This window comes from Triticum aestivum, chromosome 4A (genome assembly GCF_018294505.1).
Source record: "Triticum aestivum cultivar Chinese Spring chromosome 4A, IWGSC CS RefSeq v2.1, whole genome shotgun sequence".
In the NCBI taxonomy this organism is placed as follows: domain Eukaryota; kingdom Viridiplantae; phylum Streptophyta; class Magnoliopsida; order Poales; family Poaceae; genus Triticum; species Triticum aestivum.
The window spans coordinates 538,729,868-538,801,956 of NC_057803.1; the positions used below are offsets into that span (position 1 = coordinate 538,729,868).

Here is a 72,089-nt window from a genome sequence, read left to right on the forward strand (position 1 = left end):
TGCAGAGGTTTGTAGGACAATAGCAAATTTCCCTCAAGTGGATGACCTAAGGTTTATCAATTCGTAGGAGGCGTAGGATGAAGATGGTCTCTCTCAAGCAACCCTGCAACCAAATAACAAAGAGTCTCTTGTGTCCCCAACACACCAAATACAATGGTAAATTGTATAGGTGCACTAGTTCGGCGAAGAGATGGTGATACAAGTGGTATATGGGTGGTAGATAAAGGTTTTTGTAATCTGAAAATATAAAAACAGCAAGGTAACTAATGATAAAAGTGAGCACAAACGGTATTGCAATGCATTGAAACAAGGCCTAGGGTTCATACCTTCACTAGTGCAAGTTCTCTCAACAATAATAACATAATTGGATCATATAACTATCCCTCAACATGCAACAAAGAGTCACTCCAAAGTCACTAATAGCGGAGAACAAACGAAGAGATTATGGTAGGGTACGTAACCACCTCAAAGTTATTCTGTCCAATCAATCCGTTGGGCTATTCCTATAAGTGTCACAAACAGCCCTAGAGTTCGTACTAGAATAACACCTTAAGACACAAATCAACCAAAACCCTAATGTCACCTAGATACTCCAATGTCACCTCCAATATCCGTGGGTATGATTATATAGTATGCATCACACAATCTCATATTCATCTATTCAACCAACACATAGAACCTCAAAGAGTGCCCCAAAGTTTCTACCGGAGAGTCAAGATGAAAATGTGTGCCAACCCCTATGCATAGGTTCATGGGGGGAACCGGCAAGTTGATCACCAAAATATACATCAAGTGAATCAATAGAATAACCCATTGTCACCACGGTTATCCCACGCAAGACATACATCAAGTGTTCTCAAATCCTTAAAGACTCAATCTGATAAGATAACTTCAAAGGGAAAACTCAATCCATTACAAGAGAGTAGAGGGGGGAGAAACATCATAAGATCCAACTATAATAGCAAAGCTCGCGATACATCAAGATCATACCATCTCAAGAACACGAGAGAGAGAGAGAGAGATCAAACACATAGCTACTGGTACATACCCTCAGCCCCGAGGGAGAACTACTCCCTCCTCGTCATGGAGAGCACCGGGATGATGAAGATGGCCACCATAGAGGGATTCCCCCTCTGGAAGGGTGCCAGAACGGGTCTAGATTGGTTTTTGGTGGCTACGGAGGCTTCTGGCGGCGGAACTCCCTATCTATTGTGCTCCCCAAAGTTTTTAGGGTATATGGGTATATATGGGAGGAAGAAGTACGTCGGTGGACCTCCGGGCTGTCCACGAGGCAGGGGGCGCGCCCAGGGGGGTGGGCGCGCCCCCCACCCTCGTGGGCAGCCCGGGAATCTCCTGGTCCAACTCCGATACTCCGTGGGCTTCTTCTGGTCCAAAAATAAGTTCCGTGAAGTTTCAGGTCAATTGGACTCCGGTTGATTTTCCTTTTCTGCAATACTCTAAAACAAGGGAAAAACAGAAACTGGCACTGGGCTCTAGGTTAATAGGTTAGTCCCAAAAATCATATAAAATAGCATATAAATGCATATAAAACATCCAAGATTGATAATATAATATCATGGAACAATCAAAAATTATAGATATGTTGGAGACGTGTCACTTGGGAAGTACCCTTTGTGGTCAGCAGGAACCTGAACAACGGGTCATATTACCTCATTGATGTACGAGAGCACAAGGATTCTCACAACTCATAGGAGGAGACCCGCCATCCTTGGAATATCACACATCTTCAGTCGTATTGTACTTGAGCTGCTAGCTCTTACCTTTGTACATACTCTTGCCACTATATATACTTTTTATGATCAATATAATAAAGTCGGCATCCCCGAATTACGGGGCCTCTTTCGTTTTACTTCTGAGTATCTGAGCCTTTATTGATTGATCATAAGGTCGCTTGGGGGCTTCCAACCGCTTGGTTTAGCGTTCATACCCTCTTGGCCGGCTTGAATGCCACTTCTTATAGGGTTTTTTCCTGCCTGTTTGCAACTGGCTACTCCACTGATGACCCGCCAAACTCTTAACAATCAATCTTTTTAAAGATCCTGCACTTGTTAAGGTTCAAACGGTGGCCTATGTCATGTGAGAGCTGGCTTACAGTGAGCTAGGTAAAACTACGGTTGTTGCTGCCTTTAAAGCAATCATGTGGCCTAAGTGCCAAACGGCTGTTGCGGCCTTGAAAGAAATCATGTGGCCTAAGTGCCAAACGACTGTTGTTGCCTTTAAAGCAATCATGTGGCCTAAGTGCCAAATGGTTGTTGCGGCCTTGAAAGCAATCATGTAGCCTGAGTGCCAAATGGTTGTTGTTGCCTTTAAAGCAATCATGTGGTCTAAGTACCAAACGGCTGTTGTGGCCTTGAAAGCAAACATAAGGCCTGATTGCAAAACGGCTATTGCGGCCTTGACAACAAATATACGGCTTATAATCCACCTCTTTTTCAGCCATGTTTTGAAAGCTGGCTTAGTGAATTTTCGAGACTTGCATATTTTCTGTTTGGATTTCATGTTGAGATCCTTGAGTCACCTGGTTTTGGGTTATGACAGTCATGATTGAATATTTCAGGTCATAACCCGCCCTGGCTTTGATTTTAAGTCGCTAGTGGGTCGCCCCTCATATTTGAATATTTTCGGGTTATAACCCGTCCTGGTTTTGGACGTTGAGTTGCCAGTTAATTTTGACTTGACAAAATTAAGGTAATAATTTTGAAGTCATGAAAGGCTACTATTATTTGGGATTGTCACCCGCCCTGGTATTTGACGTTAAGTCGCCAGGGTATGTGTTTAACTTCTTTTGGCAGGATATGCGGAGTTTTACACAAGTGAGAATGCTGTTATGGCTCGTCCGAACAATTAAATCAAGCCTATCATAAGTAATTCAGCCTGGCATTTCAATGGATAACATGCACGATGGCATGGCAAGGCGGCTCATTGTTGCAAAAGTCTACTCTATTACAAGGCTATCATAAGCCCACAAATTTGGAGCCAAGTGTTTTTTGGGAAAGGAGTTCTTATGCGCTGGCGTAAGAGCCGCCTGGGTTGTCCTCCGTTTTCTCCTTGACGAGTTGATGACTTCGGGCCATCCCGCTCCGGCTCTTCTTCATCGATCATCTACAGATCAGTCATGGTCTAATCGATGCCGGTTAAAGCTTCGAAAGTGACTTCATCATTGAAAATAACAGAAGGATCAACTTCAGGAGCAAAGATGTGCTTACAATGAGGAGGGATGAGACTGACAAAATTATGGGCCAGCGGCTTAATTTTCTGATTGTTGCTATCGTAAGCCACTGTCTAATTATTCAGGTTCAACTCTTCCACAAGTTTGCAGGCCACAGGTCGCATTTCTCGAATGCAACGATTGAAGTCCTTCTCTTCAAACGATGATTGGTCGTCTTTGAATTCCAGACACCCAGTGGCTATCTCCTCCGGGTCAAGCTCTGATTGCCAGGCTTTGGCCCAGTTGAGTGCAAGGATTGCTCCGGCTCTGGTGGCTAACAGTCTTTGTTCATCAATTTGGCCTGGGGCAATTGATAAGTGATCCAGCACAACCTTGATCTGACTTGGCAGTTTTCTGTTGCCCCCAAAGCCACAAGACTATGGAACGTGCCGCTGTAGAGCTGTTCAGTTAAAGAATAAATGGCCTTCAGCTTCAGAAGCATATCTTGGCCAAGGTTGACACTCATGGCGCCTATTAAAAACAAGAGTTGCTGGCAGGTTAGACTTCTCATTCACACAAGAGATGTCAGGGGGTTCAAGAAGTAGATTGACATGTTATACTTACCAAAGATGGTGGCTGTCATTTGAGTAATATGTTGCTTTAAACCGGATAACTCTTGAGTCACCGGTTTAAGAGCAACCTTAGCATCTTCGTCCCTTTTCACTAGCGCAGCCTTCTCAGTCTCCTAGCCGGCTCTCTCCGCGTCAAAGTTTGCTTTCAACTTTTCAGTTGCTTCTAGTGAGGCCTTCAATTCCAACTTGGCTTTGGATGTTTCTGCTTGCTGGATCTTGATGTTCTTCCTTAAGTCGCCCACTTGAGATTCCTTCATGTTTAGCTCAACCTGGAATACAGTGAGGAAGCAATGGTTATAAATCAGGGTTTAACTACTGGTGAAGTTATTCTTTTGAAGTCCCAAGCACATTACAAGTACTATACTTGGCACTTGGGGGCTAATGTAGGTCATTTCAAAGTTCTCAATGACCCGGCTCAACTTGACAGTTTAAGCCAGCCCTTGGGGGCTACATGTTTGGATTTTTTACAATATTCTACAGTCCCGGCTCAACTTGTCAGTTTAAGCCGGCCCTTGGGGGCTACATGTTTGAATTTCTACAAGTGATTATAAGCACCGGCTCAACTTGAGAGCTTAAGCCGGCCCTTGGGGGCTACGTATTTGGATTTTACAAGAAATTATAAGCCGGCCCTAAGAGGTTATGGATGGCAAGTAATCATGGAGTCTCAAGCATAGTCAATATCTTTACTTATACTTAAGACTCGGCGGCTACATAAGTATATATGGAAGGAGAGTAATATCATACCTTGTAACGCTCTTTCATGAGTGAGGGAGTCCTGGATTAGGGGGTCTCCGGACAGCCGGACTATATCCTTTGGCCGAACTGTTGGACTATGAAGATACGAGATTGAAGACTTTGTCCCGTGTCTGGATGGGACTCTACTTGGCATGGAAGGCAAGCTAGGCAATACGGATATGTATATCTCCTCCTTTGTAACCGACCTTGTGTAACCCTAGCCCCCTCCGGTGTCTATATAAACCGGAGGGTTTAGTCCGTAGGACAAGATACAATCATACCATAGGCTACCTTCTAGGGTTTAGCCTCTCTAATCTGGTGGTAGATCAACTCTTGTAATACTCATATCATCAAGAACAATCAAGCAGGACATAGGGTATTACCTCCATCAAGAGGGCCCGAACCTGGGTAAACATCGTGTCCCCTGCCTCCTGTTACCATCCGCTTTAGACGCACAGTTCGAGACCCCCTACCCGAGATCCGCCAGTTTTGACACCGACATTGGTGCTTTCATTGAGAGTCCCACTGTGTCGTCATCGTAAGGCTTGATGGCTCCTTCGATCATCGCTAGCGATGCGGTCCAGGGTGAGGCTTTCCTCCCCGGACAGATCTTCGTATTTGGCAGCTTCGCACTGCGGGCCAATTTGCTTGGGCATCTGGAGCAGATCGAGAGCCACGCCCCTGGCCATCAGGTCAGGTTCGGAAACTTAAACTACATTGCCGACATCCGCGGAGACTTGATCTTTGACGGATTCGAGCCCATGTCAGATACGCCGCACAATCATGACGAGCATGACGTAACTCTGCCGTTGGATAGTGTTCGGGAGATCGCATCCGCAACTACTCCGGCCGTTAATTCGGAGCAAATCGCGCCGTCCGAGAGCGGAAGGATAGACCCCGCCATGGAGGCCGCCCTCTCAGTGGAAATAGAGCCAGATACTGACTTCACCCCTTACGAGAGCCGTATCGCCGAACCACAGGGTTCATCTCCGACCACGGACTCCGAGCCGCTCATATCCATGCCCGTCAAATCCGTCTGGGAACCGATCATGGAGTTCACCTCCACGGATATCTTTCAGCACTCGCCCTTCGGCGATGTGCTAAATTCATTAAGGTCTCTCTCCCTGTCAGGAGAACCTTGGCCGAACTATGTCCGGCTAGAATGGGATGCGGACGACAAAGAAATTCGCTGCCCACCCACCACCCACTTAGTAGCCATTGTCAACGACTTAACCGACATGCTCGACTTCGACTCTGAAGACTTCGACGGTATGGATGACGAAGTCGGAGACGAACAGGAACCACCGCCCTCAGGGCGCTGGACTGCCACCTCATCATATGATATATACATGGTGGACACCCCCATAGAAGGCAATGGCGACGAGACAGTGGAGGATGACCCCTCCAAGAAGCAACCCAAGCGCCAACGTCAGCGGCGCCGCTCTAAGTCCCGCCACAGCAAGAGTAGTGATACTGTCACATGAGATAATAACACTCCAGATAGCGCCGAAGACAACAATCCCCTCCTGCACGATGTAGAGCGGGAGGACGAACAAGCTAGCCCTCCAGAGCAGGCAGCAGATGGAGAACCGGAGGAGGACAATTACATGCCTCTCTCCGAAGACGAAGTGAGCCTCGGCGACGACGAATTTATCATGCCTGAGGACCCCGTCGAGCAAGAGCGCTTCAAGCACCGGCTTATGGCCACGGCAAATAGCCTGAAGAAAAAGCAGCAACAGCTTCAAGCTGATCAAGACTTGCTAGCAGATAGGTGGACCGAAGTCCTTGCGGCCGAGGAGCACAAACTCGAGCGCCCATCCAAGCGTTACCCAAAATGCAGGTTGCTACCTCACCTCGAGGAGGAAGCATTGAAACCTCCTTCACCAGTGTACGATGCGGCTGACCGGCCACTACGCGGCCGAGCCAGAGAGGCGTTTCAGCCTGAAGTTCAGCCCGCACCCCGTCGCCACTCAATCAAAAATACTAAGGCCCGAGGTAACACAGAGGACCTGCGAGACATATTGGATAGTAAGGCAAAAATTGCAAGGTCAATATATGGGACACGGGCACATGCGCCAACATGGGACGATGATCGTCACGTCGGATACACCAAGAGTAAATCCGGTCGGGCCGAATACAGCAGACAAGACTCATACGAACTACGTCGGGATATAGCCCGGCACAGAGGCGCCGCACACTCCCTATGCTTCACGGATGAAGTTATGAATCATGAATTCCCGGAGGGTTTCAAACCCGTAAATATCGAATCATACGATGGCACAACAGATCCCGCTATATGGATTGAGGATTTCCTCCTTCACATCCACATGGCTCGCGGTGATGATCTACATGACATCAAGTACCTCCCACTAAAACTCAAAGAACCAGCTCGGCATTGGCTGAACAGCTTGCCAGCAGATTTCGTCGGCAGTTGGGAGGATCTAGAAGACGCATTTCTTGACAACTTCCAGGGCACTTATGTGCGGCCACCGGATGTTGATGACTTGAGCCACATAACCCAGCAGACAGGGGAATCGGTCAGACAATTCTGGAAACTGTTCCTGACTAAGAAAAACCAAATTGTAGAGTATCTGGATGCAGAGGCCCTAGCGGCATTCAAGCATAACATCCGTGATGAGTGGCTCGCCCGCCACCTCGGCCAGGAGAAGCCGAAATCTATGGCAGCCCTCACAACACTCATGACCCGCTTTTGCGCGGGCGAGGACAGCTGGCTGGCTCGTAGCAACAACACATCGAGGAATCCGGTTACCTTGGATACCAAAGATGTTAATAGTAGGCAGCATCGTAACAGACCAAAGCGCCGCAATAACGGTGATAACACCGAAGATACGACAGTCAATGCCGGATTCAGGGGCTCTAGATCCGGTCAGCAGAAAAGGCCATTTAAAAGAAATACTCCGGCTCCATCCAGTATGGTCGCATACTGGATCGCTCGTGTCAAATCCACGGCACCCCCGACAAGCCAGCCAATCACACCAACAGAGAATGCTGGGTGTTCAAGCAGGCCGACAAGTTAAATACTGAAAACAAGGACAAGGGGCTGCATAGCGATGATGAGGAGGAGCCCCAGCCGTTGAACACAGGAGGACAGAAGGGGTTTCCCCCACAAGTGAAAACGGTGAACATGATATACGCAACCCACATTCGCAAGAGGGAGCAGAAGCGTGCACTAAGGGACGTCTATGCGATGGAGCCCGTCGCCCCAAAGTTCAACCCATGGTCTGCTTGCCCGATCACCTTCGATCGAAGGGACCACCCCACTAACATTTGTCATGGCAGATCCTCCGCACTGGTCCTAGACCCCATCATTGACGGATTTCACCTCACTCGAGTCCTTATGGACGGCGGCAGCAGCCTGAACCTGCTTTATCAGGATACAGTGCCAAAAATGGGTATCGATCCCTCGAGGATCAAACCCAGCAAAACCACCTTTAAAGGCATCATCCCAGGTGTAGAGGCCCATTGCACAGGCTCAATCACACTAGAAGTGGTCTTCGGGTCACCGGACAACTTCCGAAGCGAAGAGTTAATCTTCGACGTCGTCTCATTTCGCAGTGGCTATCATGCACTGCTCGGACGGACAACATTTGCAAAATTCAATACAGTGTCGCATTACGCATACCTCAAGCTCAAGATGCCAAGACCTCGCGGGGTCATAACAGTAAATGGAAACACAGAACACTCGCTCCGTACGGAAGAGCACACTGCAGCCCTTACAGCAGAAGCACAAAGCAGCCTGTTCAGGCAGACCACTCATTCGGCGACACAGCCCCCAGACACCTTCAAGCGAGTCTGGAACAAGCTACAACAGGATCGCCTGGCATGATCAGAGCTCGCCTAGCAATTCGGCCCCCGTCCCAGTCCCAGTGAAGCGACAAAATCCATGCCGCGCGTACATAACTATGCATTGAAAATACCATGGACACAGGCGGGGGCACGATCAGGACACGCCCCGCATTGTGGCTTAACCGCACTAGGGGCTGTATACCTTTGTCATTCCTTTTCTCTTTCAGGGCCTAACTCTCTGGAAGCCCTTTCCGGCAATACGATTGCCGGACACATTCCGAAAGCAACAACCAAGGCGGCAAGAAGCTAAGATGAACATGGGAACCGCCAGGTGGTCTCTAGTAATAATTGATATACCCGCTTTTCATTATTTATGCGTAGCTTGCCCTGGGATAGGACATTTCGAATTGTCCTACTTTATGCTTATTGCACTACTTGTACCAAGTACGCTTCGATGTATTATTTAAATAACAATGCATATCATTAATCTATCATTGCATTATTTAAGTTTTTCTCTTTCTCTTATATGTCCATTTACGACAATCCGCACCCACATGTTTGGGTACGGTCAGTTCACCAGGGGTTCTCGTTTACCCCATAATACGGCGCAAGAAGTCCGAACACTTTCAACAGTGTGGCACCCCGAACGTATAGCATTATATGCATCAACTCTGAATCATGTCTTTGGTCAAATGTTGGGTTTCCCGGCTCCCATGCTTTGGTACCTTACGTTCCACTATATCGGCTAAGGTAGCGGTGGGAGAACTACTACGATTGTGTCCCGGTTCTTCCGGACGAGCACCTCTGTAGAGAAAGCCAAAAACTGACTATCATGATAAGGCGAGAGACTGGTCGTTGTTCGAGAGGTCTCAAGTCCTCAAAGACTTTTTCCGCTTTGGGCGAGGAGTCGGCCTTGTCCGGCTTAGGTGTGTATAGCGCCCCAAATTCGGCCCTCCGAATACCAGGGGCTTCGCAAAAAATTAAAATCATAGACTTCTATGGCTAAGTGAGAGTGATAAAGCATTATAGTCCGATTGCCTGGTTCGTTGCGCTGAACACCTCCATTGAAGGACCCAAAATTGGGGTAAAGAGTGTTCAGGTTTATCCCGAACACCCTAGTACTAGTTACATGGGGATAGAAGCCGACGACTGGCCAACTCTCAGATTTTATAAAACGGCCGCACAGAAGGTAATATTTTAAATTAAGAAAGCGTCGCATGGCGCAAACGAACTCGTTTCATATTACAGGGTCACATGAGCATGTTCATTCAAAAATTACATCCTTGGCACACTCATCTGCCACTAGGCGGGAACCCTTCAGGACACTCTCATAATAATTCTCGCGGCAACGATGCTCCTTGCCCTCCGGCGGCCCCTCCTTCACCAGCTTCACGGCGTCCAGCTTCGCCCAGTGCACCTTCGCCCGGGCAAAAGCCCTGCGTGCACCCTCAATGCAGACGGACCGCTTGATGACTTCAAGCCGTGGGCGGGCTTCCACAAGCCGCCTCACCAGACCGAAGTAGCTACCAGACAGGGGCTCGCCAGGCCACATCCGGACTATAAGGCCCCTCATGGCCTGTTCGGCCGCCTTGTGAAGCTCGACCAACTGCTTCAGCTGGTCGCTCAAGGGCACGGGGTGTTCGGTCCCAGTATACTGAGACCATAACAACTTCTCCGTCGAGCTCCCCTCCTCAGTCTGGTAAAACTCCACGGCATCCAGTACACTGCAGGGAAGATCTGCAAACGCTCCTAGAGAGCTCCGAACTCGGGTAAGAAAAAGGAAAGTCTCCTTCACATGCTTGCTTTGCATAATGAATGCCTTACCCACTGCTATCTTCTTCACCGTGTCAATCTCCTGGAGGGCCTTGTGTGCTTCGGCCTTGGCGCTCCGGACGCTTTCAAGCGTCTGCGCGAGCTCGGACTCTCGCGTCTTAGAGTCAAGCTCCAAGGACTCATGCTTTTTTGCGAGAGCCTCGAGCTCTTCCTGCACCTCGCCTACTCGGGCTTCTTGCTTCTCCCGCTCAATATGCTCCTTGGCCGCTTTGTCTTCGGCCTCGGACAGCGCTTTCCTCAGGGTCGTCACTTCGGTCGTGGCCCCTGGCAAACCCATGATGATCCTATTATTTTATAACTGAATCTCTTTTTAACTATATAGACAGGGGTATTTCTTACCTTTGCTCTCTTCAAGCTGCCTCTTGGTAAGGCCGAGCTCGTCCTCGGACCACTTCAGGTCCTGCTTCAGCGCAGAGACCTCCGCAGTACGTGCGGCAGCGGCCAGCAGTGAAGCCTGCACATACACATAGACATACTCTAATTAGACTCCTGAGTTATCATTTGATCCTCTATTCGGCTTTTCTTCGCGAATGCCGAATAGAGCATCAGGTGCTACTATCTATGCGATAATATTTTCTTATATTTTGATTTCTTACCTCAAAGCCTGTTAGGAGGCTGGCGCAAGCTTCGGTCAGTCCGTTTTTGGTGGACTGAACCTTCTCGACCACCGCACTCATGATAGTGTGGTGCTCTTCATCGATGGAAGCACTTCGAAGCGCTTCTAGCAAGTTGCCCAGTGCCTCTGGTTGGACAGAGGACACCGGCACGGATGGTTGGCCCCCCTTAACAGGGGACCGCCTGCCAGAGTCCAGAACCATCGAAGGTTCCAGCGCAGTGTACGGCTGAGGGCAGAACTCAAAGCCCGTAGGAGCCTCGCTCCCTTGGTACCCAGGGTCCGGGAAGTCGCCTCGAGGTGCCCCAGGACCACCTCCCCTTAGCTCGGTGCCTTTTGAGACAACACCTCAGCGTTGTCCATAGGGAGAGAACCGTTGTTCATATCTAACGAGTCCAGAGAGCTGCTCGACGAGGATACGTTGAGATGAGCTCAGGACGGACTGCATAATCATGTTCGGCATGAGGAGAGGCAGTGTAATAAAGCATACCATGAAGTACTATGGCGCCCGGACAGTTACGATTTCGCCAGGGGCTTGACCCTGGGTAGCCACTCGTCGTCGCAGTCGGCGGCCGTCGTGGCGCAGTCCGGAGGGAGGATCCTTCCCTTCTTGGACCCTTCGGCCTCCCCGGTTGGGTCGGCCTTCCTTTTCTTGTCTTCCCCGGCTGGGGGGGGGAGAACTTTCCTCTTCCTCCTCCTCATCTTCGTGGGAGGACTGCGCGTCGGAGTCATCGGACGATGAGTCCGATACAACCTTGCACCGGAGACCCTTTCGGGTCCCCGCGGCCTTCTTCTTGGTCTTCTTCACCGGCACCTCGTAAGGTGCCGGAGTTAGCATCTCCATTAGGAGAGCGCCTGCATGATCTTCGTGCAGGGGGCTGGGCAATCAAGCTGCTCCGCTGTCTTTATCCAGTCCTGTTAATGGCATAGAAGCTTAGCTCCTGTATATGACTAAACCGGGGCAAATAAATACCCTGAGAGATATAAAAACTTACCGGATTGGCGCGGTGTTTTGCGCTGAGTCCGCGGTCCTCAGTGAGGGAAGGAGGAATCTCGGCGCCCTTGAACAGCACCCTCCAGACGTCCTCGTGCGTCGTGTCATAGAGCTCTCGCAGCGTCTGGTGCTTGGCCGAGTTGAACTCCCACAAATCGAATGCCCGTCGTTGACACGGGAGGATCCGGCGGAAGAGCATGACCCGAATGAAAGTGCAACTATCCCTAGGTGGTTTTGGTAATTCATAACAACATATAGCTCATTGAGCTAATGCTATTCCAAGATGACTATTTCAGGAAAGCTCAATGATTGGCATGGCATGGATGTGAAAGTGGAACCCTCAACATGCTAAGGACAAAGGATTGGCTCAAGCTCAAAAGCTCAAGACTCTTCATTTTATATTTTAGTGATCCAAGATCACATTGAGTCTTTAAGAAAAGCCAATACTATCAAGGAGGGATGAGGTGTTGCTTAATGAGCCTCTTGCTTCATGTGCTTAATGATATGCTCCAAAATCCTCAGCTACTTTCCCATATCCACATATGACCTAAACCCTAAGCCAAACTCGGTCCTACCGATTCTTTCTATCCGGCGTCACCGAGTTTCACTTGTCATAAGCCACTGCCAAACCCTAGCAAATCGGTTCTACCGATAGGGATCTCGGTCTCACCGAGATGGGATTGCAAACTCTCTGTTTCCCTTTCGTAACTTTTCGGTCTCACCGAAAGAGCTAATCGGTCCCACCGAGATTGCAATGTAAATTCAGTGTTTCCTTTTTGTAACTTTTCGGTCTCACCGAAAGAGCAAATCGGTCCCACTGAGTTTGCCTGACCAACTCTCCGGTTAGCTAATTACCAAAATCGGTCTCACCGAGTTTGTGTAATCGGTCTCACCGACATTACGTTATGCCCAAACCCTAACCATATCGGTCCTACCGAGTTGCATGTCAGTCCCACCGAAAATCTCTAACGGTCACTAGGTTTACCTTTTCGGTCCGACCGAGTTTGTTGATTCGGTCCCACCGAGATTGGAAAATTGTGTGTAACGGTTGGATTTTGTGTGGAGGCTATATATACCCCTCCACCTCCTCTTCACTCGTGGAGAGAGCCATCATAACACATACACAATTCCAACTCATATGTTCTGAGAGAGAACCACCTACTCATGTGTTGAGACCAAGATATTCCATTCCTACCATATGAATATTGATCTCTAGCCTTCTCCAAGTTGCTTTCCACTCAAATCTTCTTTCCACAAAATCCAAATCCTATGAGAGAGAGTTGAGTGTTGGGGAGACTATCATTTGAAGCACAAGAGCAAGGAGTTCATTACCTACACACCATTTGTTACTTCTTGGAGAGTGGTGTCTCCTAGATTGGCTAGGTGTCACTTGGGAGCCTTCGACAAGATTGTGGAGTTGAACCAAGGAGTTTGTAATGGCAAGGAGATCGCCTACTTCGTGAAGATCTACCACTAGTGAGGCAAGTCCTTCGTGGGTGATGGCCATGGTGGGATAGACAAGGTTGCTACTTCGTGGACCCTTTGTGGGTGGTTGCTTCTTCGTGGACCCTTCGTGGGTGGAGCTCTCCGTGGACTCGCGCAACCATTACCCTTCGTGGGTGGAGCCTTCCGTGGACTCGCGCAACCGTTACCCTTCGTGGGTTGAAGTCTCCATCAACGTGGATGTAGGATAGCACCACCTATCCGAACCACGAGAAAAACATCCGTGTCTCCAATTGCGTTTGAATTGTCCAAACCCTTCCCTTTACATTCTTGCAAGTTGCATGCTTTACTTTCCGCTGCCAATATACTCTTTGCATGCTTGCTTGAATTGTGTGATGATTGCTTGACTTGTCCTACAATAGCTAAAATCTGCCAAGAACTAAAATTGGGAAAAGGTTAAGTTTTTATTTGGTCAAGTAGTCTAATCACCCCCCCCCCTCTAGACATACTTTCGATCCTACAAGTGGTATCAGAGCCTTGGTCTCCATTTGCTTTGATCTCCATAGCTTTTGGTGGTCATAGCCTTGGTTTCACAACCTAGGAGAGTATGGCGTCTAGCGAGGGAAATTATCACCGTAGAGGTCCTTACTTTGATGGTACTAATTTTGCTAGTTGGAAGCATAAAATGAAAATGCATATTCTTGGACATAACCCCGCCGTTTGGGCTATTGTGTGTGTTGGTTTGCAAGGTGACTTCTTTGATGGGAAAGAACCAAACCGTGAAGCTACCGCGGATGAGTTGAAGATGTTGCAATACAATGCTCAAGCTTGTGACATTCTCTTCAACGGATTGTGCCCCGAAGAATTCAACAAAATCAGCCGTCTTGAGAATGCAAAGGAAATTTGGGACACTTTGATTGATATGCATGAAGGTACCGACTCCGTCAAGGAATCCAAGTTGGATGTGCTTCAAAGTCAACTTGACAAGTTCAAAATGAAGGATGGTGAAGGTGTCGCTGAAATGTACTCTAGGCTTGCTCTCATCACAAATGAGATTGCCGACTTAGGAAGTGAAGAGATGACCGATAGATTCATCATCAAGAAGATTCTAAGAGCCTTGGATGAAAAATATGATACCGTGTGCACATTGATCCAAATGATGCCCAATTACAAAGATCTCAAGCCAACGGAGGTGATTGGAAGAATTGTTGCTCATGAGATGTCACTCAAGGATAAAGAGGAACTTCACAACAAATCAAGTGGTGCCTACAAAGCCTCATGTGAAGCCCCTACATCATCAAGTGAGAAACAAAACTTCAGTGAAGAATTGAGCTTAATGGTGAAGAACTTCAACAAGTTCTACAAGAGTAGAAGCAAAGATAGAAGCTTCAAGTCAAGGTCCTACAATGACAAAAGATCTTCTAGTCGAGAGCGAAATTGCTACAGTTGTGGAAGACCCGGACACTATTCCAATGAGTGTACGGCTCCCTACAAGAGAAGAGAAGATTCTCCAAAAAGAAGAAGTAAAGAATCACCACCAAGAGAGAGAAGGAGTAGAGATGATCGTTATGAACGAAGATACTCACGGAGAAGCAAGGATTCGGAAAGGAAGGAAAAATCATCAAGGAGCTACACAAAACGAAGACATCAAGCTCATGTTGGTGAATGGGTATCCGGCTCCGACTCCGACAGCCACTCCGAGAGAAGTTATCACTCCGACTCCGAAGATACTCAAGATGAAGGTGTTGCCGGTCTAGCACTTGTGTCAACCAACTCCTACGACATATTTGACTCACCAAATGAAGGAATTGGAAGATGCTTCATGACCAAAGGTCCTAAGGTAACACACCCCGAGTATGTTGATTTCAATAGTGATGAAGATGACTTGTTAGGTGATGATTTGCTTGTTGACAACTCTAGTGATGAATACTATGATGAAACGTCAATTAATCATGCTAATCAAGATAAAACGAATGACAATGATAAGGAGAAGATTGAGGCTCTAACTAAAGAACTAAACACTCTTAAGTTAGCTCATGCAACTATCTTCGAAGATCATCGAGAACTTTTAAGAGCTCATGAGAAATTACGCTTTGAAAAGCTCAATCTTGAGCAAGAGCATGAGTTCTTAAAAGCAATCAATGATGATCTCCGCAAGAAAAGTTCTCCTTACATTGCCAAGCGTTTACTCTTATCCACTTACATGCCTCAAGTCAAGTCTAGTAACAAGAACAAGAAAGATTCTTCCTCTAGCAGTAACAATGATCATGCTAAATCCAATATTGTTGCTTCTTGTAGTTCTCTTGATTCCACTAATGATTCTCTTAGCCAAGTTACACTAAATAGCTTATCGAAGGGAATTATAGAGAAAGGAGTGTACAAAAGCCTTGCCGGGAGTAAGCAATTCGAGGAAATTGTGCGCAAGCAAGGAATGCACCGGAAGAATCAAGGTGTTGTTTTGAACGAAAGTTCAATGCTAATGGAGTTGAGTGGGAAGAAGATCAATACCCCAAGACAAAGTTTGTTCCTCAACAAGAGAAGTATGATACTTCTTTCAAGGGGACACAAGCTCAAGATGATCTTCCACCACAAGACTACAAGCAAAAAGGCAAGGACAAGCTTCAAGAGGAAATTGATGCATTTGAAGAAGCTCCTAAGACCTTAGTCAAGTGGATTCCCAAGACTACTTCAAGTTCCACTTCATCAAGTACGACTACAACTCCAAGGATTCCCATCAAGATGGTGTGGATCCAAAAGAAGAAGAACTAGAGAGTTCTTGAGGGTGACTCCGCCAACATACTTCACTCTTATCATTTTGGCAAGAACAAGTGCAATCAACTTCCACATCTTGCACTAGTTCAAGGAGTCACAAACCCTCTTGTTGGTAAGACAAGGGACAAGGTAACCTAAAGCTTTTATAGACATCATCTTGTGTGTGCATCACTCTATGTCTATGGATATCCTTGTTTGTTCCTTGTGGGACTAACCCATGTAGGTATTGAAAGTGCAATTCACTCAAATGGATAGCTCCAAGTGATCTACATCAACATTGAGCATCCACATCTTCAACATCTACATGAAGTCATCATCGACAAAACCCGAGGTTAGTTCATCCCTCTAAGGGGGGATATCACATCTAGGGGGAGCTTTACTCTAAGACTTGAGCTAAAGCAACTCTAAAGATGTGAACACAACAATGCTTTATGTAAAAGTGGTAACCCCACTTGAGCTTAAATGATGAGTATGACCTATGATCAAGTGTTCTCACTTGACTCCTAAGTCAATATACTCATATATAGATGACCTTGTCATTGCAAACTGCTTGATAGATGCTAGAATTGGTTGTGCATGCCTTGTCACATATTTCATTTGCCATCTTATTGTGTGAGCATGCTGGTTGCATATTTTACTCATTCGAGGACATCCACTTGTTGTTTTAATTGTTTGGTTTTATTTCCTTTTGCCAAGTGGATGGACAAGAATGCCTAAGAACCTCCTCTAGCTATCTATGCTTTTCTCGTCTCAAACTCTATTCATGCTACATCACAAAATTTGATCAAGTCAGATTCGAACCACTCTGTGTGAGGAGCGCTCAGAGTCCCCGATTCATCATAGACTTAAACTTCCAAAACCTCTTTATGATTCTCAGTCTGACTGATACCCTACTTTCGGTCCTTCCGAGATCATTAAGTTGATCTATGTTTTCGATCTCGGTGCAACCGATTTGAACCATTCGGTCACACCGAGTTGCAATAACTGTATACAGTTTTGCATCTCGGTGCCACCGAGTCGTTCCACTCGGTCACACCGACAGGGTCGGGCTATATATAGTCACGGGCAAAAATTTGGAAATTTCTCCGAACCCCTTCACCCGCGCGATAGCCTGCTCTGCCAACATGGTCTCCGGATCGTCTCCTCGCCGCCAGCCGCCTCCAGTCGCTGGTCTCCATCGCCGTCAACGGAATTCAACCCCGCCGTTGCCGCCGTAGCGAGTCTCCGCCGAACTAGGGTATGGACTCGATCACAGTGCTATTCCCCGTCCGATTCCTAGCACATTGTGTTCTTAATGATTCTTGCCATGATTGAAACACTCCTATCCAGTCAATGCGTTCGTAGATTAGTTTTGATTCAAAAATTTTAGGGTTAGGTTTCCGCCGAAACCATCTCGGACCCAACGAGTTGAAAAACTCGGTCCCACCAATTTGGCTCATGCCATTGCACAAGTGAGACTCGGTCTGACCGAGAATTACTTATCGGTGTGACCGATTTTGGAACTTTGTGAAACCCTAGCAGTCTCGGTGCCACCGAACTGTGACTCGGTCTGACCGAGTTCACTAGTTTAGGTTCCAAAACCGCTTCGGTATCACCGAGTTTAAAAATCGGTAGATCCGAGATGATTTCAGTGGGAAACTAAAACTAAGTTTTTGGATCATTCTTTTGCAAAAATCTCTGCATTTTGTGATGCTCATCTATTCTACCTCATCTATAAACTATTCACAGGGTCAGCAGTCAGCTTGTTCATCATGTCAGACCAAAGTGATAGCCAGAACATGTCAGAAGAGCAAGTGCAGATGAGTGAGGGCACTAGTCCCTCAAGTTCTTCAGATGATGGCAGCAGAAGTACTCCAAGCAATTTGCCAAAAGCTGCCACCAGACAGAGGAAGAAGAGAACTTCAGATTTTGAGGATGAAGATTATGTGGCAGAGGAAGAGGAAGCCACATCAAAGAGAGTTGAGCCAGCACAGGGCACAAAGCCAGGCTTAAAGATCAAAAGGCCAGCAGGTAGGCAGCCTATGCCAAAGGCCAGAGTTTCAACTCAGATTCCTGAAAAGCCTGCACCCATAGAGCCAGTTGCTGCTGAAGGTAAGAAAAGAAAGGAAAGGGTGAAGAAGACCGTAGCCAGAGTGCTTGGAAAGGCTTCCATCATGGAAGAAGAGGAAGAAGAAGAGGTAGCTGCACCAGCACCTAAGGCACCCAAGCTGATGGGTGATGCCATAAGATCAGGGGCAGCTACTTCTAAGACCAAGCCAGCTCTAAAGCCAAAGCCAAAGAGGAATACAAGGAGCATACCTGCAGCTGAAAAGAACAAGGCCCTAGTGCCTGACATTGCTGAAGAAGAAGAAGGTCAAGTGCTCAGAAATCTCAAGCCCAAGATCCCAGACCATAGTGATGCTCATCCTGTGGCTGAGGACATGAAGCTCAGGAGAGACTTAGGGCTCAGAAAGTGGAGAGAAGCAGACCCGTATGCTTCAAGGAGAAGAACTGCTGTGGATTACAGGTTTCACACCAAGGAACAGCAAGACTTCTATGAGACAGTGCTGCTTGATAAGAAGCCCATAGTTTGTGACATGAGATGGGTCGACTGGACCTACATGAAGGAAAATGAGGAACACTATCCTGGTGTGATTGACAACTTCAATGCTTGTGGAGTAGCAGACTTTGTTGGGCAGAAGCTCACAAAGTGGAACAAGGAACTCATTATGCAATTCTACTCCACAGCACATTTCTACCCAGATGGAAAGATAACTTGGATGTCTAAAGGTACGAGGTACCAATCTACAGTTGCTGAATGGGCTCAGCTGATCAATGCCCCAGAAGAGCATGAGGATGACTTGGATATCTATGCCAAGAAGAAGATGGACCACAACTCTATGTCCAACATGTACAAGGAAATTCCAAATGAAGCACTTGACACTTTCAAATTTAGCTCAGTGCACTATCTTCTATCAGGGCTGCCAACTATTAATTGGATTTTGAGGCACACTCTCTTGCCCAAGTCAGGTGATCACAAGATGATCAGAGGCCATGCAATCAATTTGCTTCATGTATTTGATGTACCTCAGAAATTCAAGGTCATGAGCCTCATAGTAGAGACTATCAAGAGGACTGCAGCAGACCAGAAGAGGAGTTGTGGATATGCCCCACAGATTCAGGAGCTCATCAACTCAAAGATGGGCACAGGCATATACTCATTGGACAAGGAACACCTGCCCATCCGTCCAGATTTTGAAGATAATCAAGTTGTTATGACTGAGAATGAACCAACTCAAGAGGACAAGAAAAGAAGGAGAAGGCAAGGAAGGAGAAAGCTGCCAAGATGCCAACTCAAGAGGAGGCATCTGAGTATTTCTTGAAAACCATACAAGAGCAGCTTGGTTACTTGATTGCATCCACACTGAGGATTGAGCAAGGACTGGCCACCCTCACTCAGAATCAGCAGAGCTTAGAAAGAATCATGGAACAAAAGTACTATGACTTGGTGTCAAAGTAAAAGAGATTTAGTCTGCAGTGGAACAACTTCAGGATGATATGCAGGAGAGGAAGGGCAAGACTACAACTGATGCATTTGCTAGAGTGCCAAGAGCTCAGAGATCATACGCAGTGCCAGTTGCTGACACCAGAGCCACCACTTCTGCACCAGCTACAGCTTCAGTTCCACCAGCTCCAGCATCTACTTCAGCCTCGACTCCGACCACGTCTACAGAAGGCTTCGTCCTTGGAGTGCTCCGGACTCCACCACCACCAGAAGATCAAGCCTGAGCATCGATCTAGCACTATGCATTTTCTAGGAACTTTTTGGTAACTTGTTGCCAAAGGGGGAGAAAAATGTATAGATCATAGGCTTCGAGAGAGAGAGTGTTGTTTTTTTTCTCTTGCTTTATTTGGTGGTTTTTTGAACTTTGTTTGCTTTTGAGTGCTTGAGATACTATGCCGTTATCTGTGAGACATTGATGATCATGTGTTTGATCATAAGCTACACTTAATGTTTTCTTAATATTATCATCTGATCTATCTTATGTGATCATTCACTATTCTTGGTGATGAGTGCATGTATTTCATTCTTATCATTTTAAGCGCTCCACCAAGATGTATGTGACATGGAAGAGTAACCCATGACTCTAACTCTTTGTGCATTTGCAGTCCAAGGCAAATTTTAAATATGCACAAATTTAGGGGGAGCTCTTACTTGTCACATACTTCTCAAAGCGACGATATATTTCATGCTTATTATCATTTGTCGAAGCTTTGATCTATATGTTGTCATCAATTACCAAAAAGGGGGAGATTGAAAGTGCAACTATCCCTAGGTGGTTTTGGTAATTCATAACAACATATAGCTCATTGAGCTAATGCTATTCCAAGATGACTATTTCAGGAAAGCTCAATGATTGGCATGGCATGGATGTGAAAGTGGAACCCTCAACATGCTAAGGACAAAGGATTGGCTCAAGCTCAAAAGCTCAAGACTCTTCATTTTATATTTTAGTGATCCAAGATCACATTGAGTCTTTAAGAAAAGCCAATACTATCAAGGAGGGATGAGGTGTTGCTTAATGAGCCTCTTGCTTCATGTGCTTAATGATATGCTCCAAAATCCTCAGCTACTTTCCCATATCCACATATGACCTAAACCCTAAGCCAAACTCGGTCCTACCGATTCTTTCTATTCGGCGTCATCGAGTTTCACTTGTCATAAGCCACTGCCAAACCCTAGCAAATCGGTTCTACCGATAGGGATCTCGGTCTCACCGAGATGGGATTGCAAACTCTCTGTTTCCCTTTCGTAACTTTTCGGTCTCACCGAAAGAGCGAATCGGTCCCACCGAGATTGCAATGTAAATTCAGTGTTTCCTTTTTGTAACTTTTCGGTCTCACCGAAAGAGCAAATCGGTCCCACCGAGTTTGCCTGACCAACTCTCTGGTTAGCTAATTACCAAAATCGGTCTCACCGAGTTTGTGTAATCGGTCTCACCGAGATTACGTTATGCCCAAACCCTAACCATATCGGTCCTACCGAGTTGCATGTCAGTCCCACCGAAAATCTCTAACGATCACTAGGTTTACCTTTTTGGTCCGACCGAGTTTGTTGATTCGGTCCCACCGAGATTGGAAAACTGTGTGTAACGGTTGGATTTTGTGTGGAGGCTATATATACCCCTCCACCTCCTCTTCATTCGTGGAGAGAGCCATCAGAACACATACACAATTCCAACTCATATGTTATGAGAGAGATCCACCTACTCATGTGTTGAGACCAAGATATTCCATTCCTACCATATGAATATTGATCTCTAGCCTTCCCCAAGTTGCTTTCGACTCAAATCTTCTTTCCACAAAATCCAAATCATATGAGAGAGAGTTGAGTGTTGGGGAGAATATCATTTGAAGCACAAGAGCAAGGAGTTCATTACCTACACACCATTTGTTACTTCTTGGAGAGTGGTGTCTCCTAGATTGGCTAGGTGTCACTTGGGAGCCTCCAACAAGATTGTGGAGTTGAACCAAGGAGTTTGTAAGGGCAAGGAGATCGCCTACTTCATGAAGATCTACCGCTAGTGAGGCAAGTCCTTCGTGGGCGATGGCCATGATGGGATAGACAAGGTTGCTACTTCGTGGACCCTTTGTGGGTGGTTGCTTCTTCGTGGACCCTTCGTGGGTGGAGCCCTCCATGGACTCGCGCAACCATTACCCTTCATGGGTGGAGCCCTCCGTGGACTCGCGCAACCGTTACCCTTCGTGGGTTGAAGTCTCCATCAACGTGGATGTAGGATAGCACCACCTATCCGAACCACAGGAAAAACATCCGTGTCTCCAATTGCGTTTGAATTCTCCAAACCCTTCCCTTTACATTCTTGCAAGTTGCATGCTTTACTTTCTGCTGCCAATATACTCTTTGCATGCTTGCTTGAATTGTGTGATGATTGCTTGACTTGTCCTACAATAGCTAAAATCTGCCAAGAACTAAAATTGGGAAAAGGTTAAGTTTTTATTTGGTCAAGTAGTCTAATCACCCCCCTCTAGACATACTTTTGATCCTACACAGGACCATGTTAACGAGCTTGATTGTCTTGCTCGTCATGTTCCGGATACAGGTCTGGAGTCCGGTCAACTCAACCAAAGAACCCCAGGACAGGCCCTTCTCTTTCCAGGTGGTGAGCCGCGTGGGGATTCCGGATCAAAATTTGGGGGCCACCACCCAGTTGGAGTCGCGCGGCTCGGTGATGTAGAACCACCCCGATTGCCACCCCTTTATGGTATCCACATAGGTGCCCTCGAGCCAGGTGACATTAGGCATCTTGCCCACCATGGCGCCTCCGCACTCTGCTTGCTGGCCACCCACCACCTTCGGTTTAACATTGAAGGTTTTCAGCCATAGGCTGAAGTGGGGCCTGATGCGGAGGAAGGCCTCACACACGACGATAAACGCCGAGATGTTGAGGATGAAATTGGGGGCCAAATCATGAAAATCCAGCCCATAGTAGAACATGAGCCCGCGAACAAACGGGTGGAGGGGAAATCCCAGTCCGCGGACAAAATGGGTAAGAAAAACTATCCTCTCATGGGGTTCGGGCGTTGGGATGATCTGCCCCGCGTTTGGCAGCCGGTGCGTGATATCCACGGCCAGATATCCGGCTTCCCGTGACTTTTTGATGTTCTCCGCCGTGACGGAGGAGACCATCCACTTGCCTCCTGCTCCGGACATGCTTGGAGTGGTTTGAGAAGAAGAACGCGAGCTTGGGCGCTAGAGCTCGAGTGTGCGGGAATGGGTAAGCGAGGAGGAAGAAAGCGTGGGTGTAAAAAGTAAATCCTTGTCCCTTTATAAGGGTGGAAGAGGCGATGTGTCTCCCCACTTGCCTGGTAAAATCGCTTATTCCCCAGGCGTCGTAATTGATGGTGCGGTTGGGTTACCCACGTCCGTATTGATGAGAATCCCGTGATAAGGGGAACACGATCTCTGCTTTGACAAGACGTGTCAAGAAAACCGCCTCGCATTATGTGCAGAGCTGGTTGAGAAAAACGGTTCAAATAATGACCAGGCCATGGCGTGATGTCGTGCTATCAAAACGTGTCAGCAGATTAGATTTGTGGAAATATTATTCTCTCTATGGTGGTATGTGGAACTTATTTTGCAGGGTCAGACACTATCCTTGTATTCAAACTCTTCCATGGTGTATTCGGAGGAGGAACTCGCCTTGCAATGCCGAAGACAACACTGTGCGCCGGACTCATCGTCATTGAAGCCTGGTTCAGGGGCTACTGAGGGAGTCCTGGATTAGGGGGTCTCCAGACAGCCGGACTATATCCTTTGGCCGGACTGTTGGACTATGAAGATACGAGATTGAAGACTTCGTCCCGTGTCCGGATGGGACTCTACTTGGCGTGGAAGGCAAGCTAGGCAATACGGATATGTATATCTCCTCCTTTGTAATCGACCTTGTGTAACCCTAGCCCCCTCCGGTGTCTATATAAACTGGAGGGTTTAGTCCATAGGACAAGATACAATCATACCATAGGCTAGCTTCTAGGGTTTAGCCTCTCTGATCTGGTGGTAGATCAACTCTTGTAATACTCATATCATCAAGAACAATTAAGCATGACGTAGGGTATTACCTCCATCAAGAGGGCCCGAACCTGGGTAAACATCGTGTCCCCTACCTCCTGTTACCATCCACCTTAGACGCACAGTTCGGGCCCCCCTACCCGAGATCCGTCGGTTTTTACACCGACAATGAGGTTCACTAAGCCGACGTCAAACTCACGGCTGGTGTGAAGGCGGCTCAGGTACCTTGCGTGGATGTCGCTTGCACTAAAACCAGCATAGCTCTTCAAATCTAGCCTGGTCTTGCCCATATCCAAAGAATGAGATTCTTCCTTGGAGCTATGTTTGGCCAAGACTGTAGGATTCCCTGGCTCCATGTAGCATGTGCCAGTAATGAGGATGTCCTCAACAGTATTGTCAAGAGGAATTTCTTCAGCAAGCTTGGCAGGGCTGGGCGGCTTAGGGCTTGGAGGGTTAGCATCAGTGTTCATTGCGTCAACAGTTGTGGCGTCGGCCTGTGGTGGCAGATCATCAGCAAGATCTTTAGGATTTTCAATGGAAGCCTCTGAGACTATTGGTGCTTGTTTCTCCAGCTCATTAACTTTGGGGTCTTTTGAAGGCACGCCCATCTTCAATTTCTTGCCTGCCTTGGCTATACCTCTGAAAGGAAAATATAAAGAGTATGAGCATGTCATCATAAATATTGACCAAACAGATGCAAATTCTTACCCCTGGGCAATTTTGATGGCAGGCATCTGGGTCCCGGTAGAGTCGCCGGATGATGAATGAGATGTTTCCTGGTAATTTGAGTCAGAAGAGTTAAGCGGTTGATGAATGAGACCCACCTTTGGAAATGAAAAAATTTAACTTAGAGGCACCTCGTGATGGCGTTTGCGAGGAACTGGAGTATTTGGTAAGCCGGAAACCAACTCTTCATTACCATCACTCCGGGTCTTACGCGTAGCTTCATGATGTTGTTTCTTCAAAATAAAGTCGGGATCCAAGTAAGCTAAAGGGTGAGAAAATCTTACTTTCCGGGTCACCCGCCGAGTTTTTTGTCTTGGTAAGGGCTCTGAGACGGAAGAAGTTATAATTACCTCTGCGGCGTCTGTATGGCTGGTCTCCACATCGTCCTGAGAGGAGTGAGCATCAATAAGTTGCATAAAAAGAAAGCCAAGAGAATCAAGTTCTACCTCCGACTTGTGGTCAAGGGCAAACAAATCTTCAATATCATGTTTCTTTTCCTTGGTCTTTTTTGGAGCCTTGGATTTTTCTTTAGCCTTTTTTGTCGGCTTATCCTACAGTTTCTTACTCTAGAAGGGAGAGTCGGTCGGAAAACACAAATGACAATAAGAAGTTGTGCAATTTTTGAAAAAATGATAGGTGAAGTAAAAATGGATTGAAATACTTACGTCGGGAGCTGGGTTGAGAGTGCAAAAGGGGTTTAGACCCGTCTTGCTGCAGCTTTCGAGTCTCTCCCCGAGTAATGACTTGGTCATTTCATTAATTTCTTGATCTTCAAGACATGTTGGATTGTATCTCTGAGGGTCCTTTACATCACATGTGTATTTGCACATTAAGCTGGTGCGGCGGCTCAAAGGCAAGACTCTCCAGGCAACCCAGCATCGGACCAGATCGACTCCAGTAAAGCCATTGGCTAATAAGGCCCTTATCCTTGAGAAGGTAGGCGCATATTTGGCTCATTCTACAACAGAGATCCGGTCAGGAAGCGGATGTCTAGGGCTGAGCCGGCAGGTTTGAAAAACCTGGCAGAGGATTTTCACCCGCCGGAGAGGTGTCTTGGCAATATAACCAAGTCTGATTCCAGTGCTTGGGGTGACTGGGTAGTATAGCTGCAGGGAAGACGACGTACCTCTGCCTCTGGATTGAAATCCCGCCGAGTTCAAGGCTAGGCCCATCAGTCATATCGGTTTGGCAGTTCAAATAATAATACTCTCTAAATAGATCAATGTTGGGATCCTCTTGACGGTATACCTCACAGAAGACTTGGAAGTTGCATGTGTTTGACACAAAGTTGGGACCAATGTCTTGGGATGAAGTTGGTAGAAGTTCAGAACATCACAAAAGAATTTGGACCTAGGTGGAGAGAACCCACGGAGAAGATGATCGGCAAAGACTATGACCTCGCCTTCCTTGGGTTGAGTCGGAACTCTAGCTCCTGGGACTCGCCACTGGATGATGTTCTTTGCTGGTAAAACACCCATCTCAACACAATCATTGAGAGATTGTTCGGTGACACTTGAAACAACCCAATCGCAAGAGGTGACAGACTTAGTCATTTTTGACAGTGGAAGCCTGAGAATAAAGTGTGGCGGGTCAATATTGCGATAAAGAACCGCCCAGTAATTAAAGAATTCATGTTAAGCCGACTATTCCTCAGTGGATTACAAGATCATGGTTAAGTTGAACCGGTCGACATTGCTGACAGGCCATGCAAGGTGTTGGATTTTTTAGCAAAATGTACATTATTACTAAGCCGGTTAAGTTCTGGCGGGTTACAAAGGTTATTGTTTAAGATGCCTAAACAATGAACGGCGGGTCAATCATCTAACGATTGTCTGTGGAGTCCAAGGTTGTTGAATTTTTGCTAAAGTGTGGAACAAACAGATTTCACAAGCTTGCAACTATATTTATGGACCTACGACAGTTCAGAAAAGGATGAATAATTACTAAACCTAAATATGGCAGTGGAAAAACATGTGAGCTGGGAATGAATCTCAGGAAAAGGGGATACATCTACGATTGGAAGAAGATGCTAGAACCGCTACCGCACAACTTTAGTACTGCTTTTGGATTGAACTAAGCATAGATGGAAAAGATCCGATGAAACTTGGATGAACACGGCGTCCCCCGAGGAACTAGGGTGGCCTAATGTAGATTGGAAATGAGGAGAAGTGAGTACATGGTGGTGCTGACGAACAGCGGAGGGGCACCGTGATTTCTGGTCAAAGTCAGGCTGATGCAGCGGCTGGGTTGGAGCTGTTGGAGAAGGTTGACGACGGCGGCAGAGCCCGTGCGGTAGTGGTCAGCACGAGGAAGACGAAGAAGAGAGAGGGACGAGGGTAAAAGTGAAAAAGGACCCCCTTGCCTATTTATAAGGGAAAAGGTGAACAGTAAAATGGTAGGCATGGAAATCGAGGAGGCGTGATCATTATCTCAACGATAGAGACGCCTCGATTCTTGGGATGGCCGGTTAAAGCAAAGATCCATTGTGATGTCATAGTATTTTTCTAAGATTAATGACATGACATCATCTTTCATCATGGCGGGTTAAGAAAGTTTGTTAAGTTAAATATTAAAAGATTTGAGAGATTCGCCAGCCAAAGGATGAAGATTGACATGAACAGGTTCAAATCAATCTGGAGGCTAATGTTGGGGATATAACCCCGCGGTGTGACCCACCCAGGAAGGGCCAAGTTACACAGCTGTCGACTTATATCAAGGGGTCCAAGAAGGCCCAAGAAGACAAGATGTAAAGACGGTGGTTCATAAACAGGCTTATTGGAGGCCCAAGACCCGGAGGCGACTCAAGACCCAAAGGTGTCAGCCGCCCGATGATGACTTGCTCTGTAAGGCAAGGGAATTAGAACCAGAGTCGGTTACGTTGTGTGACCCGACCTGGACTCTTGTAAACCGCCGGACCTCGACCTATGTATATAAAGGCGAGACCCGGCGGCGGGTTAACTCAAGAAACAATTGATCGATAGCTAGGTCAAGCGTATTCGCTCCCTTGTAATCGAAACTCAAGCAATACAACTAGAAGCAGGACGTAGGCTTTTACCTCGTTGTGAGGGGCGAACCTGGGTAAATCCTTTGTGTCCTTTGTCCCGTTCAACCCCTTCAAGCTAACCCATGTTGTGATGGCTCCACATCTAAGTCCTTTCACTAGGGCATCAGCCGTGACAAAACACGACACCATGGGTCTGCTAACACTAGCGTTTCCAGGCCATCAACAATGACCGACCATCCGTTAGTCCATCGAGATTTATTCCGAGCACCTGGGCTCTGATACCAATAGTTACGTAATCATGGGTCCGCTAGCACCAGTGTTTTCGACCCACGTGCGCCAACCAGGCCCAACCAAAGAGCAACACCGAGGCATTGGGCCCTCTCCCCTCAAAAGACTAGCCTATTAAGAGGGGACACCCCCACCCTTATAAGTCGTGTTCTGTCTCCTCCCACAACTGATGTGGGACTGAACCCAACATGATCCATACTGCTTCTTCGACCGGTACTTCCACGAGAAGGACGACAAGGGCACCGGGAAGGGCAAGGGTAGCCGTGGATGATCTTCTCCATAGCTAGTTTGTAGGTTAAACATGTCAATTTTTGGTAGTTCATAGTTGCATGAGTTTGTATGGATTTAAGGTTTGTTAATTGAGGTGTTCGGTTTTGAGACGTGACCGGTCAATGTTCGTGGACGGGAGCATACGCGGGCATTTGAGGCACCGATTTTGCCAACTCCGTTTGTAGATGCTCTTAGGCTGAGCATTTTGCTACAACTGTTTGTATGGCCTTCAGGTATGTATCTGTACTAAAAAGAACATGTTTTCCTCATGCTAATAGAATGGGCAGCTCCTCTAATAGAATGGGAAGCGCTCCTGCCTTCAATTAAAAAAAGACTTAAAGACCTCTTTGATTCATGGGATTCTAAAACACGGGAATAGGAAAAGCATAGGATTAGAATGTCATGGTCATCTCAATCCTACAGGATTTTGGGTTGTTTGATGACATCATAGGAAAAATAAAGGATCCTTACAAAGAAGTTTGAGTGGATACTAGAAATCTTGTGGGAAGTAGTACAAAGAAATCCTTAGGCCTTCTTTGGTTCATAGGGTTAGGAAAATCATAAGAATAGAAAATCCATAGGAATTGAGATGACATGTATCTCAAATGCTATGAGTATGAATAGGAAAAGAGATGTCCTTTGATTCACATTACATGATCTTTTCCATTGAATCTAGGCTAATGTTCAGTTTCCTATGAACTATGAGGATAGGAAGAATTCCTCCATATACAAACAAAAGGATCTAAAGGAATTTTTTCTATGGAAATCCTATCCTATGAAATTTCTACAAAATTTCTCAAAACCAAAGGAGGCCTTAGGAAAAATCCGCATAGGATTCAATCCTATGAATCAAACAACCAACATAGGAAAAATCCTAAGGATTCCAATCCTCCAAAATTCCTATGCAAATCCTTTGAATCAAAGGAGCCCTAAGCCTCGGATTTGCAGGTCATCGAGAAGCAGTCCAACGTCTCCTTTTTGCCTGGTGTTTCGTCTTAGTTTGGTTTGGCTTTTGGTTCGAGAACTGTGTAGTTGGTTTGGTTCATCTATGGTCCCCTGCAAAAGATAAATCATAACTATTGTGTTTTCTCTAGGTTTTGGTAGTTTGGGTGACATCAGGTTTTTGCCCCCATGGCATGTGTCGTGATGGCAGGCACGGGCAGTGTGTTTCCTGGTGTTGCCCCGAGCTCGCTTCTTCTCTTTCCCTACCCCCGCGTTACTTATTCTCTAGTACGAAGAACTTTTTATTTTCGTTATTGAAAGTTAGGTGTATTGTGTCTTGGTTGGTCTGGGTGTTCCGATGATTGATGTTTGCATTGATCGAATGATTCTTGTATCATATTTGCTTCCTTCTATAAAAATATGATATGACATTGGCACTCTCAACAAATTGTAATGGAAGGGGAAAGCCCAGTTCGGAAAAAAAATAGGGCCCTCATCATTGCCGATAGAGAAGGATAACCTAGGCTGGATTTCCTACTTAATCCACTGAATGGACTTCCAAAACCGGGATCCATATGCATGCGAACAGGCAAGGCAAGGCTTGCCCCTCGGATACTTAGTCTGAACATGCCAATTTTTGGTAGTACGATGGCATGTCTTGATGTAGTAGCCATGCATGATTGTAGAGTTAATTACAATGCATGTGGTTGTATGGATTTGGGTTTGCTAAATGAGGTACCCGATTGTGGCATTGAAAACTTGGAACAAAATCCTCTAACATTCCAAAGGAAGTCAGAGGAAACAATATTTCATGACATTGCTTCACCACGTACGCATGAACAGTGATTTAAACACATGATTATCCATAGTTATTCATTACAGTAATCATGTACTTCCTCCGTAAACTAATATAAAAGTGTTTAGATTACTAAAATAATGATCTAAACGCTCTTATATTAGTTTACAGAGGGAGTACAACATATAGTGCCTACTATACTCCCTGACTTACCTCAGTTGTTTTACACATTGAACCACTTTAGATTTCCTACCTTTGCTCCTGCAAGTCAGAGGAGCCGGCTCCCGAAAACTTAAGGGGTGATCGGTCACTGTCCACGAACGCATCGGACTTCTTGAACGTTTAGAGTGCTGGATTTGCCAAGTCCGGCTTAAATGCTATGGCAACATACAATAGTGTTATCCTCCCAATTCAAATACGCGTCATTTTTTTTTCTTTACACGAAATACGCGTCAGTTTTATCTCGGACGGAATCGCAAAGCAAATAGTCAACAGCCGGCCGAGTCGTACACACGTCGGTTCGACGGACAGTTCGTGCGCAGCTGCCAAAATTGCCAAATCATCATCCGCACCGTTTCCTTTCCCCCACCTCCGCCGCTCCCGTCCCCTCCCCTCCGCGACCGAAACAATGGCCGTCATCCCTTCCATCTGACGCTCCAATCCATGAGAACCCCCGCGCCACAATCCGATCTTGCCGCCCCAGGATGTCCCTGCCCGACGTCGTGTACAGGTGATTGCCCTCATACCATCTACTCGTCCCAATTTGTCCGGTTAGGCGTCTTGGGTTGTTCGGGCGGGAATTAGGGGCGAGTTCTTGGAGTCTCGGGCGGATTGGGTATGGGTCAGGCTCTCGGGTACTGAGCTGTTCTACGTAGGTGGCTCTGCTAGGTTCTTAGCTTTTCGGATGAGTATATTTTGGTGTCTTAGTTTACGAATCAAGAACCTAGGATAAAGAATCTGTTGCCTACTGCATAATTATTTGGTGTAGAATTTACTCCTACAGTACTTCACTCGGGATATCTCTACTCGGGATAATTGATGCCTTTTGTTGTCTGATGTAAACAGAATTCTTGGTTTGCATGCCGGTTCTGCGAATTGGGCTACCCCCATCCATGACCTCCATGTACAACAATTCTGATTATTATTTTTTGCGAATAAGAATAGAATGTCTTATTTTGTAGCTTGGTGGTAGTCGACTTTATGATATCAGGAATATTCATGGTGCTGGAGGTTTTGGCGCGCAATTAATTAATTGCAACGTATAAGTAGAGATCCATCTATTTGGCGCGTGCTTTCTTGGGGATTCTCCTTGCATGATAACGTTAATACACCGTGTTACACGTGGACATACTGACGTGAACGTATGAAACTTGAAACGTTTGTGTTGCCACGGAGTTTGTCCTTTAAGCACCTGCACCATCCACAATCTTGCAACCATCTAGCATTTAACCTCGCACCACTAGGCATTACAATTAGTAACTGGGGATTTGCCATGTTGTAAAAGTGGATCGTACGAGGCATCACCAAAGATTCCTTTTTCTTGTAAAGAATATTCTTATTTTATTTTTATTTTCTCAATTCAGGCTTTTTCTTTGGTTTGACTTGTTTTTGTTTTCTTCAATAGCAGAATCGTGATGTTTGATACTAAGTACTTATATATTTACAGCAGTGAACAATCTCTTGACTATCGCTGCACAGTAATTGCATTTCTGTGATTGTTCTTTATCAATGATGCAATAAAAATAAATTATAAAGGAATCTTGGGAAGGATTTAGGGTTGATACACATTGGATAAACAGAACCTGTTATTGATAAGTATTGACATATATGGATCTTTTTTGTTGACATAATGTACATAATTCTTATTACTAACAGCTAAGTATCAGCTTGATTGTTTCGCCATTTTTTGTACCCAAGTACTACTCCCTCCGTTCACTTTTATAAGTCGTTTCAGACAACTGAAATTGAGCTGTTTTGCACGTTGTCTGAAATGTCTACAACGCCTTATAAAAGTGAACAGAGGGAGTATATTTTACCTTTCTGGTGACATAATGTTACATGACTCTTATCGCTAATAACACCTAAGTACTTCCTCCGTCCGAAAAAGCTTGTCCCTCAAATGGATGTATCTAGCACCAAGGAGGGACAAGCTTTTTCGGATGGAGGGAGTACCAGCTTGATTGTTTCACCAGTTTTTTTGGGCTACTATGCCCCTTCTGTACAAAACATTTTTGGTACTGTATGGTTTTTCCTTTTTTTTTTCTGCATGATTTTTTGACAATAATTACATGTCTATTGGCAGCTGTGGATCCTGTGGATATGCTCTAAATCTTTCATCTTCTAACAGAAGCACATCTGACGTAGGATCCTCGTACCAAAAATCTCTGAAGAAGGGTCTGATTTCATTCACTTCTATTGATCTCAGCCGTTTTACTCAGGTTGACGAGATATCTTGTTTTCCTTTCCTTACCTGGCGTAGCTACCGGCCGAAAACTAAGCTTCTGTGCCGAAAATGTGGATCATCTATTGGCTATGGATACGGTGAGCCACCTGTATTGTGTAGCTTTGATCCAGCAAGTTCTTCCTCTGGTACATCCCAAAACTATTTAATAAAGATCCAGGCTCTCCGACTTTCAGACGGTACTCAATAATTGGTCAAGTGTAGTCAGAATATGGAAAAGAAGATGATGGATGACAGCATAGAAGGCTGTATCAGTTGCCTTTCTGATGATTGCCTGCTTTCTATATTTAACAAGCTTGAAAGTGAATCGGACAGGAATGCTTTTGGGTTAACTTGTAAGAATTGGTTCAAGGTTCGAAACATTGCTCGAAAATCGCTAATATTTCATTTCTCGTTTAATGCTAAAGCATACAAGGAGCATGCCCAGTGCCTTCCAAAGATGTTGGCTCGTTCTCCATATCTTCAGTTGATATCCCTTGCGGGGCTTAATGAGCTATCTGATTCAGCTCTGTACGAAGTGGGAGTTTCTGGAACATCTTTGCAGTCCTTCTCATTGTACTCCTGTTCTGGTATAACAGATGATGGTCTAGCACAAGTGTCAATCGGATGTCCTAATTTGGTTATAGTGGAACTTTACCGCTGCTTAAATATCACAGATCTTGGTTTGGAAAGTCTTTCCCAGGGCTGTCATTCTTTGAAGAGTCTTAACCTTGGTTACTGCACAGCCATTTCAGATCGAGGGATTAGTTCAATCTTTAGGAATTGCCGAAACATTTGTGCACTCATCATATCATATTGCAGAGGTGTATCCGGTGTTGGATTTAGAGGTTGCCCAAGTACACTTTCTTACCTAGAAGCCGAGTCCTGCATGCTTTCTTCAGAGGGAATGCTAGACATATCGAGTGGTGGTGGACTCCAGTACATAAATTTGTATAATCTAAGGAGTTCAGCTGGGCTGGATTGCCTAGGTGGAGTTGGCAGTATGAAGAAACTCCGAGTTCTGAATCTGAGGATGTGCCGCTATCTTACTGATGATTCTGTGGTGGCAATAGCTAGTGGGTGTCCGTTGATCGAGGAGTGGAGCCTTGCTGTCTGTCATGGCGTCCGCTTACCTGGTTGGTCGGCGATTGGATTGAACTGCAACAAGCTAAGAATTCTTCATGTGAACCGTTGCCGAAACATATGTGACCAAGGATTGCATGCTCTCAAGGATGGATGTGTGCGCCTTGAGGTCCTGCATATACATGGTTGTGGCAAGATTACAAATAATGGCCTGGCACTATTTAGCATTGCTAGGCCCAGTGTGAAGCAAATGGTGGACGAAGCCATGTCCATTGGCCCCTCAATCGAGGATTTATTCCGGTTGCAGTGACCGGGAACTTGGAAATTTTAGTTAGAATTTCAAAGTTTTGACTTGAACAAGGTGCCAGCCCTTGTTGCCACCGTTGTGTTTGTCATTACAGCAAGTGATTGGTTCTTTGCCGTCACTGTGTGCATTCTATTTGTTCCGGTTCATACTTATTTGGTTGATGATGTAAAGGATGTTGCCGATAGAACCATAACTATACAAATGAACTGTAAGAAGTCAGTTTGGTGCTATCGTTATCTGCATGTCCCGGCTCTGGCTTATGGCTGTGAAGTGTTCTCATGAAATTTGATAGCTAAATCTGTTGTCTTACTTTGTAAACCCTTGAAAGTTTTCATTCTCGAAACCCTTGAAAGTTTAATGCGATAACTGTGCTCTGGCGTGACACCAATGTTTTGTAACCAGACTTCATTTTTATGTAGGTAAATACATAAGAACTAAAAAAATCCTGACCAGAATTGTATGAAGTCAAATACTGATCACCATAACTCAAAATCAGCAACACTCATGAAATTGCCACATAAAACATACTATCAATTTATAATTAGAGCATGATGGCCTAATGATTTCAGAAATAAAAGGTGTCCCTACACTTAGGATCCCTTTTCCCTTCCTTTTTGAAGTTTGCAGGTGTACTACCACAGTTCACTGGTAGACTAATGGTACGTCGCAAAATATGTACAAAGGTAGAAAAGAAGTTGACAAACTAAAACTACCACGGCCAAAACCTAAGACCCAGAGTAGACTATTGTCCCAGATAGACAAAATCTTGAATAGGTGGATGAAAGAAATTCATTTTCCTCCCTTCCAAAAAAATATGAACACTGTTGAACCCCCTGGCAATGGTTTACATGAACATGTTTACCATACTATGTCACGAGTACATGTTACAGATCGGCGCCTTGCTAAAGCCATGTGTCATGAGTAAAACACCAGTGTTTTGCACCATGAGGCATCACCCTGACCTATCGACCAGAGATATTGAGCTACTACCTGAAGCAGCTCTAGTAGCGCATGGAACATCTCGTACTTGAATTTTCACGATGCGTGACCCGGTGGTGTCTAATACATCAAGGCATTCCTGGAGATCAGCATCGCTTGCTAAAATCACCCATTCATCCTCATCATCCTTGTACTTGAGCTGAAATGCACCAACTGATAGCTTCAGCCTCTTCGCAATTTCTTCAAGCAGATTCTCGTATTTCATGGATGGTAGTAACTTCAACCTTACAGTATCATCCTTGTAAGCGGCCTTCACAACTATGCTTGCATTGCTTCCGTCAACTGACCGACTCTTAAAACATTTCTTCAAAGTCCCATCACTGGATGTACCGCCACTGGAGCAATCTGTCATGCTGGAAGAAGATGCTAGGCTTTGCTCAACAATTGTATTAGACTTGTCTGTTTCTATCTCAATTTTGCATTGCTGTGGCATAGAAATAGAATTCCACACTACGTTCTTTTGCTCAGCTCCCTCAACCCACATATCCGTACCGTCAGCAGAGATCATTTCTTTTGTAAGATACGAACTGTTTGACGCATCCTGACACCGTGGCCCTTTTGATGTTCTGCCAAAATTTGAATTTCGGCATAACCCTCCAGGATTCAGGTTAATATGAGTTTCGCTCCGTTTGTCATTCTGTGCTTTGTGGAGTACAGCTTGGCCTAGATGTTCTCTTTGGTATGCATCATAATCAGGTTGGAACTTATGGCATTCAATGGGCAGGGAATCAGAACTTTGATGTTCTACATTCATCATCATTGAAGACTCTTCGGTATGGGAAACAGATGAAACAATACATCCAGTGGCAGGATCATATTTTATCTCTCCCTCCACTCCGTGTACAGTACTTATGACATTCTGAATCTTCTGTAGTGACCGGTTTACCTTCTTTATCTTACGAGATGGCCACCTTGATATTCCATGCTGCCGGCATATCCTTTTCAGCGTTGTAGGGCAAACTACAAAGGAACAAAAGATTCCTGTAAGTTCCTTTACCTACAGCATCATATGGTTACTTGGATTTTTCAAATGACGGTGTGCTTTGTTCAGATTCATCACCTAACTGAATAACAACCATTGATTTGTATAAATATATACCAGCAAATGACCGTGACAGCATGAAGAACTTACCACCAATGCTCTTTGCAGCATCTTTTAAACTGCCAGCAAAGTATTGCTGAAGGACTTTCAAGCTAACATTCTTCTCCGTTGAGCTGCGTATTTTCAGCCTATCAGATGTAGATTCCTGAAGGACAGTCAAGCTAACATTCTTCCCTGTTGAGCTGCAGTTTTGAAAATTTTCAGATGTGCTGCCAGGTTCAAACTGCAAAACAAATGAAATAGATTAGTCATTAGTTTTTAATTTGTAGGGCATATTTATACTGAGATACCCTTACACTCAACAGCCTCCTGATTCAATCAGACTTTGATCCGATAAGAGTTTGTCAGGTATTTTACGAACGTATACACTATCAAAACAGATGTAGATGAACCCCATAGAGAGTACTATTATAATGAAAACGAACAATCACGACAAAAGAGAAGAGATTTGGCAAGGCTGACCATGAATTATTTAAACACAACCTCACAAAGTACAAGGGTTGTCGCTCTCTCACAGCCAGATCACCCCTTTAGGACCCTTGGATCTTTATCCTATACAAGAATCTAGTGCTGAAGAAACCTAGTCTCTTATCCATCCACCTTTCTTACTTTTTTTCAGAACAATCCTATCCTCTCGCTTTAGTCTTGTATCCACTTGATTGCTTGGGTTGTGTTCCATGGCCGGCCCCGTCATTGGTTCCCACCTGCCACGGAGGACTCCCATTTCTAGTAGGATTCCTCAAGGATTTCTTATAGCACATGTGTTTGAATTCTAATTGGTTTAGGATATAGTCTCTGTTTCAAAAATATTCATTTAACATGACCACCAAATTAGTTTCTGGAAAATATATAACGGCATTCAGATCTCTAGCTCTGCATTATAAACTGGAAAGATATTGAACTTCTCAGCTACAAAGACTTGATAAGATTCAAAATCGACATGGAGTAATCGTATACATGTTCTATTTTTAGGACGCATTTTAGTTAAGCTCTGCAAAACCTAAGAACACCTTTTATGAAATATTAGAAGAAGATAAAGAGCTGACAAGATGATGCGGCAGGAAAAGACATCTACAACTATATTGCAGCACAATACAAGAAATGAGCCACAAAAAAATGTTATGCAGGAAACCTATCCAGTAGTTTGTTGACCAAAATTTCCTTGCAGAGTTCCAACTTACAATTGTAAAGAAATTGGGCCTTTAGAAAAATATTAAGGACTGGAGCACAGAAAGCCTGGACCAATCAGAAGAGAGAGAGGGAGGAGAGAAAGGAGGGAGATAAAAATTGAGAACGGAAAAAGAACCTTAGCATATTTTTTGACTTCACTGGATACATCAATTTGGTCACATGAATTAATAGAAACATCAGACGACGAGCATCTTATAGCTGATCGCATTATTATGGTGTTTTCCTTCAGTTCAGCATCTGAAACTGTTCTCAGACTACTGCATACTCTTTGCATGGTCATTGAGATGTCATCAAGTAAGAGCTGTTGTTCTTCACGAACTTTGCACGTCAGTGGAAGGAAAAACTCTAACACATAGTCATCATTGCCAGTGTATGTGCTACGCAATCTGATAGCAACAGCAGCATGAAGACCGAACTTACGGGCATGATGTACCAGCGGATAATCGTGCATATCATATTCTCTCACATCAGATGAGAAGAAGGGGTGATTTGATAAAATTGCATTTCCAGCAACACCTTGTCCTTTCTCAAGGGGGTGTTCTGCACAGGCACGGAGAAAATCATGCATTCTCATGTCATTGATGTAACAGGCAGATTCTTGTACGCAAAGGACATCTTTGTTCCTCAGACCAAATTTTATAGCCTGGTCACCATACTCTGCTGACACATTCAAATTGCTGTTGGGACAAACTGGAATCCATGCAAGTGCCAAAGGTAGCATGTGTGTATGGCAAACAGCTTTGAGAACATCCAATATTTCCGTCAATACTGATTGCTGATTCCTAGTAAGGCTCTGCAACGTAGAGTATTGAGTTATTTCAACAATTATGTTGACACGTCTTTTCTGTGCAATGGACGCAACAGTAATGCATAATGGTACCTGAGGATGTGTCCTTGCTTGCACAGTGCTGAGCTGAACAGACTGCAAGATTACAAATGTCACAATTAATATTATGAGAAATGCTTTGGGCTTACAGATCATATGTGTACAGGCTTGGATTGGAACAGAAATTAGCACCCATTTTGGAAATACGGTTCATGTATAATAATTCTACTAATTTCATCGACTCATTTACATGTTTGAACTGTAGATAGTTTCAAACTACTGGATAGGTTTATAGAGAAAGCTATTTATATGTAAAAAAATACCAGCTATATATAATATGAAAATATGTCTCATGATTATGTAGTTGGTATTCTAGATGTAGATATTTATCTCTACAAACTTGGTCAAAGTTTGTAAAGTTTGATTTCCAAAGAGTCAATATACAGTACATTATGGAATGGAGGGAATACTTTGGTAAGAATCAACATATGTGTAAGAAAGCTAAAACCCGTAAAATATCTTATGCTAAAACTTCCATATGAATAATTAAAGGAAGTGCTTTTTATGGAGCATATACAGTACTACAGTGCACTTCCACTACCACTACTGTGAGTTCTGAGAAGAAGATTGAAGAAAGTATATTTGTCCAGTTCTCTAGTTTGAAAGTAGTGCCACTAAGCAGATTACCTCTTTCACTACATAACATTTTTTAATAAGTTTTTAAGTAATCTAGTTCGCAAGTGAAGAGTGCAAGGTGTACACCAATAATGGGATTCCACTAAGCACATAATTTTTTTTATCAGGTGCACTAAAAGCACATCACCTCTCTTGATTACACAAACTTGATACTATCTGCTTCAGTTCATGATATTGTGCCTGTTTAGTATAACATATGAATCTGTAATGAACTGCAAAGAAAACAATGACGAAGCAATGATTTCAGCAGTAACCAAATTTGCAACTGGATAATCTGTATCAGCTTAATTGGACAGCATACTTTAATAAAAGAAGTTATTATACTGGAAGCAAGCAGTTAGATAAAAAGAAAAGGTAATCTTGCAACATGCAGTTTTTTTACTATCATGCATTTCTCCAGAACTGTAGTGCGTAGTAATTCCAATTCTGAAGAAGAATTTTAGGAACAGCGGAAGAAATAATCATCAACCTGCAGAGCATTAGAAAGGTTGTCCATCTCTGAGCAAAAGTTATCCTTTTCCTGTGTCATGACTACTTCCAACACAGCACAGCAAGAGCCGCCACTTGAGTTGAAAACCGGCATGGCAAGGGATCCCCGGACTTCATTGCGAATCGCATAATCTACCCTCAAGAACTCTGAAGTGTTGTAGTACATCACGTTCGATGTCCACTCTGGCATACCGGATATGAAAACACGCCCAGGCAATCCAGGAAACAGACCAGGTCCTTCTGTGGCTGAGAATGTGAACTGCCTAGAGACTTCCCTGTACCCTGTGAGCCTCTCATCAAGCAAGAAAGGCTGGTCAGAGGTGGTCAGCACTTGGTGATCTCCATTTCTTACAGGGATCCAAACTTGCACAAGGACTGGCCCAGCAGTTGATGCTTCTTTAAGCATGGCCAATGCCCTGAGCATCTTCTCCGTCAGGGTGACGCCGCCATAAACTGTCTTTGGGACAGTGGGAGCGCTCACATTCATGACCTCGTTAGAGGCTAAACTGACAGAGCAATCACTACCATCAGTAATGGAAACATCACCTTGCTCCTCAGCATCCACAGAAGGTGGTGAAGGTGAGATATGTGTCACCTGCTGCGCAGGTGAAACACTGAAAGACGACAAGATACCGTCACTAAATGAAGGACCGGCGCCGAGCTCTGGGAAACTGTCAAGGTCGTCAAACCCTGAGAGCATGAGCAGGTCCATGTCCGAGCCCCCACCGCTGTAATCTGGTGTCCCATTCTCATCCATGCCTGACCTTTCTCCTCCCAAGATCAAATCTTTCTGAACCAAAACACAAAGAATTTCGATTCCTGCAGAGACATTTACTTTTAGCAACATCTAATGAAATAAATTGCTAAAAGAAATCCCACTGAATCCTCCTTTGTGTAGAATTTACACTTTCTTCTACCCAGAAGGGAACAATTTTGCACAATAAAGCACACATATGGCAACGACTGATATACATGAAGTGAGATTTCCCTTCCAAACCCTCAAAGAAAAAAGATTTCCCTTCCAAAAATAAGTGAGATTTCAGTATCATATATATCTGCTCCTTAGTAGTACAAGAATTAGTCCTACTTGATGTCAAACAGTGCAGTTCATCGAAAAATGAAGGGAAAAGGGAATAATTTCATGCAGCGCAGCAGTTCTTCAGGAAAGCAAGCTCAAAACAGAAACTCTCGGGTGGGTCATGTCTCCTCATACCTCGGGTAATTCTTGGACGAAGAAACCAGAATCCAATCCGGGGGGAATGGAGCGCTGGCGCTCGACCCTCGCGACCCGATACCTAAGTAGCTGCGGGAGTGCGCATGAACCCCCAACACAAGCCTGTCACCATCATCGCCACTTATTTTTCTGTATAAAAAAAGAGAAGATTTTTGTAGCGCACGAAAGGGAATAAACTAGTTCTATAGAAGCGGCAGGACCGCGGTGGATTCAAAGAGTCGAGGTGAGGTGGGTTGCTGGAGGAGATTCCCAAGATTCCCTCTCGCCGGGGCAGGAATGATAAGAGGGCGGCCGGTAGGGGAGGAACTCGGAACTCTTCTCCCCCTGCCACGGCTCATCTGCTGTCTTTTTGCTCTCTGTTTGGTACTTGCACATAATCTTTCGGTTCATGCGCTTGAACTCTTTTGATATTACAAACAGGTACCCGGATTTTAATTTTCTTGTCGATGAGATTTCACAGTACACGTGCAGATTCCCACGTACGCTCACCCTTGTGAACGCACGCACGCACATCCTATACCGCACCTCCAAGATACTGGCTCGACATCACATCTTGAGATTGACGAAGTCATCACTGACGCCTCGTAGTCCATGGAAATGTCTGCTCCCACGTAACAAACATCGCCAGTGAGTCTGAAATAAATCCAGGGAAATACAAACACCAGAGCCAAGTCTATGACTTGAATCCTAATGAGCTGGTTCCACCACAAGAAACCTAACCAAGCTATGCTCAGTTCGTTTGTTGATGGGAATTATTGTGTACTCTTTCCGTTCGATATTAATTGTCGCTCAAATGAATGTGTCTAGCACTAAAATACAGCTAAATACATTCGTTTGAGCCACAGTTAGTACTGGACGGAGGGGGTATGATGTTAGGAAATGACAAAAAGTTATGAGGTTGCTTTAAAAGGTAAGATGTGTTTTTATCTTTTTATGGCATACAAGTGTTAAACATATATGAACAACGAGGCAAAGTTGAGAGGAGGGGGTGGGGGGCGAGAAAATAGTGGAGTGAAAGTAACTCTAGAAAACACCTTAGATTATCACCTCTCCGCCATATCTAGGAGCATTTCATAGTCGAGGCCCACAACATCCTCCCTCCTCCCAGTATGTTCGGGCGGACAGCCTAGACAGTGTACGGACAGAAAACTCCCGTTCGACAGACGCCCACATATCCAACCTAATGGTCCGGGTTATTCGATAGTTCCCAAACCCAACCATAAGTGGGGCGGATTTGGGGCCATACAAACATCTCTCAGACACGACACTCACAACCCATCCCAAATACTCCAAAATCGCCCCATCCCGCATCCCAACATGTTCTTTTCCTCTCATGTTATGTTTCACATCCGTGTTGTGCCCTTCCCTTCCTACCCTCACCCAGACCTCCCGCGTCATCCCTTGTCCAGCCCCCACCCAGAGCTTCGGCGCCGTCCCTCGTCCTCCCCCTCCCACTGGATACGGTGACCACCCCGGACGCCACCCCGGTACATCCTAGTCCGACCACCATGTCTTCAGGAAAATGTTTGAACTATTTTTGAGTTTTTTTCACATTCGTAGGGACACGATGGATTAACGTAATAGTAAGATTTGACATTGCTGCAGTGAAGGTGTTTGGACTGGAGTACTTGAGAGAACCAAATCCCAAGGATACATAAAAGCTTTTGGCAATTGGAGTAGCAAGTGGCTTTCCCGGTATGCTTGATATAGTCAATTGCATGCATTGTTGATGGAAAATCTGCTCCATGGGTTTGGCCGGGCAATACTAAGTTCACGCCAAAGGGCCTGCCAATATACTTGGAAGCAGTGACATCAAAAGAACTTATGGATTTGACACTCTTTCTTTGGCATGCTAGGGTCTCACAATGATATCAACATGCTTCAACGATCTCCATCGTATACTAGACTTTGATGGGGCATGCTCCAGCATGCAACTGACCTCAATAGGCATGACTACACCATGGGGTACTACCTTGTGGATGGTCTCTATCCTTAGTAGGCAGCGATTGTGAAGACTACCTTCAAACCCCCAAGGTAACAAAAGATCTCTCTGAGATACGCGTTGCATGGGCTCTTCATATGTGCTACCCATGGGTTGTCACCTAGGTTTCCTCTACCTCTAACCGGTGTCGTCGTCGGTCCGCCTCTTCTCCTATGGTCTTAGGACCATGGGGTGCTGTGGATCCCGGCCCTTGCCGGCGAGAGGGCTCAGTTTTTAGGTGTTTCTTTTAGTTTTGTTAGGGTTTGTGTCTGATGACCCACAAGTATAGGGGATCTATCGTAGTCCTTTTGATAAGTAAGAGTGTTGAACCCAACGAGGAGCAGAAAGAAATGATAAAAAGTTTTCAGTAAGGTATTCTCTGCAAGCACTGAAATTAGTGGTAACAGATAGTTTTGTGATAAGGTGATTTGTAACGGGTAACAAGTAATAAAAGTAAATAAGGTGCAGCAAGATGGCCCAATCCTTTTTGTAGCAAAGGACAAGCCTAGACAAACTCTTATATAAAAGGAAAACACTCCCGAGGACACGTTGGAATTATCGTCAAGCTAGTTTTCATCACGCTCATATGATTCGCGTTCGGTACTTTGATAATTTGATATGTGGGTGGACCGGTGCTTGGGTACTGCCCTTCCTTGGACAAGCATCCCACTTATGATTAACCCCTCTTGCAAGCATCCGCAACTACAAAAGAAGTATTAAGGTAAACCTAACCATAGCATGAAACATATGGATCCAAATCAGCCCCTTACAAAGCAACGCATAAACTAGGGTTTAAGCTTTTGTCACTCTAGCAACCCATCATCTACTTATTACTTCCCAATGCCTTCCCCTAGGCCCAAACAATGGTGAAGTGTCATGTAGTCGATGTTCACATGACACCACTAGAGGAGAGACAACATACATCTCATCAAAATATCGAACGAATACCAAATTCACATGACTACTTATAGCAAGACTTCTCCCATGTCCTCAGGAACAAACGTAACTACTCACAAATCATATTCATGTTCATAATCAGAGAGGTATTAATATGCATAAAGGATCTGAACATATGATCTTCCACCAAATAAACCAACTAGCATCAACTACAAGGAGTAATCAACACTACTAGCAACCCACAGGTACCAATATGAGGTTTGGAGACAAAGATTGGGTACAAGAGATGAACTAGGGTTTGAGATGAGATGGTTCTGGTGAAGATGTTGATGGAGATTGACCCCCTCCCGATGAGAGGATCGATGGTGATGATTTCCCCCTCCCGGAGGGATGTTTCCCCGGCAGAACAGCTCTGCCGGAGCCCTAGATTGGTTCTGCCAAGGTTCCGCCTCGTGGTGGCCGAGTTTCGTCCTGAGAGCTTGCTTATGATTTTTTTTCCAGGGCAAAAGACTTCACATAGCCAAAGATGGGCACCGGAGGCCTGCCAGGGGGCCCACGAGGCAGGGGCGCGCCTAGGGGGGTAGGGCGCGCCCCCACCCTTGTGGATGGTGGGTGGCCCCCTCTGGTGCTTCCTTCGCCCAATATTTTTATATATTCTGAAACTGACTTCCATGGAGTTTCAGGACTTTTGGAGTTGTGCAGAATAGGTCTCTAATATTTGCTCCTTTCCAGCCCAGAATTCCAGCTGCCGGCACTCTCCCTCTTCATGTAAACCTTGTAAAATAAGAGAGAATAGGCATAAGTATTGTGACATAATGTGTAATAACAACCCATAATGCAATAAATATCGATATAAAATCATGATGCAAAATGCACGTATCAACTCCCCCAAGCTTAGACCTCGCTTGTCCTCAAGCGAAAGCCGATAACGAAAAATATGTCCACATGTTTAGAGATAGAGGTGTCAATAAAATAAAATACGGACATGAGAGCATCATGATCATTCTTAGAACAGCAACATATATATTGTCATATGATTTCTTATGCTAAAGTAACAATTCATTCACAATTTCAAGTATGAATCGGAAACTTCATTGAAAACTAACAAACTATAATCTCAGTCATTGAAGCAATTGCAATTTATCATAACATCAGAAAGAGTCAATATAAGAGCTTTTCAGCAAGTCCACATACTCAACTATCATTTAGTCTTTCACAATTGCTAACACTAACGCAATATTTATGGGTATGAAGTTTTAATCGGACACAGAGAAAGATAGGGGCTTATAGTTTTTCCTCCCAATCTTTTATCTCAAGGGTAATGTCAACAATAATAGTTCATGATAACTTACATCCAATTGGATATATATATATATATATCTGGATCTTTCCAACACAATGTGCTTGCCAAAGGATAAAATGTAAAAAGGAAAGGTGAAGATCACCATGACTCTTGTATAAGGTATAAGACAAAAGTAAAAGATAGGCCCTTCGCAGAGGGAAGCAGAGGTTGTCATGTGCTTTTATGGTTGGATGCAAAAAATGTTAATGCAAAAGAACGTCACTTTATATTGCCACTTGTGATATGGACCTTTATTATGCAGTCTGTTGCTTTATTGCTTCCACATCACAAGATCGTATAAAGCTTATTTTCTCCACACTAATAAAACATACATATTTAGAGAGCAATTTTTATTGCCTTCAACATGACAACTTACTTGAAGGATCTTACTCAATCCATAGGTAGATATGGTGGACTCTCATGGCAAAACTGAGTTTAAGGATATTTGGAAGCAAAAGTAGTATCTCTACTTGGTGCAAAGAATTTGGCTAGCATGAGGGGGAAAGGCAAGCTCAACATGTTGGATGATCCATGACAATATAATTTATTTCGGATGTAAGAAAGCATAACCCATTGTGTTGTCTTCCTTGTCCAACATCAACTTTTTAGCATGTCATATTTTAATGAGTGCTCACAATCATAAAAGATGTCCAAGATAGTATATTTATATGTGAAAACCTCTCTTTCTTTATTACTTCCTATTAATTGTAATGATGACCAAAACTATGTTTGTCAACTCTCAACAACTTCTATTCATCATACTCTTTATATGTGAAGTCATTACTCTCCATAAGATCCATATGATCTCTTTATTTATTTTTGTTCTTTCTCTTTTATTTTATTTTTATTCCCTCCATATCATGGCAAGATGGCAAAGCCCTTGACTCAACACTAATATTTATTATATATAGCTCACAGACTCGATTACATAGAAGGATCATAAAGCAAAACTCAAAACTAAATCATACTGAAACTTTATTCTACTAGATCAAGATATTATCAAAAGGATCGAACTAAGAAAAACGGTAAAGATAAAAGTGTGATAGTGATACGATACCGGGGCACTCCCCCAAGCTCGGCCGTTGACAAGGGGAGTGCCCATACCCATGTACTTATGTCTCTTTATTATGAGGTGGTGATGTGATGTTCTTGGCGATGATGCCTGATGGGGTTATGTACCTAGGGTAGGGTCATGGACCTGTTCCAAGTAACTTACCCTAGGACATCCCTAGAAGAGGCCGCCTTCCAGTCGACCAACGAGGATTCACTCGACTGACCTGAAGGACTCGACCACGAAGACTCACTCGACCACCAGGAGGTCAAGAGGCACTCTGCACCGCAACGGCCTGTAATTAAGTAGACTTTATGATAGTAAAGGCACTTTATGTGGGGCGTTACCAGTAACGCCCCAGACTTAACTCACCTTAAACCCTCTCCTACGTGGGCTGGCTGGGGTCCTGGCGTACTCTATATAAGCCACCCCCTCCACAGGCAGAAGGGTTCGGCACCTTGTAATCCATACATTCATAATCCACTCGACCGCCTCCGGGCTCCGAGACGTAGGGCTGTTACTTCTTCCGAGAAGGGCCTGAACTCGTACATCCTTTGTGCTTACAACCTCTCCATAGCTAGGACCTTGCCTCTCCATACCTACCCCCCACTCTACTGTCAGGCTTAGAACCACGACAGTTGGCGCCCACCGTGGGGCAGGTGTTTTAGCGATTTTGTGGAGAAGTTGCGATTCTTCCGAGTATTTTCATCATGGTGTCTGTTGGAGTTTTGATCGAGGGTCAAGAGATCCGTCTCGGCACTCTCACCTTCATCGCCGACGACTCCGCATGGCTCCAGGAGGCTCCACTCGACGTAGACGCGCTCCCCGTCCGCGGTGCGACGCATTTTCGCGCATGTGTCCGCGGCGTTCTGCTGCGGCAACCATCGACCCAGTATCGGTCGGCTCCTCCATCTTCCACCCTCCCGGTCTCCCGCCAGCGCAAGCGCTCAGGCCGGTCGAGGCTTCAGCGATGGGCGAGTCACGCGGTGGCTCGCCAGTCGACCACTACACAAGTTGCGGCAATCGAGCCCAACGAATCTCTCTACGGCTTGTTCGATCAGTCGACTGGCTCCGGAGAGACTGCATCCGAGTGCGGAAGCAGTGATCCAGCGGAGGAAATCTTGATGGTCGACGGGCCCCACAGCCCTCCTGGCTTCGCCCGCGGTGGTGGAGCGGGCGACGGCGGCGACCCTGCTCGAGGCTACGAAGAGTACCAGCCCGAGCCACTCGACTCTCTGCAAAGAGAAGAGCTTCGCCGCAGGAACGAGGATCCCCTGCGTATTCCCATCGCAGGAGAAACCCCCGAGGCTCGTGCCTTGGAGGAGGCGCGTCTGGCCAATTTGGCCGAGCGCACTCGACTGGAGAACCTTCAGCGAGCACTCGACGAGCGCGCGCGGCAACGAGTTCCCGACACCAGTCGACGTCAACTCTTCCCGCCGACTCAGGTATATCGAACTCCAATTCAGAATTTAGCAGCTGCGACCCGTATAGCAGAGTCCATTCAGCCTTCGCAGTCAGAGGCTGGCAGAGGTTTGCTGCAGATCAGGGATCTGCTCCGGGCAGCAGGAGATCAGAATTCAGCCGTGTCTCAGTCGCGCAACAGAATTCACAGTCGATCTGTCACTGTGAATACGGTTCAGTCGGCTCACAGCCCCAGATCGCCTCCGCGGCGCGAAGGGCGTGAGAATCGGCGAGATCAATATGGCGACAGACTCGACCGAGATGATAGGCGTCGAGTGCCCTATTCCCCTCCGAGGGGTGGGTCTTACGCTCCTCGGCAGCCAGATGATAGGCGTCAGTACAGTACAGGGCGTAGGGTTCCAGCTGACCCCAGAGAGCCAGGCTTCGACGCGCGATCCATTATCGTGCAAGGGTTGGTCGACCGGAACAGAGCCCATCGAGGCGCACTCGACAGAGATGTGCCCACAAGCAGTCAAGTACATGTTTCTGGTCCTGAATGTTTCAGCAGAGCTATCAGAGCCGCAGTTATCCCCCCCAATTTCAGGTTGGCAACAGGAGTCAGCAAGTTCACTGGTGAGTCTAAGCCTGAAACTTGGCTTGAAGACTACCGAGTGGCAGTTCAGATCGGTGGTGGGAACGACGAGGTGGCCATGAAGCATTTGCCCCTCATGTTGGAAGGTTCTGCCAGGGCATGGTTGACTCAATTGCCTCCTAGCAGCATTTACACTTGGGAAGATCTGTCCCGAGTGTTCGTCAGAATGTTTGAAGGGACTTGCAAGCGACCAGCGGGATTGACAGAGTTGCAAGTCTGCGTGCAGAAAACCAATGAGACTCTCAGAGAGTATATTCAGAGGTGGATCACTTTGCACCACACTGTGGAAAATGTCTCTGACCATCAGGCAGTATGCGCCTTCAAAGATGGTGTCAAGAACAGAGAACTGAGTTTGAAATTTGGTCGAACCGGTGACATGACCTTGAGCCGGATGATGGAGATTGCTACCAAGTACGCCAACGGCGAAGAAGAAGACCGACTCCGAAGCGGCAAGCACAAGCCGAGTCAGTCGGAAAAAGGAAACACCAGTCGGAAACAGAAGCGGAAGGCTGAACCGGCAGCTCCTGGAGAGGCTCTGGCCGTGACTCAAGGAAAATCTAAGGGGAAACCAAAAGGATCCTGGAACCCCAAGAAGGTGAAGGATAAAGAAGGGAACGACGTGTTGGATATGCCGTGCCACATCCACACGAAGAAAGATGAAGAGGGGAATATCATTTACCCAAAGCACACCACTCGCCAATGTCGACTCCTGATCCAGCAGTTTCAGGGAAAACAGTCTAAGGACAAGGAGAAGGAGTCGGACAAAGCCGAAGACAAAGAGGACAGTGAGGGAGGATATCCGCATATCAACTCCACTCTGATGATCTTCGCAGATGTGGAAAGCAGAAGTCGACTGAAAGTGATTAATCGAGAGGTTAACATGGTTGCCCCCGCAAAGGCAAATTATCTGAAGTGGTCCCAAACACCCATCACATTCGACCAATCTGATCACCCGACTCATATTGCCACCCCTGGGAGGCAAGCTTTGGTGGTCGATCCAGTTGTCGAAGGCACTCGACTGACAAAGGTGCTGATGGATGGTGGAAGTGGGCTGAATCTGTTATATGCAGACACGTTGAAAGGTATGGGCATTCCGATGTCCCGACTGAGCACTAGTAACATGAGCTTCCATGGAGTTATACCGGGGAAGAAGGCCGAGTCACTCGGCCAGATAGCTTTGGACGTAGTGTTTGGCGATTCAAAGCATTTTCGCAAAGAAAAGTTGACATTTGAGGTCGTGGATTTTCAAAGTGCATATCATGCCATTTTGGGGAGACCAGCCTATGCACGGTTCATGGCTCGACCATGTTACGTGTACCTCAAATTGAAGATGCCCGGTCCCGAAGGCGTGATCACTGTCACCGGTGATAGGAAAAAGGCAGAGGAGTGCTTTCAGAAGGGCTCCAAAATTGCCGATTCCCAAGTGACAGCGGTCGAGTTCGAAGAATACAAGCAAAACGCAGATCCGAGTGACTTGCTGCGATCCAAGAAGCCCGCCACAGAATCTGCATTCCAGTCGTCCGGTGAGACGAAGCCTGTTCACATTCACCCGACCGACCCCGAAGCAGCTCCGACCCGCATCTCCACAACACTCGACCCAATAATAGGAAGAAGCGCTCATCCAGTTCCTCCGTGAGAACTGGGACATTTTTGCATGGAAGCCCGCTGACATGCCAGGTGTTCCCAGGGGACTGGCTGAGCATCGCCTAAGAGTCGACAAGTCTGCAAAGCCAGTCAAAGAGCATCTTCGGCGGTCCGCCGTCCAGAAGAGAAAGGCCATCGGTGAAGAAGTGGCTCGACTGTTGGCAGCAGGATTTATCCGAGAGATATTCCACTCCGAGTGGCTCGCTAATGTCGTCATGGTTCCTAAGAAGGACAAGTCGCTCCGAATGTGCATTGATTTCAAGCACATCAACCGGGCCTGCCCGAAAGATCACTTTCCTCTCCCTCGCATAGATCAAATTGTTGACTCGACCGCGGGATGCGAGAGGTTGTCTTTTTTAGATGCTTACTCCGGGTACCACCAGATCCGTCTGTATGGGCCCGATGAAGTAAAAACAGCTTTCATCACTCCATTCGGGTGCTTCTGCTATATCACCATGCCATTCGGCCTCAAGAATGCCGGAGCCACATTTATGCGAATGATCCAGAAGTGTCTACTCACTCAAATCAGTCGGAATGTGGAAGCTTATATGGATGATATTGTTGTCAAGTCACGAAAAGGTTCCGACCTGCTCGCTGACCTCGCCGAAACATTTGCCAACCTCCGAAGGTATGATATCAAGCTCAATCCATCAAAGTGCACATTTGGAGTTCCTGGTGGCAAGTTACTCGGTTTTCTCGTTTCCGAACGGGGAATCGACGCCAACCCAGAAAAGATTGGCACTATTCTCCGAATGAAACGCCCTGTGCGAGTGCACGATGTCCAGAAGCTTACTGGATGCTTGGCCGCATTAAGTCGATTCATCTCACGACTCGGTGAAAAGGCATTGCCTCTTTACCGACTGATGAAGAAGGCTGACAAGTTCGAGTGGACTCCAGAAGCTGATGCAGCGTTTGCCGAGCTAAAAGCTCTGCTCTCCACCCAGCCGGTGCTTGCTGCTCCAATCAGCAAAGAGCCTCTGTTGCTCTACATCGCAGCCACAGGACAAGTTGTCAGTACTGTGCTAACGGTCGAGCGGGAAGAAGAAGGAAAAGCTCTCAAAGTTCAGCGCCCAGTGTATTATTTGTCTGAAGTCTTGACTCCATCCAAGCAGAGATATCCTCATTATCAGAAGCTTGTGTATGGAATATACATGACCACAAAGAAGGTTGCTCATTATTTCTCTGACCATTCAATCACAGTCGTCAGCGACGCTCCACTATCAGAGATTTTGCACAACAGAGATGCAACTGGTCGAGTGGCCAAGTGGGCGATTGAACTTCTTCCCCTTGATATCAAGTTTGAGGCAAAGAAAGCCATTAAGTCCCAGGCAATAGCAGATTTCCTCGCCGAGTGGATCGAACAGCAGCAGCCGACTGAAGTTCACTCGGAGCATTGGACCATGTTTTTCGATGGTTCTAAGATGTTGAATGGTTCCGGTGCTGGGGTTGTCCTGGTTTCCCCCAGAGGAGATAAGCTCAGATATGTGCTCCAGATTCACTTTGATTCCTCCAACAATGAGGCAGAATATGAGGCCCTCCTATATGGGTTGCGCATGGCCATTTCACTCGGCGTCCGTCGCCTAATGGTCTATGGCGACTCGGATTTAGTGGTCAATCAGGTGATGAAAGAGTGGGACGTGAGAAGCCCAGCCATGACTGGATACTGCAGTGCAGTGAGAAAGCTGGAGAAAAAGTTCGAGGGGTTGGAGCTCCATCATATACCCCGACTGAAAAATCAAGCAGCTGATGATCTAGCAAAGATAGGTTCCAAGAGAGAAGCCATTCCGAGTGGTGTGTTCTTGGAGCATATACATACTCCGTCAGTCAAAGAAGATCCTTTCACCGAAGAAACTCCGCAGCCCAAGAGCGCCACAGATCCGACTGAAGTTGAAGTCCCAGCGGTGGTCGACTTGATCATGGAGGTTTTGGTAGTCATTCCCGACTGGACGATTCCGTATGTCGCATATATCTTGAGGAAAGAGCTTCCGGAGGATGAGGAAGAGGCTCGACAGATCGTCCGTCGATCTAAGGCCTTTACCGTCATCAAAGGACAATTATATAGAGAGAGCACGACTGGAGTCGGTCAGAAGTGCATAACACCAGAAGAAGGTCGACTCATCCTCAATGATATTCACTCGGGGACCTGTGGTCATCATGCGTCCTCCCGGACCATCGTGGCCAAAGCATACCGAGCCGGATTTTACTGGCCCAAAGCGAATGAGATGGCAAAGGAGATAGTGGATAAGTGCGAGGGATGTCAGTTCTACTCGAATATGTCACACAAACCTGCGTCAGCTTTGAAGACCATCCCACTCGTCCGGCCTTTTGCAGTGTGGGGGCTGGACATGGTCGGCCCTTTGAGAACAGGACGAAGTGGCTTCACGCATGTACTGGTGGCAGTCGACAAGTTCACCAAGTGGATCGAGGCTAAACCAATCAAGAGCCTCGACACCGGTACTCCTGTTAGCTTCATCAGGGAACTAATATTCAGATATGGAGTCCCGCACAGCATCATTACGGATAATGGGTCGAACTTTGACTCAGAGGAATTCAGAACCTTCTGCAACTCCCAGGGCACACGGGTCGACTACGCATCAGTCGCCCATCCGCAGTCGAATGGACAAGCAGAGCGTGCTAATGGACTAATTCTCAAGGGACTGAAGCCGCGACTGATGCGTGATCTCAAACACGCGGCTGGAGCTTGGGTCGACGAACTTCCATCTGTACTCTGGGGACTGCGGACCACGCCCAATCGGTCGACCGGAAGAACTCCATTCTTCTTGGTCTATGGAGCCGAAGCAGTCTTGCCGAGTGATCTTCTCCACAATGCCCCTCGAGTCGAAATCTACAACGAAGCAGAAGCTGAACAAGCGCGGCAGGACGCAGTCGACCTTTTAGAGGAAGAAAGGGAGATGGCTCTGATCCGGTCGACCATCTACCAACAAGATCTGCGCCGTTTCCACGCCCGAAATGTGAGAGGTCGAGCCTTCCAGGAAGGGGATTTGGTTCTCCGAGTGGATCAGCACAAACCACACAAGCTTGCTCCTTCTTGGGAAGGCCCCTTCATCGTCACCAAGGTTCTCCACAACGGGGCGTACCGTCTTTACAACGTCGAGCATAATATCGACGAGCCCCGAGCTTGGAACGCGGAGCTACTCCGCCCGTTTTACACTTAAGTTTTATCACTCGGATGAGTTGCAATAAAGTACTTCTGTAGTTCATGGGTTTAGAAATAATAGTGTCATCACTTTTTATTTTTGTCCACATAAAAACTCCCCCTCAGTGGGTGACTTAGCCGCGAATCCGTTTCGCCTAAGTTTGTAAAAATCCTACCGAGTGGTGAGCCAGACTCCCACTCGGAGGCTTAGCTGCGAATCCGTTTCGCCTAAGTTTATCAAAATCCTACCGAGTGAAGAGCAATCCTCTCACTCGGGGGCTTAGCTGCAGCTTCGTGCTCGCCTAAGTTTATCAAAATCCTACCGAGTGGTAAGTCAGCCTTCCACTCGGGGGCTTAGCTGCAGTCCAAGCACTCGCCTAAGTTGTGAAAATCCTACCGAGTGGTAAGCCAGCCTTCCACTCGGGGGCTTAGCTGCAGTCCAAGCACTCGCCTAAGTTGTGAAAATCCTACCGAGTGGTAAGCCAGCCTTCCACTCGGGGGCTTAGCTGCAGTCCAAGCACTCGCCTAAGTTGTGAAAATCCTACCGAGTGGTAAGCCAGCCTTCCACTCGGAGGCTTAGCTGCAGCTTTGTGCTCGCCTAAGTTTATCAAAATCCTACCGAGTGAAGAGCAATCCTCTCACTCGGGGGCTTAGTTGCAGCTTCGTGCTCGCCTAAGTTTATCAAAATCCTACCGAGTGGTAAGCCAGCCTTCCACTCGGGGGCTTAGCTGCAGTCCAAGCACTCGCCTAAGTTGTGAAAATCCTACCGAGTGGTAAGCCAGCCTTCCACTCGGGGGCTTAGCTGCAGTCCAAGCACTCGCCTAAGTTGTGAAAATCCTACCGAGTGGTAAGCCAGCCTTCCACTCGGGGCTTAGCTGCAGTCCAAGCACTCGCCTAAGTTGTGAAAATCCTACCGAGTGGTAAGCCAGCCTTCCACTCGGAGGCTTAGCTGCGACCTCGTGCTCGCCTAAGTTATCAAAATCCTACCGAGTGAAGAGCAATCCTCTCACTCGGGGGCTTAGCTGCAGCTTCGTGCTCGCCTAAGTTTATCAAAATCCTACCGAGTGGTAAGCCAGCCTTCCACTCGGGGGCTTAGCTGCAGTCCAAGCGCTCGCCTAAGTTGTGAAAATCCTACCGAGTGAAGAGCAACCCTCTCACTCGGGGGCTTAGCTGCAGTCCAAGCACTCGCCTAAGTTGTGAAAACCCTACCGAGTGAAGAGCGATCCTCTCGCTCGAGGGCTTAGCTGCAGCCTCGTGCTCGCCTAAGTTATCAAAATCCTACCGAGTGGTAAGCCAGCCTTCCACTCGGAGGCTTAGCTGCAGCCCTGCGCTCGCTTAAGTTACTAAAATCCTACCGAGTGAAGAGCGACCCTCTCACTCGAAGGCTTAGCTGCAGCCCAGTGCTCGCCTAAGTGGACTAAAGAATAAGTCGATTGCGGTACAGGCACCTTGCTTTGAACCTGCAAAAGACATTTTGAGCCGAAGGCAATCATATTCAAGCGCCAACTTCAAGTTTGAATTGATATCTAAAGGAACCAAAAGTGCTCAGGCGTCAAGCCTGTTAAAGTTTGTCGGTTACAATTCCACTCGGCATACCGAGGCAAATTTAAAGAGTCGAGCCAGAAGAAGTTTTTTTACCCCTCCTGTGGAGGGCTGGAAGGTGCAACGAATTCATCAAGGTCAATTCCGTCGGCGATCCGAGTGGCAGCGGCAAGAAAAGTCTCCATAAAGGACCTGAAGTCGTGCTTCTTGGTATTGGCCACCCGAAGGGCCGCCAGCTTCTCCTCTCGTGCATCTTTGCAGTGGACTCGGGCCAGACACAGAGCGACATCTGCGCCACACCGAGCCGAGGACTTCTTCCACTCCTGCACTCGACCAGGGATCGTGTTCAAGCGGGCCATCAGCGACTCAAGGTCATTCTGAAGTGTCTCCTCAGGCCAGAGCGTCGAGTCGATGCGAGATGTGGCGGCCTTCAACCTTGCGAGATAGTCCACGACAGCTGCGACACGAGACTCCAGTCGGAAAACATCCATGGCAACTTCGTCGTTCACCGGAGAATTGACGGGGCCAAGGTTTGGCTCCAGTCGGCTGGTTTCCTCTTCAAAGTTTTGACAAAATTCTGCAAGGGTGATCACTAAGTCAAGGGGATAGTCGAGTGGAAGAAGCCACAGTTGGAAATATTTGCCAAACATGGAGGTTTACCTTCAAGCATAAGAAACAGCTTCTTGGCAAAGCCACTCAGGAAGGCCTCCAGTTCAGTTTTCTTCTCAGTCAATTTGCTGACTTGGTCGGTCAAGGCAGCTTTGTCAGTTCTCAGTCGACTGACTTCCTTGTTGGCAATCCCAAGAGCAGTTTTCAGATTGGTATTGTCTTGCTCGAGCTTGGTGACTGAAGCTAACTTCTCGTCAGCAAGCTTGATCTTCTCAGCTAGCTCAAGGTCTTTCTTCTGCTGGGCCTCCCTTACCTTACCTGCAAGTCACAGCAAGATCAGATGCTGAAACAAGCAAGGGGAAAAGCAGTCGTCAGGGTCTCACCAAACATACCTTCAGTCTCCTCCTTTGCCTTTGTCAGCTTCTCCTGAACCAGCTTCAAGCTCAGCTCGACTTGAGTATGTTTTTGTTCCAGCTCTGAGTAGCGAGCCACAAGATCACAGGAGTTCTGCGAAGAACCAATCGACTAAACGTCAAGTGTAATTCACTTCCGAGTGAAAAAGGGAAAAACACACGTTTCTAAGACTACAGCCGAACACAAGCATTCGACCGTAGTCTCGGGGACTACACCCAGTGGGTGCACTCAGCGTGCCCCCACTAATCCTGTTGAAGACAAAGTCGACCAGTCGACCTCAAAAAAAAAAAGGTGTGCGAGATGCATTCTCTAAGACTGTGATCAACTGCAAGCAGTCGACCACAGTCTCGGGGACTACACCCAGTGGGTGCACTCAGCGTGCCCCCACCGGTTTGTGAAATCCAGTCGACCAGTCGACTGTTAGAAAGACTTACATTATAAAAGCCTAAGGCCGACTGCCAGCAGTCGACCTTAGCCTTGGGGACTACACCCAGCGGGTGCACTCAGCGTGCCCCCGCTGACACGGAGTTTATTCGACACACCCAGTGGGTGACTAATATAAATCCCGGGAAAGAAAAGTTTCTGGTAGCATATCCAACAGAACAAACAGCAGTCGACTGACCTGGACATTGCTTTGGAGGGCAGAGCTGGCGTCATAAGCTGCCTGGCTCGCATCCCGGATGGTCTTCAGCTGCTCCATCATGAGTCCCGCCTGGCGTATTGCCTCCTTCGCTGCACCAGCTTGGTCCTCTGGGACGTGGTGCGTCGTGAAGAGGGAAGGCTGCTGAACACTCGTCAGTGGATTCGCGAAGGACACCGTGTGTCGAGTGGTGTTCTCTTCCTCCACAGTCAGAATTTCAGGCGCCGGCACATCCTGAGGCACCTTACTGGAGGACGCTTTCCGACTCCTCCTGTGCTTCAGCGGCTCTTCATCCTCATCATCATCAGGAAGATCGATAACAGTGTTGGGTGGAGCTGCGGAGAAGGATCAGGATCAGAGATCGCGAGTCAGTCGACTAAGAATGGTATTAAGTACACAGTACCTGGATTCGAAGTTGCTGCATCCTCCATCTCGTGGTCATCGGCCCGGGCCGAGGTCTCAGAAGTAGCAGCACTGCAATTCCAAAGGATCAGTCGACTAACCTCAGCGTCGACCAGAGATAAAGTTCACACAGAATAAGAGAATATGAGCAACACAATTACCCTGATATGGTGGGGATGGACACCTTCATCTTCGGCAGGAGCTTGGTCGGCTTCGATGAGGCCGCCCTGGGCTGCTTCGGCGCCTTTTCAGTCGGCGCCGGAGAGGTGGTCCGAGGGCGCTTGGTCGACTGAGTGGTGGTCGCAACCCCCTTACCATGTTCGGTCGAAGGGTCGTGGACAAGCTTCGACCGCCTTTCTGAGCGCGGTGGAACGACCTCCTCCTCCTCTTCTTCCTCGTCCTCGATGTCATCTTCATCACCTTCATCATCATCATCGTCGTCATCATCCCCTGCAGCATCCGAGTCCCATTCCTCCTCTTCCTGGCTCTCGCCTCCGCTCGCCTCGCCCCCGCTCGCCTCGCCTTCCTCAGTCGAGGCTTGTGCCCCATTGGGCATCGAGTACAGCTCGGTGAGGGCCTAGCAGATGCCCAAACAAGGATCAGTCGACCAGTCGGCAGGGTTAACAGAAATGAATACGACAAGGACTCAGTGGAGGGTAGAGCAAGTGTACCTTGTTTGGGTTGCTGTTGTGGTCGAGTGGAGGGATCCTTCTGGCTCCGCGCGGGTTGTCCCTGTTTCCGGTAACGGCTACCATCCATCTTTCCAGAGTGACATCGTCGACTTCTTCTGGATGGACTCTAGTCTCGTCTTCGGGCCCACAGTACAACCACATGCAGTGGCTCCGGAATTGAAGGGGTTGGATGCGACGCCTGAGGAAGACCTCCAGAAGATCCATGCCCGTCACCCCCTCCCGAACCAACTGCACCACGCGCTCCATCAACATCTTCACGTCGGCTTTCTCCTCCGGAATCAGCTTCAGAGGGGAGGGCTTGTTCACTCGGTCCATGGTAAACGGAGGGAGTCCACTCGACTGCCCTGGCGTCGACTGGACCTGGCAGTAGAACCAAGTCGACTGCCAGCCTCTGACGGACTCGGGAAAGCTCATGGGCGGGAAGGTACTATTGTTCCTCACCTGAATCCCCAGGCCCCCACACATTTGGACGACTCGGGTCTTCTCATCACCTGGGCTCGCCTTCTTCACGGTCTGAGAGCGACACGTGAAGATACATTTGAACAAACCCCAGTGCGGTCGACAGCCCAAGAAACCCTCACACATGGACACGAATGCAGCAAGATAGGCAATGGAGTTTGGGGTAAAGTGGTGGAGCTGCGCTCCAAAGAAATTCAAGAAGCCACGGAAGAAAATGCTTGGGGGCAAGGAAAACCCGCGATCAACATGAGTGGCCAGAAGCACACACTCACCCTCTTCTGGCTGTGGCTGCCACTCCTTCCCCGGCAACCTCGCAGCTCCGTGAGGGATCAAGCCCTCGTTGGCCATGTCGAGGAGGTCCTTCTCCGTGATGGTCGACTGGATCCAGTCTCCTTGGACCCAGCCTTTCGGCAGGCGGGATCTGGACGAGGACCCTCTGCGGCTGGTGGATCTCCCCTTCGCCTTCTCCGATGCCGACGCCTTCTTGGCACGCTCCAGCGCCGCCGTCTTCTCCTTGGCCATGGTCGCCGGTGAGATGCACGAAGGGAAGTGGTGCGGGGGCGAGAGCGAGCGCGCTGAGCAGGGAGGAAGGAAGCAGAGGGAGAAAGGGAGAATGCTGAGGCGCAGCACAGAAATCCTCGCCGGGCGCATTTATAAGGTCTCTTCCGAGTGGCTGACATGTGGGCCCGGTCGATCTAATCATATCTGGGAGCAGTTATGGGGACTGGATACGTGGCGAAAAAGGCGGCGCGGAGATCGAGGCGTCCATGCCCCGTCCCATCCGAACGCCGCGGTCTGCCCCGCTTCGCGCGCGCCCCCAAATTTCGCATCCCGCGGAATCCGCAAGCAACAAATCAGTCTGTCAGACGCGGTGTTTCCGGCGATCCGTCGCTCGGAGATCGTCGAAGCTCGAAAGATCACTCGACGCAAAAATAGAATGGATCGAGTCGACCGAAGACAAATTACTCCCTGTCAACGAAGAGATTCTTTGATCCAGAACAGCGCACAACTAGAGCGCAAAGGTTAATCGGAAACGACATCAACTCCTTCTTCACTCGAAGCCTCAATCCATTCGGGGGCTAATGATGGGGTTATGTACCTAGGGTAGGGTCATGGACCTGTTCCAAGTAACTTACCCTAGGACATCCCTAGAAGAGGTCGCCTTCCAGTCGACCAACGAGGATTCACTCGACTGACCTGAAGGACTCGACCACGAAGACTCACTCGACCACCAGGAGGTCAAGAGGCACTCTGCACCGCAACGGCCTGTAATTAAGTAGACTTTATGATAGTAAAGGCACTTTATGTGGGGCGTTACCATTAACGCCCCAGACTTAACTCACCTTAAACCCTCTCCTACGTGGGCTGGCTGGGGTCCTGGCGTACTCTATATAAGCCACCCCCCTCCACAGGCAGAAGGGTTCGGCACCTTGTAATCCATACATTCATAATCCACTCGACCGCCTCCGGGCTCCGAGACGTAGGGCTGTTACTTCTTCCGAGAAGGGCCTGAACTCGTACATCCTTTGTGCTTACAACCTCTCCATAGCTAGGACCTTGCCTCTCCATACCTACCCCCCACTCTACTGTCAGGCTTAGAACCACGACAATGCCCCCTAGGATGTGATTCTCTTCCTCGAGCTTATTAACTTGTTGCTTGAGGTCCATTATTTCCTTACGGAGCTTGCCCGTGACGGCTAAAGCTCCTTTCACCCATGGATGTTGCATAGCTGCGGGAGAACAAGTAACACTCTTTTTCATATTTTCATAAGAAAGAAATCTAACATTGGAAGGGATGACCGAGTTTGGAATAGCTGAGCTCTGTAGTTCCCCGATCGTGAATCTGGCTCGGAAACGAGAAGTAACTTCTTGATCCTCTTCCATGGCATCTATCCTTTTCAAGTCGGCCTCCATCTCTTCCTCTGTTGATGGCCCAAAGTGGTCAGCATCACTGTTTGCTCCTGGTCCCGGTGTCGGATGAGACACCCGGCTCTCCCCGACTGACTCTTGAGAAGACATCTTGATCTAACTCTGCAGTAGAACAACTCGAAACAAAAACAGAGGATATTTGCGTGGTACGGTGGTCAAAACCTCCGGGAGATTATATAATGAATTTTTACCGACCAAAAGAAGTATCATGTAAGAAAACGGAGTCCGGAGGGCACACGAGGTGCCCACAAGGCAAGGGGCGCGCCCTCCACCCTCGTGGATGCCTTGTGTCCTTCCCGGACTGCTTCTTATTTTTCCTATTTTCTTAAATATTTCAAGACGAAGAAAAATTGCTATTAGAACTATTTTGGAGTCGGTTTACTTACCGTACCACATACCTATTCCTTTTAGGAGTCTGAAACGTTCTAGAAAGTGTCGCTTATATACTCCTCCGGGGTTACGGTTTCAATAGCATTAGTTTCAACATTTATAGGATTACCTGAGATATAATGTTTGATTCTTTGACCGTTCACCACCCTTGGATTTGTGCCTTCGAAGTTGTTGATTTTTATAGCACCGGAATGATAGACCTCCTCGATAACGTAAGGACCTTCCCATTTAGAGAGGAGTTTTCCTGCAAAAAATCTTAAACGAGAGTTGTATAACAATACATAATCACCTACATTAAACTCACGTTTTTGTATCCTTTTGTCATGCCATCTTTTAACTTTTTCTTTAAACGGTTTGGCATTCTCATAGGCATGGGTTCTCCATTCATCAAGTGAGCTAATGTCAAATAGTCTCTTCTCACCGGCAAGTTTGAAATCATAATTGAGATCTTTAATGGCCCAATATGCCTTATGTTCTAGTTTGAGAGGTAAGTGACATGCTTTTCCATAAACCATCTTATACGGAGACATACCCATAGGATTTTTATATGCAGTTCTATAGGCCCATAATGCATCATCAAGTTTCTTGGACCAATTCTTTCTAGATCTATTAACAGCCTTTTGCAAAATTAATTTAAGCTCTCTATTACTCAGTTCTACTTGACCACTAGACTGTGGATGATATGGAGATGCAATTCTATGATTAACATCATACTTAGAAAGCATTTTACGAAAAGCACCATGAATAAAATGTGAACCATCATCAGTCATTAAGTATCTAGGGACTCCAAACCTTGGAAAAATAACTTCTTTAAGAATCTTAATAGAGGTGTTATGATCAGCACTACTAGCTGGAGTAGCTTCTACCCACTTAGTAACGTAATCAACAGCAACTAAAATATGTGTATACCCATTAGAGGAAGGAAACAGTCCCATATAATCAAAGCCCCAAACATCAAATGGTTCAATAACAAGTGAATAATTCATAGGCATTTCTTGACGTCTACAAAATATTACCAATTCTTTGACATTCATCATAAGATAAGACAAACTTACGGGCATCTTTGAAGAGAGCAAGCCAATAAAAACCGGATTGCAATACCTTATGTGCAGTTCTATCTCCAGCATGGTGTCCTCCATAAGCCTCGGAGTGACACTTGCGTAGGATATGTTCCTGTTCATGCTCAAGTACACAACGTCTAATAACCCCATCTACTCCTTTATAAAGGTGTGGGTCATCCCAGAAGTAATGTCTTGAATCGTAGAAAAACTTTTTTCTTTTGCCGGTATGTGAAACATGGTATAAATTTAGCAACAATGTAATTTGCATAATCAACATACCATGGAGCAGTACGAGAAGCATTTATGATAGCTAATTGTTCATCAGGAAAGCTATCATCAATAGGTAGTGAGTCATCAAGAATATTTTCTAATCTAGACAAGTTGTCTGCAACGGGGTTCTCAGCTCCCTTTCTATCAATAATATGCAAATCAAATTCTTGTAGTAGGAGAACCCGTCTAATAAGTCTAGGTTTAGCATCTTTCTTTTCCATAAGATATTTAATAGCAGCATGATCAGTGTGAACAGTTACTTTAGAATCAACAATATAAGGTCTGAACTTATCACAAGCAAATACAACTGCTAAAAATTCCTTTTCAGTAGTAGCATAATTTCTCTGGGCACTGTCTAGAGTTTTACTAGCATATTAGATAACATTTAATTTCTTATCAACTCTTTGTCCTAGAACAGCACCTACAGCATAATCACTAGCATCACACATAATTTCAAAGGGTAAATCCCAATCAGGAGGCTGAACAATAGGTGCAGAAATCAAAGCTTTCTTAAGTATTTCAAATGCCTCTACACAATCATCATCAAAGACAAAAGGAACATCTTTTTGTAAGAGATTAGTCAGAGGCCTGGAAATTTTTGAGAAGTCTTTAATGAACCTCCTATAAAAACCCGCATGGCCAAGGAAACTTCTTATACCTTTAATGTCCTTTGGACACGGCATCTTTTCAATAGCATCAACTTTAGCTTTATCAACTTCAATACCTCTTTCAGAAATTTTATGCCCCAAGACAATGCCTTCACTAACCATAAAGTGGCACTTCTCCCAATTCATGACAAGATTAGTTTCTTCACATCTCTGCAAAACTCGATCAAGGTTGCTTAAGCAATCATCAAAAGAAGTTCCATAAAACGGAGAAATCATCCATGAAAACCTCAACAATCTTTTCACAAAAATCAGATAATATAGCAGTCATACATCTTTGAAAGGTAGCAGGTGCATTACATAAACCAAAAGCCATACATCTATAAGCAAAAGTACCGAAAGGGCAAGCAAAAGTGGTCTTTTCCTGATCCTCTTTTGACACGGGTATTTAAGGGAAACCAGAATAACCATCTAGAAAGCAAAAGTGTGTATGTTTAGATAATCTTTCTAGCATTTGATCAATAAAAGGTAAAGGGTAATGATCCTTTTTAGTAGCTTTATTTAATTTGTGGAAGTCAATTACCATTCTATAGCCTGTAACAATTCTTTGTGGGGTCAATTCATCTTTATCATTAGGAGCAACAGTAATGCCTCCCTTCTTAGGGACACAATGGACATGACTTACCCACTGACTATCAGCAACGGGATAAATTATACCTGCCTCCAGAAGCTTTAGTATTTCTTTTCTTACCACTTCTTTCATCTTAGGATTTAACCGTCGTTGGTGATCAACAACCGGTTTAGCGTCTTTCTCCAATTTTATTTTGTGCTGGCATAGAGTGGGACTAATGCCCTTAAGATCATCAAGAGTATATCCAATAGCTGCACGGTGCTTCTTCAGAGTTTTCAATAATCTCTCTTCTTCTTGATCTGAAAGGTTAGCACTAATAATAACATGATATATCTTCTTTTTCATCAAGATAAGCATATTTAAGAGTATCAGCTAATGGTTTAAGCTCAAACATGGGATCACCCTTGGGTGGAGGAGGACCCCCTAAGATTTCAACGAGCAAATTGTGTTTCAAAATAGGTCCCTGATTAAAGAATACGTCATCTATTTCCCTTCTTTCATTCATAAAAATATCATTTTCATGGCCTAGCAAATATTGTTCTAAAGGATCATTAGGAGGCACAGCAATAGAAGCAAGACCAATAATTTCATCTTTACTAGGCAATTCTTTATCACGGGGTTGTCTACAAAATTTAGCAAAATTAAAATCATGAGACATATCCCCTAAACCAACAGAAACAATATCCTTTTTGCAGTCTATCTTAGCATTAACAGTATTCAAGAAGAGTCTACCAAATATAATGGAACAAAAGTCATCTTGTGGGGAACAAAGAACAAGAAAATAAGCAGGATATTTAACTTTCCCACACAAGACTTCAACATCTCTAACAATCCCAACAGGTGAAATAGTATCTCTATTGGCAAGCTTAATTGTAACATCTATCTCTTCTATCTCAGCAGATGCAATATCATGCATAATTTCTTTGTATAAGGAATGAGGTATTGCACTTGCACTAGCACCATATCACATAAGCCATGATAGCAATGATCTCCTATTTTAACAGAAATAACAGGCATGCCTACAACAGGTCTATGTTTATTTTTAGTATCGGGTCTACCAATTCTAGCAGCTTCATCACAAAAGTACATAACATGCCCATCAATATTATCAGTCAAGAGATCTTTAACCATAGCAATACTAGGTTCAACTTTAATTTGCTCAGGAGGTGTAGGTGTTTTAGAATTACTCTTACGAACCACAGTTGAAGCTTTAGCATGATCCTTTATTCTAGTAGGGAAAGGTGGTTTCTCAATATAAGCGGTAGGAACAATAGGATCAACATTATAAGTGATAGTCTTTTCTTCAACTTTAATAGGTTCAACTACTTTTATTTCAATAGGAGGATGATATTTAATCCACTTCTCCTTAGGGAGATCAACATGAGTAGCAAAGGATTCACAAAAATAAGCTACTATCTCAGAGTCAAGTCCATATTTAGTGCTAAATTCACGAAAAGCATCGGTATCCATAAAAGATTTAACACAATCAAACTTAGCTGTTATACCTGACTCCTTACCTTCCTTGAGTTCCCAATCTTCATAGTTGCGTTTAATTATTTTCAATAAATCCCATTTGAATTCAATAGTCTTCATCATAAAAGATCCAGTACAAGAAGTATCGAGCATGGAGCGATTATTGAGAGAAAGCCGAGCATAAAATTTTTGAATAATAATTTCTCTTGAGAGCTCATGATTGGGGCATGAATATAACATTGACTTAAGCCTCCCCCAAGCTTGAGCGAAGATTTCTCCTTCGCGAGGCCAAAAATTATATATATAATTACGATCACGATGAACCAGATGCATAGAAACTTCTGATGAAATACCAATTTCAATCGGTTGTAGTTCAATGATCCAATATCATCACATAACCTAAACCATGTCAATGCATTTCCCTTCAAAGATAAACGGAAGACCTTCTTCTTGATAACATCCTCGGGCATACCTGCAAGCTTAAATAATCCACAAACTTCATCCACATAGATTAAGTGCAAATCGGGATGCAATGTTCCATCTCCTGTAAAAGGATTAGCTACCAGTTTCTCTATCATACCCAAAGGAATTTCAAAGCAAACATTTTCAGTAGGTTCAATAGGTTGAGGAGCAACTCTTTGCTCTACTGGTCAGGGTGAAGATACCCAGAACAAGCCCCTCAAAGGATTACTTTCCATAGTAACAAGTGACAGTAAATTTTAGCACACTATATAATTTTTTCCTTACCAAATTCCACCTACCAAAGGCGCTTCACTCCCCGGAAACGGTGCCAGAAAAGAGTCTTGATGACACACAAGTATAGGGGATCTATCATAGTCCTTTCGATAAGAGTGTCGAACCCAACGAGGAGCAGAAGGAAATGATAAGCAGTTTTCAGTAAGGTATTCTCTGCAAGCACTAAAATTAGCGGTAATAGATAGTTTTGTGATAAAGTGATTTGTAACGGGTAACAAGTAATAAAAGTAAATAAGGTGCAGCAAGATGGCCCAATCCTTTTTGTAGCAAAGGACAAGCATGGACAAACTCTTATATAAAGGAAAACGCTCCCGAGGACACGTGGGAATTATCGTCAAGCTAGTTTTCATCACGCTCATATGATTCGCATTCGGTACTTTGATAATTTGATATGTGGGTGGACCAGTGCTCGGGTACTGCCCTTCCTTAGACAAGCATCCCACTTATGATTAACCCCTCTTGCAAGCATCCGCAACTAAAAAAGAAGTATTAAGGTAAACCTAACCATAGCATGAAACATATGGATCCAAATCAGCCCCTTATGAAGCAACACATAAACTAGGGTTTAAGCTTCTGTCACTCTAGCAACCCATCATCTACTTATTACTTCTCAATGCCTTCCCCTAGGCCCAAACAATGCTGAAGTGTCATGTAGTCGACGTTCACATGACACCACTAGAGGAGAGACAACATACATCTCATCCAAATATCGAACGAATACCAAATTCACATGACTACTGAAGGAAATATGCCCTATAGGCAATAATAAAGTTATTATTTATTTCCTTATATATCATGATAAATGTTTATTATTCATGCTAGAATTGTATTAACCGGAAACATAATACATGTGTGAATACATAGACAAACAGAGTGTCACTAGTATGCCTCTACTTGACTAGCTCGTTGATCAAAGATGGTTATGTTTCCTAACCATAGACATGAGTTGTCATTTGATTAACGGGGTCACATAATTAGGAGAATGATGTGATTGACTTGACCCCTTCCGTTAGCATAGCACTTGATCGTTTAGTTTGTTGCTATTGCTTTCTTCATGACTTATACATGTTCCTATGACTATGAGATTATGCAACTCCCGTTTACCGGAGGAACACTTTGTGTGCTACCAAATGTGACAACGTAACTGGGTGATTATAAAGGTGCTCTATAGGTGTCTTCGAAGGTACTTGTTGGGTTGGCGTATTTCGAGATTAGGATTTGTCACTCCGATTGTCGGAGAGGTATCTCTGGGCCCTCTCGGTAATGCACATCACTTAAGCCTTGCAAGCATTGCAACTAATGAGTTAGTTGCAGGACGATGTATTATGGAACGAGTAAAGAGACTTGCCGGTAACGAGATTGAACTAGGTATTGAGATACCGACGATCGAATCTCGGGCAAGTAACATACCAGTGACAAAGGGAACAACATATGTTGTTATGCGGTTTGACCGATAAAGATCTTCGTAGAATATGTAGGAGCCAATATGAGCATCCAGGTTCCGGTATTGGTTATTGACTGCAGACGTGTCTCGGTCATGTCTACATAGTTCTCGAACCCGTAGGATCTGCACGCCTAAAGTTCGATGACGGTTATATTATGCGTTTATGTGTTTTGATGTACCGAAGGAGTTCAGAGTCCCGGATGAGATCGGGGACATGACGAGGAGTCTCGAAATGGTCGAGACGTAAAGATCGATATATTGGACGACTATATTCGGACATCGGAAAGGTTCCGAGTGATTCGGGTATTTTCAGAAGTACCTGGGAGTTACGGGAATTCGTATTGGGCCTTAATGGGCCATACGGGAAAGGAGAGAAAGGCCTTAAAGGGTGGCCGCACCCCTCCCCATGGGCTGGTCCAAATTGGACTAGGGAGGGGGCGCCCCCTTCCTTCCTTCTCCTTTTCCCTTCCCTTTCCTTCCCTCCTACTCCTAATACTTGGAAGGGCTCCTAGTTCTACTAGGAAAGGGGGAATCCTACTCCCGATGGGAGTAGGAATCCCCTAGGGGGCGCCATAGAGAGGGCCGGCCCTCCCCCTCCTCCACTCCTTTATATACGGGGGCAGGGGCACCCCAAAGACACAACAATTGATCTCTTGATCTCTTAGCCGTGTGCGGTGCCCCCCTCCACCATAATCCACCTCGATCATATCGTAGCGGTGCTTAGGCGAAGCCCTGCGTCGGTAGAACATCATCATCGTCACCACGCCATCGTGCTGACAAAACTCTCCCTCAACACTCGGCTGGATCGGAGTTCGAGGGACGTCATCGAGTTGAACGTGTGCAGAACTCGGAGGTGCCGTGCGTTCGGTACTTGATCGGTCGGATCGTGAAGACGTACGACTACATTAACCGCGTTGTGCTAATGCTTCCGCTTTCGGTCTACGAGGGTACGTAGACAACACTCTCCCCTCTCGTTGTTGTGCATCACCATGATCTTGCGTGTGCGTAGGAATTTTTTTGAAATTACTACGTTCCCCAACAGTGGCATCCGAGCCAGGTTTTATGCGTAGATGTCATATGCACGAGTAGAACACAAGTGAGTTGTGGGCGATATAAGTCATACTGCTTACCAGCATGTCATACTTTGGTTCGGCGGTATTGTTGGATGAAGCAGCCCGGACCGAAATCACGCGTACACTTACGCGAGACTGGTTCTACCGACGTGCTTTGCACACAGGTGGCTGGCGGGTGTCAGTTTCTCCAACTTTAGTTGAACCGAGTGTGGCTACGCCCGGTCCTTGCGAAGGTTAAAACAACACCAACTTGACAAACTATCGTTGTGGTTTTGATGCGTAGGTAAGAACGGTTCTTGCTAAGCCCGTAGCAGCCACGTAAAACTTGCAACAACAAAGTAGAGGACGTCTAACTTGTTTTTGCAGGGCATGTTGTGATGTGATATGGTCAAGACATGATGCTAAATTTTATTGTATGAGATGATCATGTTTTGTAACCGAGTTATCGGCAACTGGCAGGAGCCATATGGTTGTCGCTTTATTGTATGCAATGCAATCGCGCTGTAATGCTTTACTTTATCACTAAGCGGTAGCGATAGTCGTGGAAGCATAAGATTGGCGAGACGACAACGATGCTACGATGGAGATCAAGGTGTCGCGCCGGTGACGATGGTGATCATGATGGTGCTTCGGAGATGGAGATCACAAGCACAAGATGATGATGGCCATATCATATCACTTATATTGATTGCATGTGATGTTTATCTTTTATGCATCTTATCTTGCTTTGATTGACGGTAGCATTATAAGATGATCCCTCACTAAATTATCAAGTATAGTGTTCTCCCTGAGTATGCACCGTTGCGAAAGTTCTTCGTGCTGAGACACCACGTGATGATCGGGTGTGATAGGCTCTACATTCAAATACAACGGGTGCAAAACAGTTGCACACGCGGAATACTCAGGTTAAACTTGACGAGCCTAGCATATAACAGATATGGCCTCGGAACACGGAGACCGAAAGGTCGAGCGTGAATCATATAGTAGATATGATCAACATAGTGATGTTCACCATTGAAACTACTCCATCTCACGTGATGATCAGACATGGTTTAGTTGATTTGGATCACGTGATCACTTAGAGGATTAGAGGGATGTCTATCTAAGTGGGAGTTCTTAAGTAATATGATTAATTGAACTTTAATTTATCATGAACTTAGTCCTGGTAGTATTTAGCATATCTATGTTGTAGATCAATAGCTCGCGTTTAGCTCCCTGTTTTATTTTTATATGTTCCTAGAGAAAATTATGTTGAAAATGTTAGTAGCAATGATGCGGATTGGATCCGTGATCTGAGGATTAACCTCATTGCTGCACAGAAGAATTATGTCCTTGATGCACCGCTAGGTGACAGACCTATTGCAGGAGCAGATGCAGACGTTATGAACGTTTGGCTAGCTCAATATGATGACTACTTGATAGTTTAGTGCACCATGCTTAACGGCTTAGAATCGGGACTTCAAAGACGTTTTGAACGTCATGGACCATATGAGATGTTCTAGGAGTTGAAGTTAAATATTTCAAGCAAATACCCGAGTTGAGAGATATGAAGTCTCCAACAAGTTCTATAGCTAAAAGATGGAGGAGAATAGCTCAAGCAGTGAGCATATGCTCAGATTGTCTGGGTACTACAATCGCTTGAATCAAGTGGGAGTTAATCTTCCAGATAAGATAGTGAATGACAAAATTCTCTAGTCACCATCACCAAGTTAGTAGAACTTCATGATGAACTATGATATGCAAGGGATAACGGAAACGATTCCCAAGTTCTTCATAATGCGGAAATTGACGAAGGTAGAAATCGAGAAAAACATCAAGTGTTGATGGTAGACAAGACCACTAGTTTCAAGAAAAGGGCAGAGGGAAGAAGGGGAACTTCAAGAAGAACAACAAGCAAGTTGTTGCTCAAGTGAAGAAGCCCAAGTCTGGTCCAAAGCCTAAGACTAAGTGTTTCTACTGCAAAGGGACTGGTCACTGGAAGCGGAACTACCCCAAGTGATTGGCAGATAAGAAGGATGGCAAAGTGAACATAAGTATATTTGATATACATGTTATTGATGTGTACTTTACTAGTGTTTATAGCAACCCCTCAGTATTTGATACTAGTTCAGTTTCTAAGAGTAGTAACTCGAAACGGGAGTTGCGGAATGAACAGAAACTAGTTAAGGGTGAAGTGACGATGTGTGTTGGAATTGGTTCCAAGATTGATATGATCATCATCGCACACTCCCTATACTTTCGGGATTAGTGTTGAACCTAAATAAGTGTTATTTGGTGTTTACGTTGAGCATAAATATGATTTGATCATGTTTATTGCAATACGGTTATTCATTTAAGTTAGAGAACAATTGTTGTTCTGTTTACATGAATAGAACCTTCGATGTTCATACACACCAACAAAAATGGTTTGTTGGATCTCGATCGTAGTGATACACATATTCATAATATTCAAGCCAAAAGATGCAAAGTTAATGATGATAGTGCAACTTATTTGTGGCACTGCCGTTTAGGTCATATTGGTGTAAAGCGCATGAAGAAAATCCATGCTGATGGGCTTTTGGAATCACTTGATTATGAATCAGTTGATGCTTGCGAACCATGCCTCATGGGCAAGATGACTAAGACTCCGTTCTCTGGAACAATGGAGCGAGCAACAGATTTGTTGGAAATAATACATACTGATGTATGTGATCCGATGAGTGTTGAGGCTCGCGGCAGGTATCATTATTTTCTGACCTTCACAGATGATTTGAGCAGATATGGGTATATCTACTTGATGAAACACAAGTCTGAAACATTTGAAAAGTTCAAAGAATTTCAGAGTGAAGTGGAGAATCATCGTAACAAAAATAAAAGTTTCTAAGATATGATTGCAGAAGTAAAATATTTGAGTTACGAGTTTAGCCTTCAGTTAAAACAATGTGAAATAGTTTCACTACTCACGCCACCTGGAACACCACAGCATAATGGTGTGTCCGAATGTCATAACCGTACTTTATTAGATATGGTGCGAACTATGATGTCTCTTACCAATCTACCATTATCGTTTTGGGATTATACATTAGAGACAGCTGCATTCACGTTAAATAGGTCACCATCTAAGTCCGTTGAGACGACACAATCTGAACTATGGTTTGGCAAGAAACCAAAGTTGTCGTTTCTTAAAGTTTGGGATTGCGATGCTTATATGAAAAAGTTTCATCCTGATAAGCTCAAACCCAAATCGGAGAAATATGTCTTCATAGGATACCCAAAAGGAACTATTGGGTACACCTTCTATCACAGATCCGAAGGCAAGACATTCGTTTGCTGAAGAATGGATCCTTTCTAGAGAAGGAGTTTCTCTCGAAAGAAGTGAGTGGGAGGAAAGTAGAACTTGATGAGGTAATTGTACCTTCTCCCTTATTGGAAAGTAGTTCATCATAAGAAATATGTTCCTGTGAGTACTACACCAATTAGTGAGGAAGATTAATGATGATGATCATGTAACTTCAGATCAAGTTAATACCAAATCTCATAGGTAAACCAGAGTGAGATCCGCACCAAAGTGGTACGGTATTCCTGTTCTGGAAGTCATGTTACTAGATCATGACGAACCTTGCGAACTATGAGGAAGCGATGATGAGCCCAGATTCCGCGAAATGGCTTGAGGCCATGAAATCTGTGATGAGATCCATGTATGAGAACAAAGTATGGACTTTGATTGACTTGCCCATTGATCGGCGAGCCATTGAGATTAAATGGATCTTCAAGAGGAAGACGGACGCTGATAGTAGTGTTACTATCTACAAAGCTAGAATTGTCGCAAAAAGGTTTTCGACAAGTTCAAGGTGTTGACTACGATGAGAGTTTCTCACTCGTATCTATGCTTAAGTCTGTCCGAATCATGTTAGCAATTGCCGCATTTTATGAAATCTGGCAAATGGATAAACAAAACTGCATTCCTTAATGGATTTATTAAAGAAGAGTTGTATATGATGCAACCAGAAGGTTTTGTCAATCCTAAAGGTGCTAACAAAATATGCAAGCTCCAGCGATCCATCTATGGACTGGTGCAAGCATCTCGGAGTTGGAATATACGCTTTGATAAGTTGATCAAAGCATATAGTTTTATACAGACTTGCGGTGAAGCCTGTATTTACAAGAAAGTGAGTGGGAGCACTACAACATTTCTGATAAGTATATGTGAATGACATATTGTTGATCGGAGATAATGTAGAATTATTCTGCAAAGCATAAAGGAATGTTTGAAAGGAGTTTTTCAAAGAAAGACCTCGGTGAAGCTGCTTACATATTGAGCATCAAGATCTATAGAGATAGATCAAGACGCTTGATAAGTTTTTCAATGAGTACATACCTTGACAAGATTTTGAAGTAGTTCAAAATGGAACAGTCAAAGAAAGAGTTCTTGCCTGTGTTACAAGGTGTGAAACTGAGTAAGACTCAAAGCCCGACCACGGCAGAAGATAGAAAGAGAATGAAAGTCATTCCCTATGCCTTGGCCATAGGTTCTATAAAGTATGCCATGCTGTGTACCAGACTCTATTGTATACCCTACACTGTTTTGGCAAGGGAGTACAATAGTGATCTAGGAGTAGATCACTGGACATTGGTCAAAATTATCCTTAGTGGAATAAGGATATGTTTCTCGATTATGGAGGTGACAAAAGGTTCGTCGTAAAGGGTTACGTCGATGCAAGTTTTGACACTGATCCAGATGACTCTAAGTCTCAATCTGGATACATATTGAAAGTGGGAGCAATTAGCTAGAGTAGCTCCGTGCAGAGCATTGTTGACATAGAAATTTGCAAAATACTTACGGATCTGAATGTGGCAGACCCGTTGACTAAACTTCTCTCACAAGCAAAACATGATCACACCTTAGTACTCTTTGGGTGTTAATCACATAGCGATGTGAACTAGATTATTGACTCTAGTAAACCCTTTGGGTGTTGGTCACATGTCGATGTGAACTATGGGTGTTAATCACATGGTGATGTGAACTATTGGTATTAAATCACATGGCGATGTGAACTAGATTATTGACTCTAGTGCAAGTGGGAGACTGAAGGAAATATGCCCTAGAGGCAATAATAAAGTTATTATTTATTTCCTTATATCATGATAAATGTTTATTATTCATGCTAGAATTGTATTAACCGGAAACATAATACATGTGTGAATACATAGACAAACAGAGTGTCACTAGTATGCCTCTACTTGACTAGCTCGTTGATCAAAGATGGTTATGTTTCCTAACCATAGACATGAGTTGTCATTTGATTAACGGGATCACATCATTAGGAGAATGATGTGATTGACTTGACCCATTCCGTTAGCATAGCACTTGATCGTTTAGTTTGTTGCTATTGCTTTCTTCATGACTTATACATGTTCCTATGACTATGAGATTATGCAACTCCCGTTTACCGGAGGAACACTTTGTGTGCTACCAAACGTCACAACGTAACTGGGTGATTATAAAGGTGCTCTACAGGTGTCTCCGAAGGTACTTGTTGGGTTGTCGTATTTCGAGATTAGGATTTGTCACTCCGATTGTCGGAGAGGTATCTCTGGGCCCTCTCGGTAATGCACATCACTTAAGCCTTGCAA

The 72,089-nt window shown here is 45.5% G+C and overlaps 2 protein-coding genes across 4 annotated transcripts; one reads left to right on the forward strand and one right to left on the reverse strand.

Annotated features, from left to right (window-relative positions):
- The first annotated feature begins 30,124 nt into the window (after window positions 1–30,124).
- On the forward strand, window positions 30,125–33,704 carry LOC123086787 (F-box/LRR-repeat protein 12). 3 transcript variants are annotated; one of them, XM_044508586.1, is made up of 4 exons: window positions 30,125–30,324; window positions 31,897–31,954; window positions 32,033–32,135; window positions 32,232–33,704. In XM_044508586.1, exon 4 carries the CDS (start codon window positions 32,267–32,269, stop codon window positions 33,425–33,427), a length of 1,161 nt encoding a protein of 386 aa, XP_044364521.1. In that variant the 5' UTR covers window positions 30,125–30,324; window positions 31,897–31,954; window positions 32,033–32,135; window positions 32,232–32,266; the 3' UTR covers window positions 33,428–33,704. The 3 variants fall into 3 exon arrangements, with proteins under 3 accessions (XP_044364521.1, XP_044364519.1, XP_044364520.1); XM_044508584.1 differs by having other exon boundaries at window positions 32,033–33,704; XM_044508585.1 differs by lacking the exon at window positions 30,125–30,324 and having other exon boundaries at window positions 31,898–32,135.
- A 495-nt stretch (window positions 33,705–34,199) lies between these two features.
- LOC123086785 (protein NLP2) lies at window positions 34,200–40,310 on the reverse strand. Its single transcript, XM_044508583.1, has 6 exons — window positions 39,941–40,310; window positions 38,708–39,546; window positions 37,597–37,638; window positions 36,832–37,509; window positions 35,556–35,748; window positions 34,200–35,383 (listed from the first exon to the last, which is right to left on the reverse strand). The coding sequence occupies exons 2-6, from the start codon at window positions 39,482–39,484 to the stop codon at window positions 34,377–34,379; spliced, it is 2,697 nt and encodes an 898-aa protein (XP_044364518.1). The 5' UTR covers window positions 39,485–39,546; window positions 39,941–40,310; the 3' UTR covers window positions 34,200–34,376.
- Window positions 40,311–72,089: the final 31,779 nt, after the last annotated feature.

Coding starts and splice junctions, on each gene's coding strand:
- LOC123086787 (XM_044508584.1), top strand. CDS start 32,267: ATGGAAAAGAAGATGATGGATGACAGCATAGAAGGCTGTATCAGTTGC.
- LOC123086785 (XM_044508583.1), bottom strand. CDS start 39,484: ATGGATGAGAATGGGACACCAGATTACAGCGGTGGGGGCTCGGACATG. Junction 37,510..37,596: donor AAGCAAGGACACATCCTCAG/GTACCATTATGC, acceptor TCTACGTTGCAG/AGCCTTACTAGGAATCAGCA. Junction 35,384..35,555: donor TGCTGCAAAGAGCATTGGTG/GTAAGTTCTTCA, acceptor GTTCCTTTGTAG/TTTGCCCTACAACGCTGAAA.